The sequence below is a fragment of the Pristiophorus japonicus genome, chromosome 1 (assembly GCF_044704955.1).
Source record: "Pristiophorus japonicus isolate sPriJap1 chromosome 1, sPriJap1.hap1, whole genome shotgun sequence".
In the NCBI taxonomy this organism is placed as follows: domain Eukaryota; kingdom Metazoa; phylum Chordata; class Chondrichthyes; family Pristiophoridae; genus Pristiophorus; species Pristiophorus japonicus.
This window is the reverse complement of record NC_091977.1, coordinates 342363667-342435755: the sequence shown is the minus strand read 5'-3', so window position 1 is coordinate 342435755 and position 72089 is coordinate 342363667. Positions and strand designations below refer to the sequence as shown.

Below are 72089 nucleotides of genomic sequence, written 5' to 3'. Positions count from 1 at the left end.
TGTGATCATCTGCTGCACAGCTCCCAGTTACTGCCCTGGATGCATTTTTTGTTCCCCCCCACCCCCCCCACCCGCTGCAGCTGGTCGTCAACAACGGCAGCTGCAGGGAGGTGTTGTCACTGTAATAACTCAAGAGTCTGGTTACTGTAAACTCACTCAGGTGCAACCTGATCCATCTTTATTCCAGCCCAAGAGTGCCAGCATGACAAAGACACACAGCTTATGTACAGGTGACCAAGCATACATGCCACATGCGTACAGCCCGATGACCTCCGACCGCGGCACCCTCTGGTGTCTGGTGACCCCCCAAGCATTAATACATAACAACATCCCCCTTTTACAATCTTAACAAGTCTTTTTACAAATTAAGACGGTCTGGGGCTTACCTCTCACGAGTTGATCGTCTCAGTTCAACTTTGGCTCTGGGCGAGTGCTCTCAGTCCGTTGAGACTGAGGGCTGAGTAGCCAATCTGATGGGAGCGATCATGACCACATCAGAGACTGAAGGTTCAGAGTCAGTAATGTCAGCAGAGTCCTCTGATGAGTGAACAATGGTTGGTTGTGTAGTATCCCTGCACCTTACTACAAACTCACACGAAGCATGGATATATCAGACACGGTCACTCGGTGACCTTCACCTTTATTGCCAGGACCAAGGAGTGTTGACCCTGGGTGGGACCTCCCCATTTATACCTGGAAACGCAGGTGAGGAGTGTCTCCCTCAAGTTCACCCCTGTGGTCAGGGTGTGCATTTCTAGGGTACAGGTAAATAGATGAGTTACAGTTACATGACTATGTCATTGCAAGATGGTTAAATACATGACATCACCTTCCCCCTTAAGTCTTTTTGTTTCAGAGGTTAAGTCTGTCAGGTGGTCGACGCTCTCTCGTGGAGCGCCGCAGTTGTGGCTCTGGTGGCTGAGCCTCGGCACGCGTCTCTGTCACGTGAGGTGATTCCGGCCTGTCTGGGCTGGCCACAGGGATTGTGCATGCTGAGGGCTGTCTTTGTTGTTCGTCCGCTGGCAGTGGTGTGGGTGCCATCTCATGCTCTTCTTCAGGTTCCTCCGTGTCGATGCTGAACTTTTTCTTTACTTTGTCCAAGTGTTTGCGGCATATCTGCCCATTGTTTAGTCGGACCACCATGACTCTATTCCCTTCTTTGCCAATTACAGTGCCCTCAAGCCACTTGGGTCCCAAAGCATGGTTAAGAACAAATTCCGGGCCATCTATTTCCATACACCTCCCCCTTGTGTTTCGGTCATGGAGCTCAGTTTTGGACTGGCGCTTGCCCTCACCAATGTCTGCCAGAGTTGGGTGAATGAGGCACAGCCGCGTCTTGAGCGTGCGTTTCATGAGGAGTTCTGCTGGCGGGACTCCTGTGAGCGAGTGCGGGCGGGACCTGTAGGCCAGCAGGAAGCGCGATAGGCGGTACTGAAGGGAGGGTCCTTGGATGTGTAGCATGCCCTGTTTTATGACGTGTACCGCCCGTTCCGCCTGGCCATTGGAAGCCGGCTTGAATGGCGCTGTCCGGACGTGCTTGATACCATTGCCCGACATAAACTCCTGGAATTTATGGCTGGTGAAACACGGGCCATTGTCGCTGACCAGGATGTCCGGCAATCCATGGGTCGTGAAAACCGTACGCAGACTCTCCACGTTGATGGATGTCGTTCAATATGATGCACTCGATCCACTTCGAGTATGCATCGACAAAGATCAGAAACATTTTCCCCATGAACGGGCCCGCATAATCTACGTGAATACGTGACCATGGTCTGGTGGGCCAGGGCCACGGGCTGAGTGGGGCCTTCCTGGGGGCATTGCTCAGCTGGTCACACGTCATGCACCTGCGAACCCAGTGTTCCAGGTCTCAGTCAATCCCCGGCCACCATACAAGTGACCGGGCAATGGCCTTCATTAACACGATGCCAGGATGCTCGCTGTGGAGTTCCCTGATGAACGCTTTCCTTCATTTCCGGGGCATGACTACATGGCTGCCCCATAGCAGGCAGTCGGCTTGGATGGAGAGCTCATCCATCAGTCTCTGATACGGTCTGCCTTACTCGGGGCACGCCCTGTACGCGGGCGCCAATCCCCAGTCAGGACACATTTCTTTATCATGGATAGGAGGGGGTCCCTGTTGGTCTAGAGTTTGATCTGGCGGGCTGTGATGGGGAGCCCGCAGTGTCAAAAACCTCAACGGCCATGACCATCTCGGCGCTCTGCTCCGGCGCCCCCTCGGTGGTGGCCAATGGGAGCCTGCTGAGCGCATCAGCGCAATTTTCGGTGCCTGGCCGGTGCCGTATGGTATCGTCATACGCAGCCAGCGCGAGGGCCCAGCGCTGTATGCGAGCTGACGCATTGACGTTGACAGAATTGATGTCGGCCAACAAAGATGTTAACGGCTTGTGGTCCATCTCTAGCTCGAACTGTCTACCAAAAAGGTACTGGTGCATCTTTTTCACACCTTAAACACAAGCGAGTGCTTCCTTTTCGACCATGCCGTATGCACGCTCTGCCTGGGAGAGCGACCTGGAGGCGTAAGCCACCGGTTGGAGTCGGCCGTCATCGCTATCCTGCTGCACCACACACCCAACCCCGTAGGATGACGCATCGCATGTTAAGACCAGTTTTTTACAGGGGTCATACAAAGTCAAAGTTTGTTGGAACACAGCAGGTTCCTCGCCTTATTGAAAGCCCGTTCTTGACAGTCCCCCAAAAACCATTCACAACCTTTACGCAGGAGCATGTGTAACGGCTCCAGCAATGTGCTTCAGTTCGACAGAAAGTTCCCAAAATAATTCAAAAGTCCCAGGAATGATTGCAACTCCGACGTGTTGCCGGGCCTGGGTGCCCGGCAGATCGCCTCTGTTTTTGATTCAGTGGGCCGCATTCCGTCTGCGGCAACCCTCCTCACCAAAAACTCGACCTCGGGCCAAAAACACACACTTGGCCTTTTTCAGCCACAAGCCTACCCGATCCAATCGGTGTAGCACCTCCTCCAGGTTGTGGAGGTGTTCTTCGGTGTCTCGACCCCTTATGAGAATGTCGTCTTGGAATACAATCGTTCCAGGAAGGGATTTGAGCAAGCTTTCCATGTTTCTCTGAAAGATGGCTGCTGCCGAACGAATGCCAAATGGACACCTGTTGTGGACAAATAATCCCTTGTGTCTCGTGATGGTGGTCGGAAGCTTGGATTCTTCAGCCAGTCATGTCGGCCGAAGTGAGGTCCAGCTTCGTGAACAGCTTGCCACCTGCCAGCGTGACAAAAAGGTCCTCCGCTCTCGGAAGCGGGTATTGGTCTTGCAGCGATACTCGGTTGATGGTGGCTTTGTAATCGCCACAAATCCAAACCGAGCCATCTGCTTTGAGGACGGGAATGATGGGACTTGCCCAGTTGCTGAATTCAACGGCCGAAATTATGCCCTCTCTGAGCAGCCTGTCCAGTTCACATTCAATTTTCTCACGCATCACATACGGCACCGCTCTGGCTTTGTGGTGCACTGGTCTGACGTCCGGAGTGATGCGTATTACTACTTTAGTGCCCTTGAACGTTCCGACACCAGGTTGAAACAGTGACCCGAATTTTTACAGTTACATGACTATGTCATTGCAAGATAGTTAAATACATAACAGGTTGCTCACTGACTGCATCTTCCTCACTCGGTTCCAGTTCATCAGTGTGCCGCAGTTTAACCTGGTCAAGGTGTTTCCTGCATGTTTGCCCATTCTTGAGCACGACAATAAACACTCTGTTACCCTCCTTAGTTGTAACAGTACCGGCGATCCACTTTGGACCTTGACTATAGTTCAGTACATAAACCGGATCGTTGACAGAGATGTCACGGGACACGGCAACACGATCATGACACCATTGCTGACTTTGACGTCTGTTTTTAACACTATCATTCAAATCAGGATGAACAAGAGAAAGCCTGGTCTTGAGATTTCTCTTCATCAGTAGTTCAGCAGGAGGAACCCCAGTAAGTGTATGAGGTCTTGACCTGTAACTGAGCAATATATATGACAACAGTGTCTGCAGTGAATGCTGAGTTACACATTTCGTACTTTGCTTGATCGTTTGAATGGCACGCTCTGATTGACCATTAGAAGCAGGCTTGAATGGAGCTGATCTCACTGATGCCATTGAGTTTCATGAACTCCTGGAACTCAAGACTTGTGAAGCAAGATCCGTTGTCGCTCACAAAAATGTCAAGCAAAGCATGAGTAGCAAACATGATACGAAGGCTCTCAATGATAGCTGTAGACGTGCTGGATGACATAATAACACACTCTATCCACTTAGAATATGAATCCACGATGACAAAAAACATCTTTTTCAGGAAAGGGCCCGCAAAATCAATGTGGATCCTCGACCATGGTTTGGATGGCCACGACCAAAAACTCAGCGGAGATTCTGCTGGTACTTTACTTAGCTGCATACAAGTCTCATCATAGGCGGTCCCTCGAAACGAGGATGACTTGCTTCCACGCCAAAAAAATGGATGAGTTCACAGGTGTTTCGAATGAAGAAACCGAACTGCATCCTTGAGGGTGGAAGATGCCTGTGCGTGGATTTTTAACGTGTGGTGGCCATTGCACACCGCACGGGCTTGACAGAACTAGGTCTTGGTCCAGTGGCAAGGATTCCCCAAGACAACTGGAGACCAGCTCTGCTGCACGGACCTAGTGCACACACATATTGCAGTGTGGGCTGGCCTGTGCTCCCCCTGGGCCCGAACTCACGCCTCCCCTGGGCCCGATCACATCCCTCCACAATCTCTCACAGTTCCTTGCCCCGACCTCGCTGCTCCTGCTGTATCTGCCTATGCTCCAATCAATGACCTGGACCTTGATACTGTCCCTCTTACACCAGCTCGCGCTGTACCTTGCAGTGGTACGCCACCATGCTGCTCTTGGTCCTCCGCACTCCACTCCCTCCATGGTCCCGACCCGCCGCCGATGGCCCGTCGCAGGTCGGGGCCTTCACGCCACTCCTGGGCCTCCACACACCGCTCCCCACACGGCCCCGACCTGCCGCTGATGCAAGTATTGCACTGATGCACGCATGATTCCAGATCAGAGCCAATTGCAGGCCACCATAGATGAGATCTAGCAATGGACTTCATCATGACAATACCAGGATGAGTGCTATGAAGTTCGCGTACAAATTTTTCTCTACCTTTCTTGGGCATGATTACACGATTACCCCACAGTAAACAGTTTGACTGAATCCTTGCGACGGTTGTAAGGTTTGTTCTCCTCACGCATCTCCATAGGTATGGCAGACCAATCACCACTGTGTACACACCGTTTCACAACCGATAAAATAGGGACATGGTCCAGATCCTAACTTGTTGAGCAGTGACAGGGGTTCCTTCACTCTCAAAAGCATCCATTACTAATAGTAGATCTGCGGGTTGAGGCGTCTCCATCTCAGTTGTGGGTAAGGGCAAACGACTCAGTACCAGGTCTATGACGGATGATGTAATCATAGGCAGAAAATGTCAACGCCCACCTTTTAATGCGGGACGATGCATTGGTATTAATACCTTTGTTTTCTGCAAACAATGAAATGAGTGGCTTGTGATCCATTTCTCGTTCAAAACGAAGACCAAACACACAGGCCAAAGCTTCTTTCTCTACTATACTGTAAGCTCTTTCCACTTTAGATGAAGCATATGCAACAGGTTGTAGCTTGCCCGATTCATTTGTTTGTTAGACTACGCAGTCAACCCCATATAATGAAGCATCACAGGCCAATACATAGAAACCTGGAAACATAGCAAATAGGTGCAGGAGTAGGCCATTCGGCCCTTCGAGCCTGCACCGCCATTCAATGAGTTCATGGCTGAACATGCAACTTCAGTACCCCATTCCTGTTTTCTCGCCATACCCCTTGATCCCCCTAGTAGTAAGGACTACATCTAACTCCTTTTTGAATATATTTAGTGAATTGGCCTCAACAACTTTCTGTGGTAGAGAACTCCACAGGTTCACCACTCTCTGGGTGAAGAAGTTTCTCCTCATCTCGGTCCTAAATGGCTTACCCCTTATCCTTAGACTGTGACCCCTGGTTCTGGACTTCCCCAACATTGGGAACATTCTTCCTGCATCTAACCTGTCTATACCAGCATCCGGGAGGACGCTGAGCACCTTGAGTTTCATTGCCAAGAGCATGCAGAAATCAAGCGCAGGCAGCGGAAAGAGCGTGCGGAAAACCTGTCCCGCCCATCCTCTCCCTCATCGACTATCTGTCCCACCTGTGACAGGCACTGTGGTTTTCATATTTGTTGTGTATGCAATAACTGTCAGACTGAGTACTGTTTAACTCCAAGATTAATGACCTTGGCTCTGCTTTATTAAGGTCCAAAGTGACTAATACACAAAATGGCTGGCCTTTTATGCTTGGGCTGCACACACCCCCCTCTGAGATATTAACAGTCTTTTGCAAATTGAGACAGTCCGATGTTTTACGCTCCCAGGTTGACTGTCTCAGTTCAACTCCAGCCTTGGGTAAGTGTTCAGAGTCTGTTGTGACTGATGGCTGGGTGGCTGGCCTGGTGGAGTGGCAATGGCCATGTCAGGGATTGAAAGTCCATTTTCATTGAACATGTCAGTGATTGAAAGTCCCGATTCACTGATGACCATTGAGCGCTCTGATGACTGCGGGTAGGTTGGTTGGTCGTCGATTGTCTCTTCCTCCGACTGTTCCGGTTTGTCTGTGTGCCACAGCTTTGTCTGATCCATATGTTTCCTGCATGTTTGCCCATTTTTGAGCTTGACAATAAATACTCTGTTACCAATGATCCACTTGGGACCCTGACCATAATTCAGAACATATACAGGATCATTTACAGAAATGTCACGTGACACAGCTGCTCAATCGTGATACCCTTGCTGACTTTGTCTTCTATATTCAACAAGATTATTCAAGTCAGGGTGTACAAGAGATAGCTTGGTCTTAAGATCTCTCCATCATTAGTTCAGCAGGCGAGACCCCAGTAAACGTGTGTGGTCTTGTCCTGTAACTAAGCAGTATGCATGACAGGCGGGTCTGCAGAGTCCCTTGTGTTACTCGCTTCACACTCTGCTTTATGATTTGGACAGCACATTCTGCTTGCCCAGCGGATGCTGGTTTGAACGGTGCTGACCTTACATGTTTGATACCATTGAGTTTCATGAACTCTTGAAACTCCTGACTGATGAAACACGATCTGTTGTCACTAATAACGATGTCAGGCAGACCATGGATCGCGAACATGACACTAAGATTCTCAATGGTAGCTGTGGATGTGCTGGATGACATGTTTAAACACTCTATCCACTCGAATATGCATCCACCACAACTAAAAACATCTTCCCCAGGAAGGGACCTGTAAAGTCTATGTGGATCCTGGACCATGGTTTGGACGGCCACGACCACAGACTCAGCGGCGATTCCGCTGGTGCTTTGATGAGCTGCAAGCAAGTGATGCACTGATGCACACATGATTCCAGCTCAGAGTCAATTCCCAGCCACCATACATGAGACCTGGCGATGGCTTTCATCATTACAATGCCAGGATGTGTGCTATGTAGCTCACGTACAAATTTCTCTCTCCCTTTCTTGGGCATAACAACACGATTGCCCCACAGTATACAATCCGACTGAATATACAAGACGCTTACATGGATCATAATGAACAAGCAACTTGTTTGAACATAGCAGACTCTTGGCTTTCTCAAAGGCTCTATCTTGAGACGCACCCCAGACCCAGTTGTCGCCTTTTCTTAGTAAGACATGCAGTGGCTCTAGTAATGTGCTCAATCTGGGTAAGAAATTACCAAAGTAGTTGAGTAACCCAAGGAACAAACAGCTCCGTCACATTCTGAGGCTTGGGTGCATTTGTGATGGCCTTGGTTTTCGAATCAGTGGGCCTGATGACATCAGCAGCAATCTTCCTACCGAGGAATTCGACTTCAGGTGCCATAAATACACACTTCGAGCATTTCAGCCCGAGTCCCACTTTGTCCAGACTCTGTAGGACTTCTTCAAGATTGTTCAGATGTTCAGCAGTGTCGCGACCTGTGACCAGAATGTCATCTTGAAACATGACAGTTCTAGGAACGGACTTCAGTAAACTCTCCATATTCCTATGAAATATGGCTGCAGCCAAACGAATCCCAAAAGGACACCTGTTGTAGACGAACAGTCCTTTATGGGTGTTGATGCAGGTGAGTTTCTTCGAAGTGTAGACAAGCTCCTGGGTCATATAGTCCGATGTCAGATCCAGTTTCGTGAATGACTTTCCACCAGCTAGCATGGCGAACAGGTCATCAGCCCTCAGAAACGGATACTGATCCTGTTTCGAAAATCGGTTAATCGTAACCTTGTAGTCTCCACAAATCCTGACAGTGCCATCACTCTTCAACACAGGAACAATGGGACTAGCCCACTCATTAAACTCGACCGGTGATATGATCCCTTCACGCTGGAGTCTGTCAAGGTTAATTTCAACCTTCTCCCTCATCATGTACGGAATAGACCGAGCTTTGAGATAGACAGGCCTTGCATTGGAGTCCAGGTGAATCTGCACCTTGGCTCCCGTAAAATTGCCAATGCCCGGTTCAAACAAAGAAGGAAACTTTTTCAATACTTGAGCACACGAAGTATCATCCACCGAGGACAACATCTTGACATCATTCCAGTTCAGCTTGATTTTCTCGAGCCAATTCCTGCCGAACAGCATTGGACCATTACCTGGGACGATCCATAATGGTAGCTTGTGAACCACACCATCATATGACACCTCGATTGCTGCACTGCCGAGCATCGGTATGAATTCCTTAGTGTAAGTACGCAACCTGGCATTGACTGGATTCAGTTTCGGTTTTGCAGCCTTAGTGTCCCACAGCTTGTCGAATGTCCTTTGGCTTATTATCGACTGGCTCGCACCCGTGTCCAGCTCCATTGATACAGGCACGCCATTCAGCTTCACATTAACGACTATCGGCTGGCTTTTGCTCAGGAACGAATACAATCCATTCACTTCCTCCTCGGGTTGTGTATCCGGGCCATCACTGAACTAGCCCTCATCAACCACGTGGTGAGCCGTATCACGCTTGCTCCGTTGTGGACACATCCTGTGAAGATGCCCCCGTTTCGAACATCCATTGTGTGAGTATTGTCCAAACCGACAGTGATGAGGCCGATGATTGCCCCCACAACGCCAACAGGGTGAAATCTGGTTCGAACCAGTTGGCGGGCTCTGAGCAGCGGCAGGTTTCGCGTAAGCAGCTCTGCCCGAAAACGGCGCCATCTTGTTTACAGTACTTGCCGTGGAACTCCGACTTGGTGATGATATCTGCCTCAAATTATCATCCATCGTCATGCATGCCTGGGCAGTCGCGATGGCCTTTTTCAAATCCAGCGTCTCTGCCGCCAACAGCTTCCTGAGGATCGCATCATGGTTGATGCCTATCACAAAGACATCACGCAGCATGTCTTCCAGCATGTTCCCGAACTTACACGGCTCAGTAAGACGTCGCAGGTCGGCGACAAATCCCAACACATCCTGACCCTCGGCACAAACATGTGTATAGAAACGGTAGCGTGATATGATGATTACCCCCTTTTGGCTTCAGATGGTTATCCACCAACGTACACAATTCTTCATACCCTTTTTCTGCTGGACGAATAGGCGAGAGAAGATTCTTCATGAGGCCGTAAATTTTCGAACCATAAACGGTGAGAACTGCCCTGCGCTTAACTGTGTAGGCCTCTGCCTCCATGCCATTGGCCACAAAATACTGATCCAGGCGGTCGACAAAATCCACCCAAACCTCACCCTCCACAAATCTCTTCAGCATTCCAGCAGTGCCCATTGTGCATGCGAAGGTTCTTAAATTACCTCGTCGCCAATTGTAATGACTCAAGAGTCTGGTTACTGTAAACTCACTCAGGTGCAATCTGATCCATCTTTATTCCAGCCCAAGAGTGCCAGCTTGACAAAGACACACAGCTTATATCCAGGTGACCAAGCACACATGCCACATGCATACAGCCCGATGACCTCCGACCGCGGCGCCCTCTGGTATCTGGTGAACCCCAAGCATTAATAGAGAACAGTCACCTCAGCTGGCTGCTTGGGGAGCGATATTTAAAGGCAATGGTGGTCAAGTCAGACGAAATTTATCGATCTCATTAGTGTGGTGTTTGTTGCTTTTTTTGGATCCCGCGGTTGCTCAGCCCTGCATTCTCTTAGAGTACTTGGAGCTGCTATGGACATAACGCAGGAACTGTGGCCCAACACAGACTGCAGGCAAACTCAGCATTGGCCCTTCCCTTTAAGCTGTATAGACAGCAGCTCTGCACAGAACATTGCTCAGCACGCTGCCGATACCGCCCCTCTCACTCCCTTTAGTGCTCTTAGGGAAGTGATAGCGATTGATTTAGCACTCGCCTTCCCTCGTGGAGCACTAAACTTCCCGTCAGCTGAAAATCTTTTTCGCCCGCCGATACTTTTGCGCTCATGCAAAAGTTATCACCTCAAATTGGGCTCCATGCAATTTCTAGCCCATGGTCTCTGCAGTGAATAGATGGCTATCAATGGAGAATAGATGGCAGATGCTCATAGACTACCTTTCTAGGAGGGATGTCAACATAGATGTGGGTCTTTATGTCCTCACTGTTGTGCAGCAAGGTGCTCTCCAGCTTTTTGCTAGCAGGGAGGTGCGGGTGCCCATGAGAGGGATGATGGTGAGAGGGAACATGCAAGTGGAGGCTCCTTTCAAGCGCTCACACTTCTCCCCCATTGCCTCCCGCTCCCGCCCAGTCAGAGCCCCAGATGGCTTCTTGGATCGCGATGGCCAAGTCTGTCCCTGCACAGTCACAGGGGGAACAGACATTGGTGGGGCCATCACAGGCTCCAAAACCCAGAGGACATCTCCTAAAAGTGTCTAGTTTGCAGTTTGCCTCTACCTCTGCTGAAGCCACAGGGATAGTACCTCGTAGAAGCAGGCGTGAAAGAAAGATGAAACACAAGTAGATTCACAAGGGTAGCCACTTGGGTGTTTTAATAAATGTTTGTGAAGTTTCCTTTATTGTGATGTCACAGATAAAAAATATTTATTATCACCACTTTCTAGGCATGGACAAATTTGAGTGCAACTTTGGAAGTGGTTTAGTGAGTTGGAGTGAATGGTGAGACATAACTTTACCTACAGCAATGGTGATCAGTGTGAATGGAATAGTTTGGTCATTGTAGGGATGCTTTATGGTGTTGCTGTGGGGTGGTGCAAACCTGGTGCAGCATGTGGCAGCCATTTGGGTGTAATGTGCGAAGTTAAGTAATTCTGGCCATGATAAGGCCATCCTTGGCCTCCCAAGCAGCAATGTGCTCGGGTGCTGGTGGGATCTGGACCGCAGGTTCTTCCTGCTCCTCCTCATCTTCCAGCTGATGCTCCTCCTGCTCCTCCTCTGAAGAGGCTGTGCCCTCAGAGTCTTGCTCTTCATGCAGCGAGAATCCTCGCTGCTGTGCTATGTTGTGCAGGGCGCAGCAGACCACAACAATTCTGGAGACCCTGGCTGGTGCATACTGAAGGGCCCCTCCAGATGTGTCAAGGTATCTGAAGCTCATTTTCAGCATGCCTATTGTCTGCTCTATTACATATCTGGTGTAAATGTGGCTCTCATTATATCTCTCTTCATCCTCAGTACTCCTCAAGGGTGTCATGAGCCATGTCAGCAGATAGTTCTTATCTCCAAGCAGCCAGCCAGAAAGTCTGTTTGGAGGAGTGAAGGACTGAGGGAGGGTGAACTGGCACAGGATGAAAGAGTCATTGTAGCTGCCAGGGAATTTGGCGCACACATGCATGATGATCTTACTATGGGTGCAAGCGAGCTGCACATTGAGGGGGTGGATGCCCTAGTGGTTGACAAAGACTCCTGGGTGATGATGAGGTGCCCTGATGGCCACATGTGTGTAGTCAATGATGTCCTGCACCCGTGGGAAGCCAGCCAAACCAGCAGAGGCCAGCACCCGCTCAGTAACACTGGCTTCATCTGTGGCAAAGTTGATATCATTGGCTGACTTGTCAAACGGCATCGTTGACCTATGTGATGCATCTGTGGGCGGCTGACTGAGATACTGCAAATGTCTGCTGCAGATCCCTGGAAGGAGCCTGAGGCGAAGAAGTTGAGAGTGCTGGTGACTTTGACAGCCACTGGTAAGACATATCCACCCGCTTCTCTGGCCTGCAGGTATTGCCCCAGCCATCTGCAAATCTCTGCGACGACCTGGCACGATAGCCTGAGCCACCTTTGGCACTGCTGCTCTGTCATGTTGAGGAAGCTCATCCTCTGCCTGTATATCGTGTGTTGGGAGTATCGCCTCTGGCGCAGTGCAGCCCTGCACTGATGTCCTCTGTCCTGTGCAGCATCAGGCTTTCTCTTAAGCAAACCAGAAATAACTTTGCAAATTGCTGGTTGCTGCTCACAGCCATTCCATTCCATAGAATTCTATAGAAATTGCAACATGAGCTGGAATTTTCTGCTGTCCGTGCAGGTGGGATTGGAGGTGGGTTGGGAGGGAAATTTGAAATAACTTTGAGCGGGTCGGAAACCTGCCGTCATCGCGGCAGTGACCTGAACAACAGAGGCGACCGAGGTCATTTAAATGATTATTACATATTTGTCAGACCCTTAAACCTCTTTTTAACCCTAGCTTTCAAATTTCCCTGGATGGCCACAAGAATCACGCAGCTTGGAAACCACGTCTGGGAACCTGAGGTGGACGTTCAATGACCATTGATTCAGCTTATTAGTGCACAGCATGAAAAGTTCAATAAAAACTCCCACCTGACATGGTCATTTTCCTAAGACAGATACTGTTACTGAGTTCATCGTTGGCACAGATTTAGCTTACTAGAGGTTGCAAGTCTTTTCAGCAAAGTCGGGATCCACTGTCACCTCATTGATACAACCTAGCACACCACTGACAGTTTGCTTCTGTCATCTCTACTTGACCTGTCATCTATTACATAAGCATGGGTGCCATTTATACTGTCTCACCTTGGTCCTCAGAATAGGACCACGATGAGCGCCAATACCAACAGCACCAGGCACACCAGCAGCACCAACAACACCACCACCAACATTCTTCTCATAGGATTACACAGGATTACATCGGATTACATAGGATATACAGCACAGAAACAGGCCATTCAGTCCATGTCAGCGTTTGTGCTCTACTCAAGCTTCCTCTTGTCGTTCCTCATCCAACTTTATCAGCATAACCCTTTACTTCCTTCTCCCTCATATACTTATCTAGCCTTCCTTTAAATGCATCTATACTATTTGCTTCAACCATTCCCTGTGGTAGCGAGTTCCACATTCTCACCACTCTGAGTAAAGAATTTTCTTATGAATTCCCTATTTGATTTCTTGGTGGCTATCTTATATTAATGGGCTTTAGTTTTGCTCTTCCCCACAAGTGGAAACACTGTCTCTGGACAGAATTTTGTGGGGGGTCAGTGGGCACGATCAGCGACTAGTCGGGTGGGAAAGTCTTTCTTTTCACAGCGGGTCACAGGACCCCGCTGCCATGCGCTTTTCCCAATGTCAGGTCTGTCAGTGCTGAGTAGACCCGACACGCAGCAGCAGGGGACCCAATTCAGGTAACTCTCTCTCGCTCTCTTAGGCATTCCCTCGGAGTCAAGGATGACTTGTTTCCACACTAAAAATGAGTTCTCAGGTGACGGATGAGTCTGATGTGGGACCTACAATCTCTGTGACAGGTGGGGCAGACGGTGGTTGAGGGGATGTTGGTTGATGGGACAGGTGGGTGGAATGCTTGGGTTGTCGTGCGCTCCTTCTGCTGTTTGTGCTTGGCCTCTGCTTGTTCCCGGCAAAGGGACTCAAGGTGTTCGGTGCTTTCCCAGATGCTTCTCCTCCACTTTGGGCGGTCTTGGGCCAGGGATTCCCAGGTGTCGGTGGGGATGTTGCACTTTCTCAAGGAGGCTTTGAGGGTGTCCTTGAAGCGTTTCCTCTGCCCTCCTGGGGTTTGCTTGCTGTGTCGGAGTTCCGAGTAGAGCGCTTGTTTTGGGAGTCTCGTATTGGGCATGCGGGCAATGTGGCCCGTCCATCGGAGCTGATCGAGCATGGTCAATGCTTCGATGCTGGGGATGTTGGCCTGAGCAAGAGCACTGACATTGGTGTGCCTATCCGGCCAATGGATTTGCAGGATCTTGCGGAGGCAGCGTTGGTGGTACTTCGCCAGTGCTTTGAGGTGCCTGCTGTACATAGTCCATGCTCTCTGAAGCATATCGGAGGGCAAGTATCACTACTGCTCTGTAGACCATGAGCTTGGTGCCGGGTTTGAGGTCTTGGTCTTCAAACACTCTCTTAATTAGTGACTTGTTTAGAGCTACTTAAGAATGATTTTCAGCTTACCTGCTGTGTTTGACAGCTCGCCCATTGGGTCCAAGCCGGTCGTGGACCACGCCTGTTAAGCTGAGGCAGGAGTTCACTGGCCATTGAATCAGCTGTTGAGTTGACAGCTTCAAATGTAAAATAAAAGCTCCCACCTTACAGAAATATCTTCCTTCAGCCACCAGCTCTTCTTCAATGCATTTGCACAACAGATTCACCATACTGCAAGTCTTTACATAACTCCATCCAGTCTGACCTCATTACCTCTCTCACCATTGACAGATCGCTTCTGTCATCTCTACCTCACATACCATCTAATTCCATCAGCATGGGCGCCCTTTGTACTCTCTCTCACCTTGGTCCTCACAATCCCACCACAATCATCCCCAACACCAGCAGCACCAGGCACACCAGCAGCACCAACAACACCACCAACTTTCTCCTCATACTGCACAGGACAGAGGCCATCAGCACCGGACCACATTGCTGCCCGGAGGCCTCACCATGGCCAGATTTACTTCACTTGATGTTGTACACCCTGACTGCCACACGATGTGCCAGACTGGCACCACCCCACACAATCACCATAATGCATCCCTACAATGCTCAAGTCATTCCTTTCACACTCATCACCATTGCGTGGGGTACCATTATGTCTCACCATTTACTGCAACTCACTAAGCTACTTCCAAAGGTGCACACAAATCTGTACAAGAAAGCAAAGTGTTGAAAATAAAGTTTTCAAGGTTTGATACCACATTAAACAAAGCTTTAATATGAACATTGCATAAAACAGCAAGTGCCGACTCTTGTATGTTGTTAATTGGTATGATTGCACTAGGATGAGGGTGAATGTGAGGGGTGGCTAGTGAGATGGGAATGTGATAATATAGAAAGAGAGGGATGGGTGGAGGTCCAAGGTAAGTTGGTGTGAGTAAAGATGTGCAGAAGTAGAGTAGGGAAGGCAGAGTGATGGCAATGTGATGAGCACTACAGCAGGATGAGGTTGTGTGGCTTTGTATGAACGTTTTGTGATCTACTGACATAATTGAAACATTTGCAGCACTGCACCCAGGTCCTCCTGATCACATCCCTGCTTGTGCCCTCCTCTGCAATGTGCAACCAAGCCACGTTGATCTCCTGCGAAGGTCTCCTCCGCCCATGGGAAGGGAAGGGGAGCTCGCATATGGAGGGAGTCCAAGGGAGAGCCTGGGTGCAGTCATTGTCAGTGTTTGCAGCACTTCAATGCTGTAGAGCACTGACAGCACAAATGTCAAGATAAATTTGTCTGTGGTCCTTTAAGGAAACCGGCTAATGACGCGTCACCAAATGACATCACCAGACCTGCTTCCTCCAATTGGCTGGGAAACGTACTATGCAGGCTTAACAAGCCCCATCAAGGGAAATTCATTTTACACAGCAGGATGGAGCCAGTAGCAGGGTCGAGACCCGCCACTGACGTTGCCTGACACGGACCCACCAGAATGAGTGAAATTCCGGCCTTTGTGTCTATTCTATCAAAATCTACATTACAACGGTGACTACACATCAAAAAGTACTTACTTGGCTCTAAAGCACTTGAGGTTGTGAAAAGCGCTATACTTCAGGCTCTCAGCAGAGGAAAATCAGCTCCAGAAAATACTGGGGCCAAAAAAAATATCATTCTTTTATGTTTTGGAGTCCCATTAAATTAGCATCTAAAATTTATTCAGCAGCATAAAGCAGCTCAGACAGTGCCTGTGAGCTGCAGTGTTCACATCATGTAAAATCCACATTAAAGATCATTCTGGTCCTTCCTCTCTTGCTAAATATACTAATGCAAAATATACAGAATTTATGTATTCCGTTGAGGTGATATATATGTTTTATTCATGGAGAATTTATAATTAATGTAAAGCATAATTACATATAATTTTCTGTATTGCCGCAGAGCCCAATAATGTAAACAGCCTAATTCTGTTAAAAATATAATGATTAATTCAACTAGAGACTTGTCAACAATTCTATTTATTTATATTCTGGGTCCCAATGTAGGGTAAATTCTGACCACCCTCCTCCCATTATATATCGTACAAATCTGCTCTCCTCCATCCAGTTCTTCTGTTAAAATATGACAAATTGCTATAACTGTTGCCATCATCTTAGAGAACTGGTTTGAAGGAGTTATTGATTATCATAGAATTATTGAACTTTATAGCACAGAAAGAGGCCACTGCTAGGTCTCTAAAAGCTCTATGTTCTTCATTCCATTTCCTTGTTTTATTCCTGTACCCTTACCCACTTGCCTTTAAAAAGCTATTATGGATTCCACTCCACCCAATAATCCTGGGGTCCCAACATTTTCTGGTTGTGCCCTCCATGTTCTAACAACCCTCTGTGTAAAAAAGAGATTCTCTGCACTATTGGTTGAGAAACAGGGAGATGCAAAATTGAAGTGCTAAAGTGCCACCATTGGCAATTACAGCCATACAAATTTACAGACAATTTGCACTGCAAATGTAACCATAGTGGGGTAGAAATTGCCCTTTTTGCGAAATCTGTTCGTGCTTCCGTGGGAACAGTTTTCGTCCGTGGGTGAGGGGGGCGGGGGTGGGGGGGGGGCTACCGGATCCCGCGAAATTGCATGGAAGTTAGTGGAGGCGCTGCCAAGGTAGAGCCACACCCCAGCGGTGGCGCCCTGGGCTGCCGTGCAACCGGTGATGTCATCGCCATGCACGCCGACCCCTTTCCGCTCTGAAGTGGATATTGCCCTGCACCCTGCTAGGCTGCCACAGGCGGTGTTAACGCCAGACTCGTGGGTCGCAAACCGGACCAACCTCCGCTCGCAGGATGGAAGTTAAAGGGGAGGTGGGGAGCACCCCGTGCCGCCATTTTGGTGGATTGGCCGACTCACTGGTCGACCCAACTTCTGCCTGCCTTGCGTGGTCCGGGCCGCCATTGTGCACTTGCTGCTGGAGGTTTGAAGAGGTTTGAAACACATGGGAGACTTTCTGGGACAATTGGTCAAAACCTCACCAACACTCTATCAACATTTATTCTGTAAATTCTCAGGACTTCACCTTATAAGAGTCACCAGGAGAAATGGAGTGCTTGGTCATGGGCAACTTGCTAGGGGTCCCCCTTGGTCTGCAGGAAGAATGGGAGGAGGACATGAAGCCATGTAGAGCAGCACCAGCTGCTGTAGGAGGGACAGGAGGGCGAGGTGGACTCCTTCTCCCCTGTGGGTACAAGACATTCCTCCTCCTCTGGACCTCTTCCAGTAGGACCTCCAGTGCTGTATCCAAGAATCTGTGTGCCATCTCCCTCGGTCCCTGAGCCATCCTCATTAGCACAGCACCCACGTCGCGTCGGTTTTCAATCTTTCACCAAAATAAACCCCTTGGATTTTTTGCTTCTCCCAGGAGATTACACAGCTTCTGGATGGAGTGGGAAGTGTACGCATTTTGAAGTTGACTGGACCATAGAATCATAGAAATTTACAACACGGAAGGAGGCCATTTCGGCCCATCATGTCCACACCGGCCGACCAACAGCTATCCAGCCTAATCCCACTTTCCAGCTCTTGGTCTGTAGCTCTGTAGGTTATAGCACTTTGAGTGCACATCCAAGTATTGTTTAAATATGGTCAGGCTTTCTGCTCTCAACCACCCTTTCAGGCAGTGAGTTCCAGATCCCCACCACCCTCTGGGTAAAGAAATTTCCCCCAATATTTCCTCTATATCTCCCCGCAATTACTTTAAATCTATGCCTCCTGATTGTTGACCCCTCTGCCAAGGGAAACAGGTCCTTCCTATCCACTCTATCCAGGTCCCTCATAATTTTATACACCTCAATAAGGTCTCCCCTCAGCTTCCTCTGTTCCAAAGAAAACAGACCCAGCATCTCCAATCTTTCCTCATAGCCAACATTCTCCAGTCCAGGCAACATTCTTGTAAATCTCCTCTGCACCCTTTCCAGTGCAACCACATCTTTCCTGTAATGTGGGGACCAGAACTGCGCGCAGTACTCCAGTTGTGGCCTAACCAGTGGTTTATACAGTTCAAGCATAACGTCTTTGCTCTTGTATTCCATCCCTGAGGACGGGGAGAATTTTGTAATACAGCAGAGGAGGATAAACGGTTTAATTAGGAGGGGGGGGGAAATAAGAGTATGAGAGGAAGCTTGCTGGGAACATAAAAACTGACTGCAAAAGCTTCTATAGATATGTGAAAAGAAAAAGATTAGTGAAAACAAACGTAGGTCCCTTGCAGTCAGAGTCAGGCGAATTTATAATGGGGAACAAATAAATGGCAGACCAGATAAATAAGTACTTTGGTTCTGTCTTCACAAAGGAAGGTACAAATAACCTTCCAGAAATACTAGGGGACCAAGGGTCTAGTGAGGAGGAGGAACTGAAGGAAATCCTTATTCAGCGGGAAATGGCGTTAGGGAAATTGATGGGATTGAACGCCAATAAATTCCCGGGGCCTGATAGTCTGCATGCCAGAGTACTTAAAGAAGTAGCCCTAGAAATAGTGGATGCATTGGTGATCATTTTCCAATAGTCTATCGACGTTGGATCGGTTCCTATGGACTGGGGGGTAGCAAATGTAGCACCACTTTTTAAGAAAGGAGGGAGAGAGAAAACGAGTAATTATAGGCCGGTTAGCCTGACATCAGTAGTGGGGAAAATGTTGGAATCAATTATTAAAGATGAAATAGCAGCACATTTGAAAAGCTGTGACGAGATCGGCCCAAGTCAGCATGGATTTATGAAAGGGAAATCCTGCTTGACAAATCTTCTAGATTTTTTGAGGATGTAACTGGTAGAGTGGACAAGGGCGAACCAGTAGATGTGGTTTATTTGGACTTTCAAAGGCTTTTGACAAGGTCCCACACAAGAGATTGGTGTCCAAAATTAAAGCACATGGTATTGGGGGTAATGTACTGACGTGGATAGAGAACTGGTTGGCAGACAGGAAGCAGAGAGTCGGGATAAACAGGTCCTTTTGAGAATGGCAGTCAGTGACTAGTGGGGTATCGCAGGGCTCAGTGCTGGGACCCCAGCTCTTTACAATATACATCAATGATTTGGATGAAGGAATTGAGTGTAATATCTCCAAGTTTGCAGATGACACTAAACTGGGTGGCAGTGTGAACTGTGAGGAGGATGCTAAAAGTCTGCAGGGTGACTTGGACAGGTTAGGTGAGTGGGCAGATGCATGGCAGATGCAGTATAATGTGGATAAATGTGAGGTTATCCACTTGGTGGCAAAAAGACGAACGCAGAATATTATCTGAATGGCGGCAGATTCAGAAAAGGGGAGGTGCAGCGAGACCTGGGTGTCATGGTACATCAGTCATTGAAAATTGGCATGCAGGTTCAGCAGGCAGTGAAGAAGGAAAATGGTATGTTGGCCTTCATAGCTAGGGGATTTGAGTATAGGAGCAGGGAGGTCTTACTGCTGTTGTACAGGGCCTTGGTTAGGCCTCACCTGGAATATTGTGTTCAGTTTTGATCTCCTAATCTGAGGAAGGACGTTCTTGCTATTGAGGGAGTGCAGCGAAGGTTCACCAGACTGATTCCCGGGATGGCAGGACTGACATATGAGGAGACTCTGGATTGACTGGACCTATATTCACTGGAGTTTAGAAGGATGAGAGGCGATCTCATAGAAACACATAAAATTCTGACGGGACTGGACAGGTTAGATGCAGGAAGAATGTTCCCGATGTTGGGGAAGTCCAGAACCAGGGGACATATTCTAAGGATAAGCCATTTAGGACTGAGATGAAGAGAAACGTCTTCACTCAGAGAGTTGTTAACCTGTGGAATTACCTATCGCAGAGAGTTGTTGATGCCAGTTCTTTGGATATATTCAAGGGGGAATTAGAGATGGCCCTTGTGGATAAAGGGATCAAGGGGTATGAAGAGAAATCAGGAAAGTGGTATTGAGGTGAATGATCAGGCATGATCTTATTCAATGGTGGTGCAGGCTCGAAGGGCCGAATGGTCTACTCCTGCACCTATTTTCTATGTTTCTATGTTTGACGAATAAAAGCAAGTATTCCATATGCCTTTTAACCACCTTATCTAACTGGCCTACTACCTTCAGGGATCTGTGGACCTGCACTCCAAGGTCCCTTTGTTCCTCTACACTTCTCAGTATCCTACCATTTAATGTGTATTCCCTTGCCTTGTTCGACCTCCCCAAATGCAATACCTCACATTTATCCGGCTTGAATTTCATTTATAGAACATAAGAACATAAGAATTAGGAACAGGAGTAGGCCATCTAGCCCCTCGAGCCTGCTCCGCCATTCAACAAGATCATGGCTGATTTGGCCGTGGACTCAGCTCCACTTACCCGCCCGCTCCCGCTAACCCTTAATTCCCTTATTGGTTAAAAATCTATCTATCTGTGATTTGAATACATTCAATGAACTAGCCTCAACTGCTTCCTTGGGCAGAGAATTCCACAGATTCACAACCCTCTGGGAGAAGAAATTCCTTCTCAACTTGGTTTTAAATTGGCTCCCACGTATTTTGAGGCTGTGCCCCCTCGTTCTAGTCTCCCCGACCAGTGGAAACAACCTCTCTGCCTCTATCTTGTCTATCCCTTTCATTATTTTAAATGTTTCTATGAGATCACCCCTTATCCTTCTGAACTCCAACGAGTAAAGACCCAGTCTACTCAATCTATCATCATAAGGTAACTCCCTCATCTCCGGAATCAGCCTAGTGAATCGTCTCTGTACCCCCTCCAAAGCTAGTATATCCTTCCTTAAGTAAGGTGACCAAAACTGCACGCAGTACTCCAGATGCGGCCTCACCAATACCCTGTACAGTTGCAGCAGGACCTCCCTGCTTTTGTACTCCATCCCTCTCGCAATAAAGGCCAACATTCCATTCGCCTTCCTGATTACCTGCTGCACCTGCAAACTAACTTTTTGGGATTCATGCACAAGGACCCCCAGGTCCCTCTGCACCGCAGCATGTTGTAATTTCTCCCCATTCAAATAATACTCCCTTTTACTGTTTTTTTTCCCCGAGGTGGATAACCTTACATTTTCCAATATTGTATTCCATCTGCCAAACCTTAGCCCATTTGCTTAACCTATCTAAATCTCTTTGCAGCCTCTCTGTGTCCTCTACACAACCTGCTTTCCCACTAATCTTTGTGTCATCTGCAAATTTTGTTACACTACTCTCTGTCCCCTCTTCCAGGTCATCTATGTATATTGTAAACAGTTGTGGTCCCAGCACCGATCCCTGTGGCATACCACTAACCACCGATTTCCAACCTGAAAAGCACCCATTTATCCCGACTCTCTGCTTTCTGTTAGCCAGCCAATTCTCAATCCATGCTAATACATTTCCTCTGACTCCGCGTACCTTTATCTTCTGCAGTAACCTTTTGTGTGGCACCTTATCGAATGCCTTTTGGAAATCTAAATATACGACATCCATCGGTACACCTCTATCCACCATGCTCATTATATCCTCAAAGAATTCCAGTAAATTAGTTAAACATGATTTCTCCTTCATGAATCCATGTTGCGTCTGCTTGATTGCACTATTCCTATCTAGATGTCCCTCTATTTCTTCCTTAATGATAGCTTCAAGCATTTTCCCCACTACAGATATTAAACTAACCAGCCTATAGTTACCTGCCTTTTGTCTGCCCCCTTTTTTAAACAGAGGTGTTACATTAGCTGCTTTCCAATCCGCTGGTACCCCCCCCAGAGTCCAGAGAATTTTTGTAGATTATAACGAATGCATCTGCTATAACTTCCGCCATCTCTTTTAATTCGCTGGGATGCATTTCATCTGGACCAGGGGACTTGTCTACCTTGAGTCCCATTAGCCTGTCCAGCACTACACCCCTAGTGATAGTGATTATCTCAAGGTCCTCCCTTCCCACATTCCCGTGACCAGCAATTTTTGGCATGGTTTTTGTGTCTTCTACTGTGAAGACCGAAGCAAAATAATTGTTTAAGGTCTAAGCCATTTCCAAATTTCCCATTATTAAATCCCCCTTCTCATCTTCTAAGGGACCAACATTTACTTTAGTCACTCTTTTCCATTTTATATATCGATAAAAGCTTTTACTATTTGTTTTTATGTTTTGCGCATGTTTACTTTCGTAATCTATCTTTCCTTTCTTTATTGCTTTCTTAGTCATTCTTTGCTGTCGTTTAAAATTTTCCCAATCTTCTCGTTTCCCACTAACCTTGGCCACCTTATACGCATTGGTTTTTAATTTGATACTCTCCTTTATTTCCTTGGTTATCCACGGCTGGTTATCCCTTCTCTTACTGCCCTTCTTTTTCATTGGAATATATTTTTGTTGAGCACTATGAAAGAGCTCCTTAAAAGTCCTCCACTGTTCCTCAATTGTGCCGCCGTTTAGTCTGTGTTTCCAGTCTACTTTAGCCAACACTGCCCTCATCCCACTGTAGTCCCCTTTGTTTAAGCATAGTAAGCTCGTTTGAGACACTACTTCCTCACCCTCAATCTGTATTACAAATTCAACCATACTGTGATCACTCATTCCGAGAGGATCTTTTACGAGGAGATCGTTTATTATTCCTGTCTCAATACACAGGACCAGATCTAAGATAGCTTGCTCCCTTGTAGGTTCTGTAACATACTGTTCTAAGAAACAATCCCGTTTGCATTCTATGAATTCCTCCTCAAGACTACCCCGTGAGATTTGATTTGACCAATCGATATGTAGGTTAAAATCCCCCATGATTACTGCCGTTCCTTTTTCACATGCCTCCAGTACTCCCTTGATTATTGCCCGCCCCACCGTGAAGTTATTATTTGGGGGCCTATAAACTACGCCCACCAGGTGACTTTTTCTCCTTACTATCTCTAATCTCCACAATGATTCAACAGTTTGTTCATTAGAGCCAATATCGTCTCTCACAACTGCCCTGATATCATCCTTTATTAACAGAGCTACCCCACCTCCTTTCCCTTCTTGTCTATCTTTCCGAATTGTCAGATACCCCTGTATGTTTAATTCCCAGTCTTGGCCACCCTGCAACCACGTTTCTGTAATGGCCACCAAATCATACCCATTTGTAATGATTTGGGCCGTCAACTCATTTACTTTATTTCGAATGCTGCGTGCGTTTAGGTATAGTTTCTAAACCATGATTTTTAGTGCTACTCTGCTCTGTTGCCTACTGCCTTTTGCATTCTTTCTTGGGGTCCTGTTCATCTGAGCTCTCAGCCACTCTAACTAGCTCAGAGCCCTCTCCTGGGTTCCGAATACTTGCATTGAGGCACAGAGCTTTCATGCTTGCCTTTTTATTACACTTTGACCCTTTAGAATTTTGCTGTACAGTGGCCCTTGTTTTTTGCCTTGGGTTTCTCTGCCCTCCACTTTTACTCATCTCCTTTCTGTCTTTTGCTTCTGTCTCCATTTTGTCTCCCTCTGTCTCCCTGCATTGGTTCCCATCCCCCTGCCATATTAGTTTATCTCCTCCCCAACAGCACTAGCAAACACTCCCCCTAGGGCATTGGTTCCGGTCCTGCCCAGGTGCAGACCATCCGGTTTGTACTGATCCCATCTCCCCCAGAACTGGTTCCAATGCCCCAGGAATTTGAAACACTCACTGCTGCACTACTGCTCAAGCCACGTATTCATCTGAGCTATCCTGCGATTCCTACTCTGACTAGCACATGGCACTGGTAGCAATCCCGAGATTACTACTTTTGAGGTCCTACATTTTAATTTAGCTCCTAGCTCCTTGAATTTGTCTCGTAGGACTTCATCCCTTTTTTTTACCTATATCGTTGGTACCAATGTGCACCACGACAACTGGCTGTTCACCCTCCATTTTCAGAATGTCCTGCACCCGCTCCGAGACATCCTTGACCCTTGCACCAGGGAGGCAACATACCATCCTGGAGTCTCGGTTGCGGCCGCAGAAACGCTTATCTATTCCCCTTACAATTGAATCCCCTATCACTATCGCTCTCCCACTCTTTTTTCCTGCCCTCCTGCGCAGCAGAGCCAGCCACGGTGCCAAGAACTTGGCTGCTGCTGCCCTCCCCTGATGAGTCACGCCCTCAACAGTACTCAAAGCGGTATATCTGTTTTGCAGGGGGATGACCGCAGGGGACCCCTGCACTACCTTCCTTGCACTGCTCTTTCTGCTGGTCTTCCATTCCCTATCTGGCTGTGGACCTTTCACCTGTGGTAAGACCAACTCGCTACACGTGCTACTCACGTCATTCTCAGCATCGTGGATGCTCCAGAGTAAATCCACCCTCAGCTCCAATTCCACAACGCGGACCGTCAGGAGCTGGAGGTGGATACACTTTCCGCACACGTAGTCGTCAGGGACACCGGAAGTGTCCCTGAGTTCCCACATGGTACAGGAGGAGCATATCACGTGACCGAGCTCTCCTGCCATGACTTAACCCTTTGATACACTTAAATTGGCAACAACAATGCTAAAGTTTACTCACTGTTATAGAAGAGAAAAAAGAAAAACTACTCACCAATCACCAGCCAATTACTTACCCACTTGGCTGTGACGTCACCTTTCTGTTTCTTTCTACTTCTTTTTTGCCTTCTCCCTGTAGCTGTACAAGCACGCCTCTCCATGCACCTCCTCGACGCTGGGCCCCGGACTTCCTGCTGTGCCTTTATAGGCCTCTCACCGACGTCCCGACTGCCTCTCCACGCACCTCCTCGATGTTGGGCCCCGGACTCCCTGCTGTGCTTTTATAGGCCTCTCACCGAAGTCCCGACTGCCTCTCCACGCACCTCCTCGACGCTGGGCCCCGGACTCCCTGCTGTGCCTTTATAGGCCTCTCACCGAAGTCCCGACTGCCTCTCCACACACCTCCTCGACGCTGGGCCCCGGACTCCCTGCTGTGCCTTTATAAACCTCTCACCGACATCCCGACTGCCTCTCCTTTGCCACTGTTCTGCCCACCTGACCAGTACATTGATATCTTCCTGCAGTCCGTAGCTGTCTTCTTCATTATCAATCACACAGCCTATTTTAGTGTCATCTGCAAAATTCTTAATCATACCCCCAACATTCAAGGCTAGATTTTCCATTTTTTTGCATGCTTAAAGCTCATTTAACGCCCATTTTACCACTGAAATGATGTATAACGCCCATATATCGCCCGTTTAGCCACAAAATGGAAACTGACGGGCATTTTTCAGAAACTTATCATCGAGTGTTATTTTCCCCATGTGCGTAACGCCGGGAAATAAAAATACCGCCCGGCCACTTTTTTTGGGCGGAATCATCAGAATGGGCGAAATCAACGCCCATAATATTGCCCAGCGTTATTTTCTGCACGGAATTAACGCCGAGATTCAAGAACACCACCTGCCCACTTTTTTTGTCGTAAAGATCATATTTGCCGAAACTAGCGGCCATGAGATCACCCAGTGTCACTTTCACCACCTCACACACATATCGCCCACAATATCGCTTGCCCAAAAAACCGCCAGGAAAAAGTGGAACTAACCGGAACTAATCACAGCGTTATGGACGCCATGTTCTACATCATATGTCGCATCCTTTAAAAGGTTGCTGTGCTTCAACCTCGGGGGAATTCGGACGTACTCTAGAGGTTGTTGGAGTTGATGTGAACATCTGTACAAATATCTTGACCATACTGTGACCGACTGGAATTTAATAGGTGTCTTTGTCGGGACATTCATTGTTTGTGGCCAATCGGTGGAAAACAGAGAGCTATTACAATGGGGCCTGTCCTTTCTCACTCTCTCTTGATGACCAATTACCTGCTGCAGACTCGAGATGGCCGAAGGTACGCTCCACAGCATTACGTGCCCAATGTAAGACGTGCCAGTCTGATGAGGAGGACCAGATGTTACAACCCCCGCAAGTACAGGGACAAGCGGTGTTACCTTGCCTTGCCCGACACCACCTGCCTTCGGAGACTGCGCTTCCACAAAGAGGTTATCACTGAGGTATGCCAGCTCATAAGGGGAGATCTGCAGCCTGCCAGCACCATCAGTACTGCACTGTCTGTCGAGGTCAAAGTCACTGCAGCACTGTTGTTCTACACGTCGGGTTCTTTTCAGGCCTCAGCTGGCGACATTTGTGGTCTGTCTCAGCATGCCATACATTGCTGCATTAGACAGGTCACTGAAGCCCTGTACGCACACAGGAGGGACTTGATCAGCTTCCCTGGCACAGAATGAGAGGGCTTAGGATTCTCCAGAATTGCAAACTTACCCAAGGTGCAGCGAGCAATAAGACTGTACGCACATTGCGATGCGGGCATCTTTTCAGGATGCAGAGGTTTTCAGGAACCACAAGGGATTCCACTCCCTGAATGTCCAACTCATTGTCAACCACCAGCAAATTATAATGACAGTGAATGCTAAATTTCCGGGCAGCATCCATGATGCTCACATCCTGCGTGAGAGCACTGTATCTGACTTGTTTAACAATCAGCCACAAGGTCAATGCTGGATGCTTGGTGACAAAGAATATGGCCTCGCCACCTGGCTGATGACCGCCCCCCTGCGTGATACCCACACCGAAGCTGAAAGGTGATACAACGAGAGCCCCTCGCAATATTGTGGAGAAAACCATTGGCGTGCTTAAGCAGCGCTTTAGATGCCTGGACCACTCAGGAGGCGAGCTCCAATACCACCCTGAGCAGGTAGCTCAATTCATGGTGGTGTGCTCCATGCTGCACAGCTTGACTATCAGGAGGGGACAAGAATTGCCTGATGAGTCTGACAGTCCACCTCACCAGAGAGAGGAAGAGGAGGACGAGGAGGTGGATACTGATATCGGCCCAGACAATCAGGCTGATGCTGAAGCCATGCCCCTGCCCCCCTGTAGACCGCGTGAAAGGGCCCGTAGTGGCATGATAGCTGCAAGAGCCTTACACCAGGAGCTCATCAATGAGCGCTTTGTCTGAAAGAACGTTGGTGTTATTTACAAGACTGACACACTGCTGGGTGTGCAGGTCATACATCAATGGTGGGCATCACCTTGGTGACAGTTAAAGTTTAAGTTGATTGAAGTTAAGTGTAATTATACCCTTTGATGTTAAGGAATCACCAGCATGTAACGGTGCAGCTATCTGAGCCAATGCGCAACAAGGTTTTGTTGAATAAAAAACATTTAAACCGAACAGTTGTCTGAAATCATCAGTATTTCTGTAAAAACCAACCCTTCCCTCCCCCTCCCCCACTTCTCCTCCCCACCTCTACCTCTTTCCCTCCTGACTCCAAGCCGCCTGGCTGAGGAGCTCCTCAGGCGATGCTTCATTGGGAGGGGGGGGGCGGTGGGGGGTGGTGATGACGGCTGAACCGCTGCTTGGACGGATACAGGAGAGGACGTTCCCGAGTTGGGAATGTGCTCCGAGCCAGAAGCAAAATGTTGCTTCTGGCTCTCATGTGTCATTGGCAATGGAGGTGTGGCACCTTGGGGTGCAGTGCCATGCTCCGGGACCACTGGGAGCCCTCTGCCATCAATGTTCCTGGCTACCAGCTCCAGGGCCTTCACCATCCCTTCTATGTTATATCTTATTTGTTGGACAAAGATTCGGTGCCAGCTCTGTTCTTGGTGCTTAGTAGGCTTTCTGCTGCTGGTGAATCTCCCTCCTGCCTCTCACAACAGCCAAACAAGCACACAGCACAGCCACACACGCTTTTAGTCCCTCTCTTACTCCCTCTCTCTCTGTCTCCTCTTCTGCGCATGCCATGGTGACCCTTGACCTCCTGAATCACGGGAATCGAGCATTGCCATGCCGTTGCTAAGGACGGCGACACTTTACAGAAGGTCAGCAAGATTTAAAGCTATCGCCCATTTCCTATCGCTGGCGATAATGCCCAATTTAAAAAATGGAGACTAGGTGCTTTGAGAATGGGCGAGAAGCCGGCGATCTGAAAACCCATTTTTAACGCCCACGCCAGAAATATTGCCCATTTTTGGTCGATATGCACAAAAGTGTAAAATCTAGCCCCAAGTCATTGATACATACCACAAAAAGCAAGGGACCAAGCACTGAGCCCTACGGATCCCCACTGGATCCAGCCTCACAGTCACAAAAACACCTATCAACCATTATCCTTTGCTGATGATACAAAGATGATTGGAAAAGCAAGTTGCAAGGAGGACACAAAAAATCTGCAAAGGGATATAGACAGGCTAGGTGAGTGGGCAAAAATTTGGCAGATGGAGTATAATGTGGGAAAGTGTGAAGTTATCCACTTTGGCAGAAAAAAAAGCAAATTATTATTTTACTGGAGAAAAATTACTTCTAGAGTGAGGACAAAAGAGGTTAGCTCCCTTTTATACTTGGTTACCTGCAGTGTACAGGTGACCTTTAGGTCTCCAGCAGCAGCACTCTCTGGTGGTACAGGTATAGTGTATACAGGGTGAAGGTACATTCAATGGTCTAGTGTTGCAGTACATACATTAACATGCATACATGACAGGTACTAATCTCTGGATTACTAGCTGAGCCACGAGCAAATTTGATCAGAAAGATGAACAAGTGGCTCAAAGATTGGTGTGGGAGAAATGGGGCACTGGTACCAGTACTAGGATAAGAGGGAGCTGTTCTGTCAGGCTTCACTTGAACCAGGCTGGGATCAGTGTCCTGGCAAAGCGATTAACTAGGGCTGTAGATAGCGCTTTAAACTAAATAGTGGGGGGGGGATCTGGTGAGCGGAAATTTAAAAAGAGAAAGGAGAAGGCAAAAGAGCAGGATACCAATAAGAGTAATGATAACCAGAATGTGACAGGAAGGGACAGAGCGTATACACATAAGACAAAATTAAAAGCTCTATTATATCTGAACTCACGCAGCATTCGGAACAAGATAGAAACATAGAAACATAGAAAATAGGTGCAGGAGTAGACCATTCGGCCCTTTGAGCCTGCATCACCAGTCAATAAGATCATGGCTGATCATTCACCTCAATACCCCTTTCCTGCTTTCTCTCCATACCTCTTGATCCCTTTAGCTGTAAGGGCCATACCTAACTCCCTCTTGAATATATCCAATGAACTGGCATCAACTACTCTCTGCGGTAGAGAATTCCACAGGTTAACTCTCTGAGGTGAAGAAGTTTCTCCTCATCTCAATCCTAAATGGCTTACCCCTTATCCTTAGACTCCGTCCCCTGGTTCTGGGCTTCCCCAACATCGGGAACATTCTTCCTGCATCTAACCTATCTAGTCCTGTCAGAATTTTATATGAGATAGATGAGTTGACAGCACAAGTAGAAATAAATGGGTATGATCTGATTGCCATTATAGAGACGTGGTTGCAAGGTGACCAAGGATGGAAACGGAATATTCAGGGGTATTTGCCATTTCGGAAGGATAGGCAGAAAGGAAAAGGAGGTGGGGTAGCTCTGTTAATAAGGGATGAGGTTAGTGGTGTCATGAGAAATGATATTGGCTCAGAAGATCAAGATGTAGAATCAGTTTGGGTGGAGATAAGAAATAATAAGAGTAAGAGTAGTCTACAGATCCCCAAAACAGTAGCAACACTGTAGGACAGAGTATAAATCAAGAAATAATAGAGGCTTGTAAGAAAGATACGGCAATAATCACAGGCGATTTTAATCTTCATATTGATTGGACAAATCAAATTGGCAAAGGTAGCCTTGAGGAAGAGTTCATAGAGTGTATGCGGGATGGTTTCTTGGAACAATACTTTGTGGACCCAACCAGGGAGCAGACTATTTTAGATCTGGTAACATGTAACGAGTCTGGATTGATTAATGATCTCGTAGTGAAGGATTCTCTTGGGAAGAGTGATCATAGCATGGTAGGATTTCAAATTCAGTTTGAGGGTGAGAAAGCTAGGTCTCAAACTAGTGTCCTGAACTTAAATAAAGGTGATTACAAAGGTATGAAGGCAGAGTTGGTTAAAGTGGACTGGGTTAATATATTAAAGGGTAAGACTGTAGAAAAGCAGTGACAAACATTTAAGGAAATATTTCATAACTCTCAGCAAAGATATATTCTAGTAAGAAAGAAAGACTCTAAGAGAAGGATGAACCATCCATGGCTAACTAAGGAAATAAAGGAAGGTATCAAATTGAAAACAAAAGCATACAATGTTGCGAAGAATAGTGAAAGGCCAGAGGATTGGGAAATTTTTAGAAACCAGAAAAGGATGACTAAAAAAATGATAGAGAGAGAAGATAGCTTATGAGGGTAAACTAACAAGACATATAAAATCAGACAGTAACAACTGCTACAGGTATATAAAAAGGAAGGTAGTAGCTAAAGTAAATGTTGGTCTCTTAGAGGATGAGACTGGGAATTAATAGTGGGAAACAGGGAAATGGCGGATACTTTGAACAAATATTTTGTATCAGTCTTCACGGTAGAAGACACTATAATCATCCCAATAATTGATAATCAGGGGGCTATTGGGGGTGGGGGGAAACTTAAAACAATCACTATCACTAGAGAAAAAGTACTAGGCAAACTAATGGGACTAAAGGTGGACAAGTCCCCTGGACCTGATGGCATGCATCCTTGGGTTTTAAAAGAGGTGGCTGCAGAGATAGTGATGCATTGGTTGTAATCTACCAAAAATCCCCGGATTCTGGAGAGATCCCAACGGACTGGAAAACCGCATGTAACGCCCTTATTTTAAAAAGAGGGCAGACAAAAAGCAGGAAACTATAGACCAGTTAGCCTAACATCTGTCATTGGGAAAATGCTGGAGTTCAACATTAAGGAAGTAGTAGCAGGACATTTAAAAAATCATAATGCAGTCAAGCAGAGTCAGCATGGTTTTATGAAAGGGAAATCATGTTTGACAAATTTGCTAGAGTTCTTTGAGGATGTAACGAGCAGGGTGGATAAAGGGGAACCAGTAGATGTCGTGTATTTGGATTTCCAGAAAGCATTTGATAAGGTGCCACATAAAAGGTTACTGCACAAGATAAGAGCTCACAGCATTGGGGATAATGTATTGGCGTGGATAGAGAATTGATTAACAGAAAGCAGAGAGTCGGGATAAATGGGTCATTTTCAGGTTGGCAAGCTGTAACTAGTGAGTGCCACAGGGATCAGTGCTGGGGCCTCAACTATTTATAATTTATATTAATGACTTGGATGAAGGGACCAAGTGTAATGTAGCCAAATTTACTGATGATACAAAGATAGGTGGGAAAGCAAGTTGTGAGGAAGATGCAAAGAATCTATAAAGGGATATAGATAGGCTCAGTGAGTGGGCAAAAATTTGGCAGATGGAGTATAATGTGGGGAAATGTGAGGTTATCCACTTTGGTAGGAAAAATAAAAAAGCAAATTATTATTTAAATGGGGAGAGATTATAAAATGCTGTGGTACAGAAGGATCTGGTGAAACACAAAATGTTAGCATGCAGGTACAGCAAGTAATTGTAAGGCAAATGGAATGTTGGCCTTTATTGCAAGGGGGATGGAGTATAAAAGTAGGGAAGTCCTGCTACAACTGTACAGGGCGTTGGTAAGACCACACCTGGAGTACTGCATACAGTTTTGGTCTCCTTATTTAAGGAAGGATATATTTGCATTGGAGGCAGTTCTTGAAGGTTCATGAGGCTGATTCCTGAGATGAAAGGGTTGTCATATGAAAAAAGGTTGAGCAGGTTGGGCCTATACTCATTGGAGTTTAGAAAACTGAGAAGTGATCTTATTGAAATGTATAAGATTCTGAGGGGGCTTGACAGGGTAGATGCAGAGAAGTCTTTAATGGGCAGGTGTCACTATAGTACATTTAGTGCACAGAATGATATGCTTAGCTTTGTGGTTGAACTTTTACGGTAAATATAGGTCTACTGTATGAAATTTACAAAAAATATGGCCCCTTGCAGCCAAAACATTTATATTTTATGACCTTGTGAGATCATTAAAGTTTATCGTGCATTAGAAAGAGATTCTGGGACGTTAAGGAGTTGCCACTCACTGTCTGTGCCACTTTCTACCACATGATTCAGCCTGCTGTATGGTAGATCTCTTGTCTGCCTAATCCTAATATTGCATTCCTCATTGCCTAATTTCCATATGAAGTATATTTATGTAATTCTCTGAGAAGTTTATTGTTCTCTTCTTACTTGTTCCTGTTGGTCTATACTTTTATATTCCTGCATACTGCTTTCATTTTAAGAACAATCCAGTTTTAAATGCTGCAGCTGTGCCCCCAAAAGTACTCTAATGCCTCCCCCAACACATATTTTACAGGTTTCCCAGGCAATGCTGGTGGGGTTTGCACCTTTGTCCCATCCAGAAATATTCAAGACAATTTATAGATTTCTTCTAAGCACTCTGGATGAACCGCGCATGTGCGGATTTTTGAATGGGCCATACAGCCCGTTAAAGGGACCGTGCGGCCCAAAAGCAATTACAGGGAACATTGGTGGTGAAAGAACCAACATAAGCGAAAAACCTACTTGACTAGTCTTCACTAATCTACCTATTGCAGATGCATCTGTATTGATAGGAGTGACCACAACACAATCCTTGTGCCATCTTCACAGTGAGGATACCTTACATCGTGTTGTGTGGCACTACCACCGTGTTAAGTGGGATAGATTCAGAACAGATCTAGCCTCTCAAAACTGGGCATCCATGAGGTACTGTGAGCCATCAGCAGCAGCAGAATTGTATTCCACCACAATCTGTAGTCTCGTGGCCTGGCATTTTCCTTACTCTTCCATTACCATCAAGCCAGGGGATGAACCTTGGTTCAATGAGGAGTGTAGAAGAGCATGCGAGGAGCAGCGCCAGACGTACCTAAAAATGAGGCACAAAATTGGTGAAGCTACAACTCAGGACTACATGCACGCTAATGGATCAGATCAAAGCTCTGCAGTCCTGCCACAACCAGTCGTAAATACCAGTGGACAATTAAACAACTATCGGGAGGAGGAGGCTTCATGAACATACCCATCCTCAATAATGGCAGTGCCCAGCACATGAGTGCAAAAGACAAGGCTGATGCATTTGTAACCATGTTCAGCCAGAAGTCCCAAGTCGATTACCTATCACAGCCTCTTCCTGAGGACCTTACCATCATGGAAGCCAGTCTTCAGCCAATTCTATTCACGCCACATGATATCAAGAAACTGCTGAGCCCACTGGATACAGAAAAGGCTATGGGCCCTGACAGCATCCCGGCTGTAGTGCTGAAGACGTGTGCTCGAGAACTGGTTGCACCTCTGCAAAGATTAGTGAGGACTAGCCAAGCTGTTCCAGTATAGCTACAACACTAGCATCTACCCGACAAAGTGAAAAATTGCCCAGGTATGTCTTGTCCACAAAAAGTAGAACAAATCCAATCCCGCCAATTACCATCCTATCAGTCTACTCTTAATCATCAGCAAAGTGATGGAAGGTGTCATTGATAGTGCTGTCAAGCAGCATTTACTCACCAATAACCTGATCACTGATGCTCAGTTTGGATTCTGCCGGGACCACTCAGCTCCAGACCTTATTACAGCCTTGGTCCAAACATGGACAAAACAGCTGAATTCCAGAGGTGAGGCGAGAGAGGCTGCCCTTGACATCAAGGCAGCATTTGACAGAGTGTCAAGGAGTCCTAGGAAAATTGAAGTCAATGGGAATCAGGGGGAATCTTTCCACTGGCTGGAGTCATGCCTAGAACAAAAGATATTTGTAGTGCTGGAGGCCAATCATCTCAACCCCAGGACATTTCTGCAGGAGTTCCTCAGGGCAGTGTCCTCGGTCCAACCATCTTAAGCTGTGGATATTGTCCATATGAACTTTCAGAAGGAATTAGATAAGGTTCTGCACAAGAGATTATTAGCATGGAAATGGAGGTAGCCTTAGGACTTCGGTGAAAATTGGTTTGGAGGTAGGAGATGGAAGTAGGGATATAAATATAATGTACTCTAGTGGAATGTGACAAGGGATGTTCCCAGGGCCTCAGCTTTTTACCATATATATTGACGCTTTGGATGAAGGAATAGAGAGTTGTATATCCAAGTTAGACCACAGATCAGCCACAATCTCATTAATGGCAAAACAGGCTTGAGGGGCTAAATGGTCTACTCCTGTTCCTATGCGTCCTGCAATAAATGCATGCCCATTGAAGCCTCTATCTCTGTTCAAAGTAGGGTGATACAGATAGTCTTGTTAAGGAATTGATTATTCACAAGGTAGCCAAAGCCTGAGGTATTGCCGATGTTTGAGTAAATATCAGACTCTGGCTGTTGCAAATTCGGACAATGATCTCCCTGCCATAAAAATAAATGTTTGCAGAACTTTTGAACTATATGAAGGCACTGTAATGACTCACTGAAGATGTGCGGCAGATGGCAGGGATGACAGCAGAGTCTAATGCCATTCTTTATGGAACTATCAAATAGTGCGTTGCGAACGATTAGCCGATAGAATTTTGGACATGACTTAAATGACGAATAAAACCCCTCTCCTCTACAAATTCTAACCCCTCAGATAGATCCTTCAGTTCCCTATCAATACACCTGAATTTTGAGGCCTGAAAGTTTTTTTTCCCTACCTTTTGCCCACAGAGCAGTTCCTCCTTTGATGTTCAATCTTCACTCTTGAAAAAGAAAATTTATAGAGAGTATTTCTTCACAAAAATTAATCTTACAAAACTGTCTACAATAGGCAAATATTAGGACTGAGACTTCCGATCAACAAACTTGACACAGATTTCAATTCCATTTAATATCCGTGGAAACGCACTTTTTTTTAAAAAAAAAGAGTGGCAGATCTAATTTTTAAACCCTCACTTGGATTTAATCCTCAATCCTAAGGAATTAAATTAGGTAACCCATGAAAATGGGTACAGAGATCGCGGTGCATGATTAACTCGTGTCCGCTCAGTGCGCTACAAGCAGCACGTTAAATTTGTGGTGCCTGCTGATTTACATGATTGCTACCTGCACTGTTCATTAGCTGCCGCATCAGCAGGGGGCCCGATATCACTTGTGGCTAGTACTACTTAAAGGCAGCCTGCACCTCTTAATGGGGAGACACATTGTGGCTGCAAGAAGTGGTAGGAGTCAGTGGAAAAATAAATCTATGCTGTCACGCATTGAGGATTAGCTGAACATGCAAGAGTGTGCACTAATAATGCAGTGGAGGCCTCAGTGCCTGAGGTGGAGAGAAGTAGGGACATCAGGTATTCGCAGGATGCAAAGTGCCCTCAAGACATATGCTTAGGAGGCAGAGAAAAGGAAGTAACAGCGGAGGTCAATACTAGGAGTTTAGCTCCAAGAACATGGATGAAGTACATGAAGAAGTTTATCGAATCTGACACGTGTTATCCAGTTAAATGAGCTCAATCTTCAAATGGCATATCCTACTAATTGCACCACTAGCCTCATGCCCTGCTTAATTCACTGCATCCCCATCACCCACCCACCAATAACCTCTATCAATCAGTATTCAACCCTTCAATTTGTATGCTTTACCTCACCCTCGGACACTTAGCACTGTTTTAAGCCTCACACCCACAACTCACACACTCTGGCAGCTTTCAACCATGACAGCCACATCACCCAATTTCAGGACACTCACTGACACAGTTCCATCCTCTTGCAGGAGAAGATGGTGCATACAGGAGGCAGCAGCAAGAAACTGGAGGAGGACAAGCGTACCAGCACTTTTTAAATCCCATGGAGGAGACAGTGGTGGTCACCATGGGAAGGGACATCGCTGAGGCTATGACCACTGGCGGCACTGGAGGGATCATGATGAGGGTCTTTGCATTTATAATTCTCCTTCTCTCTTCCCATTTCTCCCTCATCCCACAATATCTTCTGACTTACAAGTTGCAGATGGTATAAGCATGCACTTATTACATTCTCCTCTCCCCTCACATTCCAAACCTTGTCCTTTTTTCCCCCCGATACCCAAGAAATGAAATCTTCCCAGCCAGAGAAGGAAGAGAAAGAAGACAATAATAATGAAGTGACACCAGTATTCGATCTTACACTTACAGCTACCAGCTTAGAGACGGACACTGCACATAATTTAGAGGCTAGGCTTGGACAACATGGACCATTTTCCATACTTCGGGAGCCTAGTATCAACAAGGGCAGACATCGAGTGTGCCAGCGCAGCCTTCGGTCGCCTGAGGAAGAGAGTGTTTGAAGACCAGGCCCTCAAATCTGGCACCAAGCTTATGGTCTACAGGGCAGTAGTGATACCCGCCCTCCTGTATGGCTCAGAGACATGGACCATATACAGTAGACACCTCAAAGCGCTGGAGAAATATACCAGCGCTGCCTCCGCAAGATCCAGCAAATCCACAGGGAGGATAGACACACCAACATCAGTGTTCTCGATCAGGCCAACATCCCCAGCATCGAAGCAGTGACCACACTCAACCAGTTCCGTTGGGTGGGCCACATTGCATGCTCGACACAAGACTCCCAAAGCAAGCGTTCTACTCGGAACTCCTACACAGCAGGCGATCCCCAGGTGGGCAGAGGAAACGTTTTAAGGACACCCTCAAAGCCTCTTTGATAAAGTGCAACATCCCACAGAGACCTGGGAGTCCCTGGCCAAAGACCGCCCTAAGTGGAGGAAGAGCATCCGGGAAGGCGCTGAGCACCTCGAGTCTCATCACTGAGAGCATGCACAACGCAGGCAGCGGAAGGAGCGTGCGGCAAACCAGACTCCCCACCCTCTCTTTTCTTCAATTATATACTGTCCCACCTGTGTCAGAGATTGTAATTACCGTATTGGACAGTTCAGTCACCTAAGAACTCACTTTTAGAGTGGAAGCAAGTCTTCCTTGATTTCGAGGGACTGCCTATGATGATGATGAGAGGCTAGGATAGAGGAGAGATCTACACATGGTGAGGCAGAAGTGTGCACATGGTGAGATACAAGTGTGCACATGGTGAGACACAAGTGTGCACATGGTGAGATACAAGTGTGCACATGGTGAGGCAGAAGTGTGCAAGGGCCAGGCCAGGGGAAAAGTCAGAGAAGTCAGATGAGGACTTTGATGGCCCAGGCTACAGAAGATGACTGACAGGGTTACACAACCAAATATTTGGTGCAGTGAAAAACCTGTCAGAAAGCCTGTGCTCAATGTCATAGAGCATGGAGGAGTCCAGCACCAACTTGGCAGAGGCGTTTGTGCAGAGATTGGAGACCATCCTTTCTAACATGGAACAGATGGTCACCTCCATCAGCCTACCTGTGGAACCCACCATGATGCAACATCTGTTAGCTGATGTCACAGCTTCCATTGCAGCACAAACAGCTTCCATTGCAGTTCCGACTGCTGCCTTGGAAGCTCAGACTGCTGCTATCATTGCTACTGTTGAAAGGGGCTTCCAGGGTGTCATTGCAGTCCATCAATTTGTTCTTCAACGGATGACCAGGATTGCTGAGGAGAGTGGGAGTGGCTCCATGGAACAGGAACCTGGTGTCCTCTCTCAGGATGACAGCATTCTTGCTCACACCTCTGTCATTCCGCCAGTGATCATTGACATCCCAAGGCAAAAATAATCACCAATTTACTCATAAAATACATTTGTACTCTAGTTAACCTGTTGTTCTCTTTCAACATCCCCAGGCCCCATGTATAAATTGTGATCTACCCCATCAGTGCCCACTTGCAGAGTTTTGGCTGTCAAGTTAGTAAACTTCATCATGGGCCGGAATTTCCCCAGTGCTGAACGTGCGGATTTGGGGGGAGGGTCAGCGGTAAAAATCGTGGAAATTGCCAGCACATTGGGAACCCACCGTCATCTCACCGACTTCCGCATTTAACTCGGACGCATTTACCAGCGCACTACGGACCCACTCGGGAGAGGGGGACGACCTCATTGAAGTGCTCAAATGCTTGTTGAGAGGCACTAAAGAGGCTTTTTAACATCAGGTTTTTGGCTTTAACTTTTGATGCACAGGATTCACGCAACTTGGGATTCTCGCCTGTGAAGGGGCAGCGGAAGCTCAGTGGCCATTGTGCAAGTCCATTAAGTGACAGCTGGAGAAAACACAAATACTCTCACATTACATCCGCTTACTTGGCAAATGGAAAGGCTCTTGTTGACTCCATTTTGTGCAGAGATATTGGCTCAATTTTCCCTGTTCATTTGCACCGTTTTTTTGGCACACGTCATTTTTTTTGCCGTATTTATTTTTTTCAAAGTTTCCCCCTGTGATCTGCGCCGGCATAACTGACTGAGTTACGATTTTTCTAGGTCAGTTTTTCTTTACATCATGGGAGCATTCCCTCATGTCTGCGCCGGTATTTTCAATTGTTCGCAGTTTGGCCAACATTTTTTTCTCTTAGGTCAGCGTATCTGGCCACTCCCGAAAAACCTTCTGGTGAGTTAATAAAACCAGCGCATATTCACAAATCTGCGTTGAAAGACGCCATTGTTTTTAAATCAAAGATTTTGGAGGCCGTCAAGAATACTGTCAAAATCAATAATAAAGTTCCATTTTTTTTACCTGTCAACGTAGAAGTGTAAATTTGTTCGATTTCAGAAGTTCTCTCATTTTTTAAACTCACTAACATGCCATCACCAAACATCTTGAAGCAGTGCTGGAGGACCAGAGGTTTGGCCGGCTGAATTAGCCCCCGCGCCTGGACACAGGGGCTCGGCTACAAAACAAGCCGTGGGGGAGGGGGGCGCGGGGAGAAGAGAGAGAGAGAGAGAGCGCGAGGTGCCGATCAGAAGGCTTGGAGCCTGGGGAGGGAGAGAAGTCACAAGACTCCAAGTAGTAAAGTGGGGGGGAGGAGAGAGAGAAGTCACAAGGCTCCAATTAGTAAAGGGTGGGGGGAGAGAGGAGAGAGAGAGTGAAGTCACAAGACTCCAAGTAGTAAAGAGTGTTGGACTGGGAGGAGAGGAGAGGGAGAGAAGTCACAAGACTCCAATTAGTAAAGTGGGGGGAGGAGAGAGAGAAAAGTCACAAGACTCCAATTAGTAAAGGGGGGGGGAGGGGGGAAGAGAAGTCACAAGACCTTTGGGTGTGGTCCATCCATACAGACCTGGAGAGAGACAACTGCGAACCTATGCTGCCTGCTTTCCTACGGTTTTGAGCTTCTTTCAAAGGTTAAATTTAAGTATGGGGGCAATACTGACAATGCCATACCTTGTATGAGCCTTCTGCATCATGGTACTACGTAGGAGACAATTGATTTGACTTTGTCGCATCACGAACTTCAGAGCCCGTAGGGTGTTGGACAGGCGGTCTTACCCACCTCGGGTATATCGAGGCAGGCATTCGTACCTCCACCTAAGTGATGCAGAGTGTGTTAGAAGGCTGCATTTCCACAAAGAAGTTATACGTGAGATCTGTGAGTTGGTCAAAGCAGACCTACAACCTAGAAGCTTGAGGAGGACTGCTTTGTCAGTTGAAGTGAAGGTTACAGCTGCACTTTCATTATATGCCTCCAGATCGTTTCAAGCTACAACTGGGGATGTGTGTGCCATCTCTCAATATGCAACACATGTCTCCATTCAACAGGTCACGGCTGCACTGTACGCGCATAGGAATTACTTCATAAAGTTCCCCATGGCTGCCCAAGCAATCCATGACATGGCTCTGGGCTTCTCCAGGATTGCTGGCTTCCCAAAGGTACAGGGCTGCATTGATTGTACTCACATTGCTTTGTGAGCACCTTTGAAGGATTCCGAGATGTACAGGAACAGAAAAGGCTTCCACTCCATTAATGTGCAGCTCGTGTGTGATGACATGCATCATATCACGTCAGTCAATTCAAGATACCCAGGCAGCACCCATGAGGTGTTCGTCCTACGCAACAGCGTTATATCTGCTATGTTTCAGCAGCAGTAGCCAGAAGGGCAGAGCTGGGAGACAAAGGGTATGGCCTCACCAACTGGCTCATGACACACCGATACCAAACCCGGACGGAAGCTGACCATCAATAAAACATGTCGCACATTGCGATGCACAGCATCATTGAGAGGACCATAGGCATATTGAAACAGCGTTTCCAATGCCTGGACCATTCTGGAGGCTACTTGCTGTACTCCCATGAGATTGCCAGTCAGTTCATTGTTGTGTGCTGCATGCTGCATAACTTAGCCATTATGAGGCAGCACCTGGTAGTGGAAGACCCACTTGCGGTGAGAGTGGCTGATGATAATGATGTGGAAGATGCAGGTGACGGGCAGGAGGAGGAGGAGGAGGAGGACGAGGACGCTGATACGTCCTTACTACACAGTATAAATGCACACGAGGCCCATGCTTGAGAGAAGGTCAGTCTGTGACCTGTCCTTTATTCCTTAGCACTCAAGTGATGAAGGTGGGTGGAGCTTCCCCTTTTATACCTGATGGTCCAGGTTAGGAGTGTCTCCCACCTAGTGGTCACTGTTCTCACGGTGTACAACTTAGGTCAGTTTATACATGGGTTACAATGCTGGTTGAATACATGACATCACATCCCCCCCCAAAGTCTTATTGGGATCACAGGTTGAGTCTCTCTGGTGGTTTACGCTCCCTTGTAGAGCGCCTGAATTGGGGCTCCGGTTGTTGGGCGCTGGCCTGAGTGTCTGCTGTTTGCAGTGCTCAGGCCTGTCCGGACTGCCCATAGTGACTGGGCTCTCCTCCCTTTGGTTCCGGTGTTCGGACACCTGTGGTGGAGTGAACTCTATATCGTGTTCTTCCTCTGCTTCTTCTATGGGGTTGCTGAACCTACTTTTTGTTTGATCCACATGTTTGCGGCAGATTTGTCCATTGGTAAGTTTAACTACCAGAATCCTATTTCCCTCTTTGGCAACCACAGTGCCTGCGAGCCATTTGGACCCTGCAGCATAGTTGAGGACAAAAACAGGATCATTTACATCAATACATCGCGCCCTCGCATTCCTGTCATGGTAGTGATATTGTGACTGGCGCCTGCTCTCGACAATTTCTTTCATGGTGGGGTGTATAAGGGATAATCGGGTTTTGAGCGTCCTTTTCATTAGTAGCTCTGCGGGTGGAACCCCTGTGAGTGAGTGTGGTCGGGTTCTATAGGCCAACAGGAGGCGTGATAAGCGGGTTTGTAGGGAACCCCCTTGGAATCTGAGCATCCCCTGTTTGATTATCTGCACTGCTCGTTCTGCCTGGCCGTTTGAGGCCGGCTTGAACGGTGCCATTCTAACATGGTTTATTCCATTGCCTACCATAAAGTCCTGGAATTCAGTGCTTGTGAAGCACGGGCCATTGTCGCTGACCAAGATGTCCGGTAGACCGTGGGCGGCGAACATTGCCCGTAGACTTTCTACCGTGGCAGAGGATGTGCTTGAATTTAAAATGTCACACTCGATCCATTTGGGGTAGGCGTCTACGACAACCAAAAACATTTTCCCTATGAAAGGACCTGCGTAGTCCACATGGATGCGTGACCAAGGCTTGGCGGGCCATGGCCAGGGGCTAAGGGGGGCTTCCTTGGGCGCATGGCCCAGCTGGGCACACGTGTTGCACCTGCGAACACAAAGTTCCAGATCTGCGTCTATCACTGGCCACCAAACGTGTGACCTGGCAATTGCCTTCATCGTGACAATGCCCGGGTGCCCATTGTGGAGTTCTCTGATGAACACCTCTCTGCCCATCTGGGGCATGACTACGCGGTTTCCCCACAGTAGGCAATCGGCCTGAATCGAGAGTTCATGCATGCGCCTGTGAAATGGTTTAAATTTCTCAGGGCATGCCCTGTACATGACTGCCCAGTCCCCATTCAAGACACATTTCTTGACTAGAGACAATAGCGGGTCTCTATTTGTCCAGATTTTAATCTGACGGGCTGTCACCGGTGAGCCTTCGCTTCCGAAAGCTTCAACAGTCATGACCATCTCAGCACCATGCTCGGTAGCTCCCTCAGTGGTGGCTAGTGGGAGCCTGCTGAGTGCATCGGCGCAGTTTTCGGTGCCCAGTCTGTGCCGAATTGTGTAGTCATAGGCAGTTAACGTGAGTGCCCACCTCTGTATGCGGGCCGATGCGTTTGCATTTATGGCCTTGTTGTCGGCCAAAAGGGACGTTAGGGGTTTGTGATCTGTCTCCAGCTCAAATTTCCTGCCAAACAGGTACTGGTGCATTTTCTTTACCGTATATACACAATCGAGCGCCTCCTTTTCTACCATCCCGTAGCCCCTTTCTGCCTGGGACAGACTCCTGGAGGCATAAGCTACCAGCTGTAACTGACCCTTGGTATTGACATGCTGCAACACACACCCGACACCATAAGACGACGCATCGCACGTTAACACAAGTTTCTTACATGGATCATATAGCGTTAACAGATTGTTGGAACATAACAAATTGCGTGCTCTATTAAAAGCCCTTTCCTGGCTGTCCCCCCCAGACCCATTCGCGACCTTTGCGTAGGAGCACGTGTAGTGGTTCCAGCAGCATGCTCAATTTGGGAAGAAAGTTACCAAAATAGTTCAGGAGCCCCAGGAACGAACGCAGCTCCGTCGTGTTACGGGGTCTGGGTGCTCTCTGGATCGCTTCCGTCTTGGATGCAGTAGGGCTGATCCCGTCTGCTGCTACCCTCATCCCCAGGAATTCTACCTCTGGAACTAGGAAGACGCACTTCGCCTTTTTCAGTCGCAGACCTACCCGGTCCAGTCTGCGTAGCACCTCCTCCAGGTTGTGGAGGTGTTCTTCAGTATTGTAACCCGTAATGAGGATGTCGTCCTGAAAAACCACCATCCCTGGAATCGAACCGAGGAGGCTTTCCATATTTCGTTGGAAGATCGCGGCGGCCGAGCGAATCCCGAACGGACATCTGTTGTACTCAAACAACCCCTTGTGTGTCGTGATGGTGGTCAGCTTCTTCGACTCACTCACCAGCTCCTGGGTCATGTAAGCTGAGGTCAGGTCCAATTTTGAAAAAAGTTTGCCACCGGATAGCGTCGCAAAGAGGTCCTCCGCTCTCGGTAGCGGGTACTGGTCTTGGAGTGACACCCGATTGATGGTGGCCTTGTAATCGCCACATATCCTGACCGACCCATCCGCCTTGAGCACCGGCACAATCGGGCTTGCCCAGTCACTGAATTCGACTGGCGAGATGATGCCTTCCCTCAACAGGCGGTCCAATTCGCCTTCTATCTTTTCCCGCATCACGTACGGCACCGCTCTGGCCTTGTGGTGTACTGGTCTGGCGTCCGGGTTTATGTGAATCACTACCTTGGCCCCCATGAAAGTGCCAATGCCGGGTTGAAATAATGAGTCAAATTTGTCCAGGACCTGTGAGCATGATACTCGCTCCACAGAGGAAATTGCATTGACATCGCCCCATTTCCAGTTCATGACAGCAAGCCAACTCCTCCCCAGTAGTGCGGGACCGTCCCCTGGGACAATCCAGAGTGGCAACCTGTTCTCCGAATCTTTGTGGGTCACGACTACCGTGGCGCTGCCTAGCACCGGAATGATCTGCTTTGTGTATGTCCGTAGCTGTGCGTCAATCGGCGATAATTTTGACCTCCTGGCCTTGGATGCCCACAACTTTTCAAACTGTTTGATACCCATCAGGGACTTGCTGGCGCCCGTGTCTAACTCCATTGATACTGGGATGCTATTGAGGAGCACTTTCATCATTATCGGTGGCGTCCTGGTGTATGAACTGTATATGTGCTCCACATGAACTCGCTGAACTTCAGCTTCCAGCGATTTCCCCCAGTGTCCATTTCTGCAATTTCTGCAGGTATTTTGCTCATCTCTGCAAACTCCGGCTAAATGTATGCCTCCACGCCTCCAGCATGAGTTGCGGTTTGAAACAAAAGGTCCCTTGCCAGTCGATCGTCCCTGACTGCCCCTGTTATTGTCCTTGAGTGCACCATTAACAGGTGTTGATGGACCCATTACTGGCCGCATTGTCCCTTGCAATGGCGTGAATCGCTGTTCAGCTTGCCATTGTCTCTGTCGAACTCCCCCTCTGGGTTCGACTACATGTTGGGGCATGCCTGACTGCCCTTGTCTGCCTGGAGAACTGTGTGCTGCTTTAACAATGTTGAATCTCTGTCCCAACCATTCCTTAACACACTACCTCTCATCTGTTCTGCTAGTGGCCATGCTCGCGTGGTTTAAATCCCAGTTTCTTGTCGCCATTGATACGTCCTTACTACACAGTATAAATGCACACGAGGCCCATGCTTGAGAGGTCAGTCTGTGAGCTGTCCTTTATTCCTTAGCACTCAAGTGATGAAGGTGGGTGGAGCTTCCCCTTTTATACCTGAAGGTCCAGGTTAGGAGTGTCTCCCACCTAGTGGTCAGTGTTCTCACGGTGTACAACTTAGGTCAGTTTATACATGGGTTACAATGCTGGTTGAATACATGACAGACGCCATGCAAGTGCCTGAGGCCGGAGGACGGTGGGCCATCGTGCCTCTTTAACAATTGCTCGAGCCTTGCGCCAGCAGCTCATCCGTGAATGCTTTATTGATGTCCGAGGGCTCAGCGATAACTCTTCCACATGGACATGATTACTGTTTGGAGCTGTTCCGTAATGTTGTGTTGCGTTAATGGAACATGATTCAGTTTTAATGCAAAATATATTTTATTCAAAAGTTTAACAATGTACTTAACATAACTTTAATGAAATTATTCTTGAATCAAACTTTACTTCAAGATCACTCTTTAAGATCACTTAAAAACTTTAAGATCACTTATAAACTTGTAAATTTACATAACTCACAAAAAAATTTTAAATTGAGAACGGTTACAACAGTAACAATAATAACAACAGCAAAGAAAGTCTGCACCTATCTCTCATCCCCCTTATTCTAAGACCGCCCTCTGCGCTTGTTTTGGACTCTCCACCACCCCTGCCTGCAGGTGGTGGCGCAGTGTTTCTGGGCTTGGTACCAAACTTATTCTTTCTAACATCTCAGGTATTGCGCACCTCTTGAGCGTGGGGGGCATCAGGCGGCAAATTGGAAAGCCCAGGCGGCAAGTTGGAGGGCCTGGCTTTGGGCTCTTCAGAGATTGGAGTGGGAGTGACAGTTGATTCTGTCAATAGGCGCGGGGTCTGGGCGTGTTCACTTATTGCAGCAGCTAACTCCAACATACTGTCCCTCATGTGCCCTGACAGTGTCTCAACGACCTGCAACATTCCCTCCCTCATGTTGAGCAATACTGTCTGAACTACCTGCAACATTCCCGCCCTCATGGTCAGTGACGTGGTTTGCACTACCTCTGAGATTCCCTCCCTCATGGCCACTATTCCCTCACTGACGGTCCCGGATATTGTTTCCATTTCTCGTGTCATTGCTGTTACTTCTCCCAACAGTCCCATTACCTCTTCACTCTCATAGAAACATAGAAAATAGATGCAGGAGTAGGCCATTGGGCCCTTCGTTCCTGCACTGCCATTCAATAAGATCATGGCTGATTATTCCTTCAGTACCCCTTCCTGCTTTCTCTCCATACCCCTTGATCCCCTTAACCGTAAGGGCCATATCTAACTCCCTCCTGAATATATCCAGTGAACATCAACAACTCTGCGGCAGGGAATTACACAGGTTAACAACTCTCTGAGTGAAGAAGTTTCTCCACATCTCAGTCCTAAATGGCCTACCCCTTATCCTAAGACTATGTCCTCTGGTTCTGGACTTCCCCAACATCGGGAACATTCTTCCCGCATCTATCCTGTCCAGTCCCATCAGAATCTTATATGTTTCTATGAGATCCCCTCTCATCCTTCTAAACTCCAGTGAATAAAGGCCCAGTTGATCCAGTCTCTCCTCATATGACAGCCCAGCCATCCCTGGAATCAGTCTGGTGAACCTTCGCTGCATTCCCTCAATAGCAAGAATGTCCTTCCTCAGACTAGGAGACTAAAACTGAACACAATATTCCAGGTGAGGCCTCACTAAGGCGCTGTGCAGCTGCATTAAGACCTCCCTACTTCTATATTCAAATCCCCTAGCTATGAAGGCCAACATACAATTTTCCTTCTTCACCGCCTGCTGTACCTGCGTGCCCACTTTAGTGTCTGATGAACCATGACACCCAGGTCTCATTGCACCTCCCCTTTTTCTAGTCTGCCGCCATTCAGATAATATTCTGCCTTTGTGTTTTTGCCACCAAGTGGATAACCTCACATTTATCCACATTATACTGCATCTGCCACGCGTCTGCCCACTCACCTAACCTGTCCAAGTCACCCTGCAGACTTTTAGCATCCTCCTCACAGCTCACACTGCCATCCAGCTGAGTGTCATCTGCAAACTTGGAGATATTATATTGTAAATAACTGGGGTCCCAGCACTGAGCCCTGCGATACCCCACTAGTCACTGCCTGCCATTCTGAAAAGGACCCGTTTATCCAGACTCTCTGCTTCCTGTCTGTCAACCAGTTCCCTATCCACGTCAGTATATTACCCCCAATACCATGTGCTTTGATTTTGCACACCAATCTCTTGTGCGGGACCTTGTCAAAAGCCTTTTGAAAGTCCAAATACACCACATCTACTGATTCTCCCTTGTCCACTCTGCTAGTTACATCCTCAAAAAATTCCAGAAGATTCGTCAAGCATGCTTTCCCTTTCATAAATCCATGCTGACTTGGTACTGTCACTGCTTTACAAATGCGCTGCTATTTCATCCTTAATGATTGATTCCAACATTTTCCCCACTACTGATGTCAGGCTAACCGGTCTATAATCATCCATTTTCTCTCTCCCACCTTTTTTAAAAAGTGGTGTTACATTAGCTACCCTCCAGTCCATAGGAACTGATCCAGAGTCGATAGACTGTTGGAAAATAATCACCAATGCATCCACTATTTCCTTGAGTACTCTGGGATGCAGACTATCAGGCCCCGAGGATTTATCGGCCTTCAATCCCATCAATTTCCCTAACACAATTTCCTACCTAAAAAGGATATCCTTCAATTCCTCCTTCTCACTAGACCCACTGTCCCCTAGTACCTTCGGAAGGTTATTTGTATCTTCCGTCGTGAAGACAGAACCGAAGTATTGCTTCAATTGGTCTGCCATTTCTTTGTTCCCCATTCTAAATTCACCTGAATCCGACTGCAAGGGACCTACATTTGTCTTTATTAATCTTTTTCTCTTCACATATTTATAGAAGCTTTTGCAGTCAATTTTTATATTCCCTGCAAGCTTCCTCTCATACTCTATCTTCCCCCTCCTAATTAAACCCTTAGTCCTCCTCTGTTGAATTCTAAATTTCTCCCAATCCTCAGGTTTGTTGCTTTTTCTAGCCAATTTATATTCCTCTTCCTTGGCTTTAACATTATCCTTAATTTCCTTTGTTAGTCATTGTTGAGCCACCTTCCCAGTTTTACTTTTACTCCAGACAGGGATGAACAATTGCTGAAGTTCATCCATTTGATCTTTAAATGTTTGCCACTGCTTATCCATCGTCAACCCTTTGAGTATCCTTTGCCAGTCTATTCTAGCCAATTCACGCCTCATACCGTCGAAGTTACCTTTCCTTAAGTTCAGGACCCTAGTTTCCGAATTAACTTTGTCACTCTCCATCTTAATAAGGAATTCTACCATATTATGGTCACTCTTCCCCAAGGGGCCTCGCACAACAAGATTGCTAATTAATCCCTTCTCATTACACATCACCCAGTCAAGGATGGCCAGCTCCCTGGTTGGTTCCTCGACATATTGGTCTAGAAAACCATCCCTAATACACTCCAGGAAATCCTCGTCCACCGCATTGCTACCAGTTAGGTTAGCCCAATCAATATGTAGATTAAAGTCGCCCATGATTACTGCTGTAGCTTTATTGCACACATCCCTTATTTCATGTTTGATGCTGTCCCCGACCTCACTACTAGTATTTGGTGGTCTACACACAACTCCCACGAGCGTTTTCTGCCCTTTGGAATTCCACGGCTCCACCCATACCGATTCCACATCAGCCAGGCTAATGTCCTTCCTTACAATTGCATTGATTTCTTCTTTAACCAGCAACGCCACCCCGCCTCCTTTTCCTTTCTGTCTATCCTTCCTAAATGCTGAATACCCTTGGATGTTGAGTTCCCAGCCTTGGTCACCCTGGAGCCATGTCTCCGTGATGCCAATCACATCATATCCGTTAACTGCTATCTGCGCAGTTAATTCATCCACCTTATTCCGAATACTCCTCGCATTGAGGCACAGAGCCACAGGCTTGTTTTTTTCAACACACTTTGCCCCTTTAGAATTTTGCTGTCATGTGGCCCTTTTTGTTTTTTGCCTCGGGTTTCTCTGCCCTCCACTTTTACTATTCTCCTTTCTATATTTTGCTTCTGACTCCATTTTATTTCCCTCTGTCTCCCTGCATAGGTTCCCATCCCCCTGCCATATTAGTTTAACTCCTCCCCAACAGCACTAGCAAATACTCCCCCAAGGACATTGGTTCCGGTCCTGCCCAGGTGCAGACCTTCCGATTTGTACTGGTCCCACCTCCCCCAGAACCGGTTCCAATGTCCCAGGAATTTGAATCCCTCCCTTCTGCACCACTCCTCAAGCCACGAATTCATCTGAGCTATCCTGCGATTCCTACTCTGACTAACACATGGCACTGGTAGCAATCCTGAGATTACTACTTTTGAGGTCCTAGTTTTTAATTTAACTCCTCGCTCCCTAAATTCGTCTCGTAGGACCTCATCCCGTTTTTTTACCTATGTCATTGGTATCATTCTTGGAATCATTCTCGTATATCTTTTCTGCACTCACCCTAAGGCCTTTGCATCCTCCCTAAAGTGTGGTGCCCAAAATTTGACACAGTTTTCCAGTTGGGGCTGAACCAGTGTTTTATACAGGTTCATCATAATTTTCACTTTTGTACTCTGTACCTCAAATTTATGAAGCCCAGGATCATGTAAGCCTTTTAAACTGCTTTCTCAACCTGGCCTACCACCTTCAATGATTTATGCACACATACCCCAGATCTCTCTGTTCGTGCACCCCCTTTAGAATTGTACCATTTAGTTTATATGTCCTCTACTCAGTCTTTCTACCAAAATGCATCACTTCACACTTTGCTGCATTAAATTTCATCTGCCGTGTGTCCGCACATTTCACTAACCTGTCTATGTCTTCCTAAAGTCTATCACTCTCCTTCTTCACTGTTCACTATACTTCCAAGTTTTGTGTCATCGGCAAATTTTGAAATTGTGTCCTGTACACCCATGTCCAAGTCATTAATATATATCAAGCAGATGCCGTGTGCTCCAAATGCTGGAAAAATCTGAACTCTAAAAATATTACCATGTCTATGCATCATTATATTATTTAATTTAAAAATATGGATCTGGTTTTGCATTTGATATTCCTATAATTCAAGTGAAATTGAATGCATCACATGCTATTGTTATGCCAGATTATGCAGTTGGGTGCATAATCAAAAGGTGAAACATATAACTTCTGAATTTAAGGGGGAAGGGGCCAGGAAGCACTGTGAAACCACTGGAAGGAAATGTGAGTCTTTGGCCCCACTGATCGGGAGTGATCGGGTAAGGTCAATGCTCTCCGCACTCAATGACATCATCTGAACCACATCTGTTAGATCCTGCACCTCAGGAGAGCGCAGTCGAGCTCTCCTTCCCATCTTCCCCACGCTATGGCTCGCACCCCAACACTGGGACCCGCAGCCTGGGACGGTGGGGCCCTGGGTATGCCTCGCTGCACCACACCACTGGGACCGGCAACATCGGAAAGTGGGGCCCTGGGTGTGCCTCGCTGCACCCCACCACTGGAACCTCCAACCTCAGAAGCTGTGAAACCATGGAATGTCCCACCAACACTCAAACCACTAGTCATGGAAGAGGCTGTCACCTCCATGAGCGGCACCTCCTCCAAAGTCAGTACAACAGTAGGAGCTTCATCCAGCTCCATCCCCTCCCCCCCCCCCCCCCATGTTCTTGGTTTGGAGGGTTGGATTGGAAGGTATTCTCCTCATCAGGCTCGTCCTCATCTGAATCTTCTTCTGCATCGTCATGGTTGGCCTGAAGTTCTGCAAAAGATAACAGAACAGTCAAATGGTTAGCAACAGAGGAGGGGGCAGGGTGGGTGGCATGAGTAGGCTCACACATCGTAGGCCAGGCAGCAGGCTGATTTAAAGGACCATGATGAATTTGCAGGACTTACCCTCTCCCTCAAGTGTGGGCCCAGCTTGTGCAGTACTAATTGCTTTTTTCCAGGCAGGACCCATCAAAGCAGTGATCCTCTCTTCCAAGGGTGTCAGTGCAGGAAGATTTGCCGGGCCTCCTCCTGTTCGCGTTCTTTCCCTTTTATTATGTATGTGACACCTTCCTCTGCAAAGATGAAAATGCAACTTTTTAGAGAGGGTGTCTTTCTGCTGGGTGGGACATATACAGCTGGTCACATTTACAATTCCATTGAATAAATGAAAATATTACTTACACTAACTACTTGACCAAGGTCCTGTCACTTCTTTTTATACTGCAGATCTCATGGTGGTCACCATTGCACGGTAATCTTCTGCAATTTGGTTCCAGCGTTTCTTCATTTCTTTGGGTGGAACTTTTATGTGACCTTTACTAGTGTCCAGCTCCTGCCATCTGTTCTCAATCACCGTAACGAGTGCCTCTACTTCTTCCTGTAAGAAATTCTTGGTCCTTGAACCGTGTTGCATCTTGTACTGCTCCAGCTGCGATTTTTCCAATGCTCTCACACAGCACTCAACATTCTCACACACACAACTGGCTTTTAAAAAATGGCCGATTGCCAAATGCGAGCCCGTACTGAGCATGCGCATCCATTGGAACGATGTAAAAAACTTAGCTTTTTTTCCCCGTGCATGCGCAGAGGTGCGGCTTCGTTTTTTGGCACAGACAGCAGGCTCCACCCCCGCCACCCCCCACCCCCCACTCCCCCTGAGGAGACTGGACATGCTGCGCGGTGCCAACTTTTAATTATACATCGGGGAAACTTTGGCAAAATATTTCTGGTGCATTTCTGGTCTAGAAAAACAGGTGTAACTCTGGCAATATGCCATAAAACGGGCTTGGGGAAAATTGAGCCCTTAGCTTTCAGGAGTTTGCAGCTGATTTCTGCAACCTCAGAAGCCACTCTCACCATATTGCTAGTCACTATCAGAACATTGAGGGATTGTGCCTTCGACCTCTACTTGTCATCTATTAAATCAGCATGGGTCCGGTTAATCTGTCTCACCTTGATCCTCAGAATCGGATGAAGATGAGCTCCAACACCAAAAGCACCAGCCACAACACCAGCAGCAGCAGAAACCACAACAGAAGTCTTCTCAACAGCCTTATGCTCCACAGGAGAGAGGGCATCAATACAGGGCTGCGCCGCGCTGGAGGCGATACCCCCAACACAGGGTATACAGAGGATGAGCTTCCTGCACATGACTTTAGGAGGCTCAGGCTATCGCGCCAGGTCATCGCAGACATTTGTAGCTTGCTGGAACAAGACCTGCTGCCCAGGGGACCTGGTGGGCATGCCTTACCAGTTGCTGTCAAAGTCACCACCACCCTCATCTTCTTCACCTCAGGTTTCTTCCAGGAGACATTTGCAAGATCTCGCAGTCGGCCACCTCAGTTGCATCACACAGGTGACCGATGGTATGTTTGACAAGTCAGCTACTTATGTAAGTTTTGCCACAGATGGAGCCGATGTTATTAAGCGGGTGCTCGGCTTTGCGGCTCTGGTTGGCTTCCCACAGGTGTAGGGTGTCATCGACTGTACACATGTGGTCATCAAGTCACCCCATCATCTCCCCAGGAGTGTTTGTGAGCAAGGGTTTCCACTCCCTCAATGTGCAGCATGTCTGCAACCATAAAAAGATCATGCATGTGTGTGCCAGATTCCCTGGCAGCTGTCATGACTCTTTCATGCTATGACAGTCCATCCTCCCTCAGCTCTTCACACCTCCAAACAGACTTACTGACTGGCTACTTGGAGACGAGGGCTATCCACTGACGATGTGGCTGATGATATTCTTGAGATGGCCAAGTGATGAGGCCGAGGAGCATTGTAATGACAACCACATGTCCACCAGATGTGTCATAGAGCAAGTAATCCGCATGCTGAAGATGTGCTTCAGATTCCTTGATAGATCTATAGAAGCCCTTCAGTACGCACCAGCCAAGATGTCCAGAATCATAATCGTATGCTGCGAGCTGCACAACGTAGCACAGCAGCGAGGATTGGAGCTGCAGAAGGAGCAAGGCACAGAGCACACAGAGAAGGAACAGGTGGAAGATGAGGAAGAGGAGGATGAACTTGAGGTGGAGATGACACCAGCAGTGGCGCACATTGCTGCCCGGGATGGCCGCATAATGGCCAGATTTACTTAACTTGCTCCAGTGCACCCATATGGCTTGCAGATGCGGAACTAACTTCCCCCCCAACAACATTATAAAGCAGCCCTACAATGACCAAGCCATTCCTCTCACCCAACCCCCCCAGAACTTGAGGTTATGTAATGTCTCACCCTTCACTCCAAGTGACAAAGCCACTTCCAAGGTTTGAGGCAATAATATACAAGGCGGGAAAGTTGAGCAAAGTAAAAAATGTATATGCGTCATAAATATAACTGAAACATAACATTAACATTTTTTCATATACCTATATGTATATCCTTGTGCATTTCAGATTGTGTCTTTTTTCTTTTCCACGTGCTTTTATGAGGTGCAACATCTGTGGCTTCAGCAGAGGTAGAGACAGGCTGCTCATTACTCTGCTGCAACTGCTTTCACACTTTTGGTGGGCATCCTTTGGGTTTTGGAGCCTGTGATGGTCCCACTAAAGACTGCTCCTGTTGCAACTGTGCAGGGGCAGACTCGGCCATCGAAATCTGAGGCAGCATGTGGGGCTCTAGCTGATGGGGAGGCAATGGGGGAAGAAGAGCTTTGAGAAGAGCCCCCACGTCCATGTCTCCTATCATCATCATTCCTCTCATGGGCCACCCTCACGTCCCTGCAAGCAAAGAGCTGGTGAGCACCTTGCTGCACGACAGTGGGGTGATGAACGCCAAAGTCATTGTTTACATCCCTCTTTGAGAGGTCTATGAGCATCTGCCATCTATTGTTCACAGCAAGCATGTTCTCATTGGACTGGTGCATTTGCTGCTCATTTCCATGGAACAGAGCATCGCCATCGCCTGCGAAATGGTGGTGCTCATGTTGGAAATGGACTCCTCCATTCTCTGTACATTTTCACACATCATGACTGCAAAAGCTGTTAGAGCCTCATGCAATTGTTGCTGCCCCTCCAAGATCATCCTCTTTCTCAATGGCTCCCGAAGTTCAGTATCTGCATGCAGCTCAGCAGAGTTTGGAGTGCCTTGTGCTCTCCGGCGAGGTGTCTCCATTGCTGTCCCTGTCAACACCATCTGCTCTTGCTCAGTTGTGATGCGTGAGAACCAGGTGACAACACTACTGTATCACGCACAGGATCCACTGAGGTGTGCGTATCTGCACTGGTGCTGGGTGCGCATGAGTCTGCTAACAGTGTAGCCTCAGAGACTGGAGCTTCCTCTGAGGAGCTGTCTTTCTCCTCCAGCTGGACAGTGGGGGGGGGGGGGGCGCACTTGATGGACCTGTGGGAGAGTAAAGAGATGAATTAGAAGTGTTATGATAAGAATGGGTAATGTTACCATTATGCACATGGGGACATTTCACTGGCTGCTGACATCATCACCATATGAGTTACTGTTGTATGCCATGTGGCTGTATGAGATTTAATCCTGTCAGCAGGTTGCTGGGTGGTTGCTCTCTCTTTGTCTCTCATTGCCAGCAGCTCTGCAGCTCCAGATATTTCGAGGGAGTGCTTCTCTAATGGTGTAAAATTTCTGAAGACTGGAGGGCCAACTCTGGTTCTCTGCCTCTCCCTGTTGTTGGGCACTCTCTTCTCCTGCATGGAGGGAAGGAAGAGAGCTTTGAGTGAGAGTGGTGGAATAAGTGTAAGGAATTGACAGGTTACATCTTTTGAGGGTGACTGAGGGGATGGTGTGACAATGCCAAATAGCCTCCCTTCTGTGGTGTTACTTGCTATGATTGCATTAGGATGAGGGTGAGTGTCAGTGCTGGTTAGTCAGATGGGGTAAGTAGGTACAGAGACAGTGAGGGAAGGGTGCACCTGCAAGGTAGGTTGGTGTGAGGAGTGATGTGCAGAAGTAGGCTTGGAAAGGCAGAATGATGGGATTGGGGTGACAGGCAGATCAGGTTGTAGGTGAGTGTGGCATTGCACTCGCGTTTCCTGACTTCATGAAATCATTGAATCATTTGCGGCACTGGATCCACATCCTCCCCATGACATCCCTGTTACTAACCTCCTCTGCGATTTCTAGCCATATCCTTTTTTATCTCTTTAGTTGGTCGTTATCATTCATCTCCGGGGAAGAGGGCCTCCCTGCATGCTTTTACTCACTGCACCAGTATTTCCAAGGAGGCGCTGCCCTCTGCCTTGTCTCCATGACCCACAGATTTGTCAGTCGTATTCTGCAATTTAGAGCTCTTCAAACCACCTTCTAACATTCCTACAGTAACCTTCAAATGAGATGTGTGCAAGGCTGCTTTAAATATCTGCGCTGAAAATGAGTCATGGGTGCCGTCATCAGACCCGTTCCCTATAATTCAGCTGTGAAACACATATGACTCTTCGAATTGGGGCCATTGAGTTAAGCACACAGTGCAGAACGCGCTGTTCAAATCTTTGGGTTCCCAACCCGCTACGTGGCCCGACCCCACTCCAAGGTAAAGATTCCGGCCATGGCGTTTTCTTCTAATTGAAACAGAGCTTAATATTGAGCAATTTTCTCAGATAGGTAATGCTGTGCATCTGTAACGCATACACTCCCATGTTCCGCCACCAGGGAGCGCATGCCCTGTGATACGTCCTTACTACACAGTATAAATGCACACGAGGCCCATGCTTAAGATAAGGTCAGTCTGTGACCTGTCCTTTATTCCTTAGCACTCAAATGATGAAGGTGGGTGGAGCTTTCCCTTTTATACCTGAAGGTCCAGGTTAGGAGTGTCTCCCACCTTGTGGTCAGTGTTCTCACGGTGTACAACTTAGGTCAGTTTATACATGGGTTACAATGCTGGTTGAATACATGACATCACCTCCCCCCCCCCCCCAAAGACTTATTGGGATCACAGGTTGAGTCTCTCTGGTGGTTTACGCTCCCTTGTAGAGCGCCTGAGTTGGGGCTCCGGTTGTTGGGCGCTGGCCTGAGTGTCTGCTGTTTGCAGTGCCTCAGGCCTGTCCGGACTGCCCATAGTGACTGGGCTCTCCTCCCTTTGGTTCCAGTGCTTGGTCACCTGTGGTGGAGCGAACTCTATATCGTGTTCTTCCTCTGCTTCTTCTATGGGGTTGCTGAATCTCCTTTTTGTTTGATCCACATGTTTGCGGCAGATTTGTCCATTGGTAAGTTTAACTACCAGAATCTTATTTCCCTCTTTGGCAACCACAGTGCCTGTGAGCTATTTGGGCCCTGCAGCGGAGTTGAGGACAAAAACAGGATCATTTACATCAATACATCGCGCTCTCGCATTCCTGTCATGGTAGTGATATTGTGACTGGCGCCTGCTCTCGACAATTTCTTTCATGGTGGGGTGTATAAGGGATAATCGGGTTTTGAGCGTCCTTTTCATTAGTAGCTCTGCGGGTGGAACCCCTGTGAGCGAGTTGGGTCGGGTTCTATAGGCCAACAGGATAAGCGGGTTTGTAGGGAACCCCCTTGGAATCTGAGCATCCCCTGTTTGATTATCTGCACTGCTCGTTCTGCCTGGCCGTTTGAGGCCGGCTTGAACGGTGCCGTTCTAACATGGTTTATTCCATTGCCTGCCATAAAGTCCTGGAATTCAGTGCTTGTGAAGCACGGGCCATTGTCGCTGACCAAGATGTCCGGTAGACCGTGGGCGGTGAACATTGCCCGTAGACTTTCTACCGTGGCAGAGGATGTGCTTGAATTTAAAATGTCACACTCGATCAATTTGGAGTAGGCGTCTACTACAACCAAAAACATTTTCCCCATGAAAGGATCTGCGTAGTCCACATGGATGCGTGACCAAGGCTTGGCGGGCCATGGCCAGGGGCTAAGGGGGGCTTCCCTGGGCGCATGGCCCAGCTGGGCACACGTGTTGCACCTGCGAACACAAAGTTCCAGATCTGCGTCTATCCCTGGCCACTAAACGTGTGACCTGGCAATTGCCTTCATCGTGACAATGCCCGGGTGCCCATTGTGGAGTTCTCTGATGAACACCTCTCTGCCCATCTGGGGCATGACTACGCGGTTTCCCCACAGTAGGCAATCGGCCTGAATCGAGAGTTCATCCTTGCGCCTGTGAAATGGTTTAAATTTCTCAGGGCATGCCCTGTACGTGGCTGCCCAGTCCCCATTCAAGACACATTTTTTGACTAGAGACAATAGCGGGTCTCTATTTGTCCAGACTTTAATCTGACGGGCTGTCACGGGTGAGCCTTCGCTTCCGAAAGCTTCAACAGCCATGACCATCTCAGCACCATGCTCGGTAGCCCCCTCAGTGGTGGCTAGTGGGAGCCTGCTGAGTGCATCGGCGCAGTTTTTGGTGCCCAGTCTGTGCCGAATTGTGTAGTCATAGGCAGCTAACGTGAGTGCCCACCTCTGTATGCGGGTCGATGCGTTTGCATTTATGGCCTTGTTGTCGGCCAAAAGGGACGTTAGGGGTTTGTGATCTGTCTCCAGCTCAAATTTCCTGTCAAATAAGTACTGGTGCATTTTCTTTACCGCAGATACACATGCGAGCGCCTCCTTTTCTACCATCCCATAGCCCCTTTCTGCCTGGGACAGACTCCTGGAGGCATAAGCTACCGGCTGTAACTGACCCTTGGCATTGACATGCTGCAACACACACCCGACACCATAGGATGACGCATCACACGTTAACACAAGTTTCTTACATGGGTCATATAGCGTTAACAGATTGTTGGAACATAACAAATTGCGTGCTCTATTAAAAGCCCTTTCCTGGCTGTCCCCCCCAGACCCATTCGCGACCTTTGCATAGGAGCACGTGTAGCGGCTCTAGCAGCGTGCTCAATTTGGGAAGAAAGTTACCAAAATAGTTCAGGAGCCCCAGGAACGAACGCAGCTCCGTCGTGTTCCCGGGGTCTGGGTGCTCTCTGGATCGCTTCCGTCTTGGATGCAGTAGGGCTGATCCCGTCTGCTGCTACCCTCATCCCCAGGAATTCTACCTCTGGAGCTAGGAAGATGCACTTCGCCTTTTTCAGTCGCAGACCTACCCGGTCCAGTCTGCGTAGCACCTCCTTCAGTATTGTAACCCGTAATGAGGATGTTGTCCTGAAAAACCACCGTCCCTGGAATCGACTTGAGGAGGCTTTCCATATTTCGTTGGAAGATCGCAGCGGCCGAGCGAATCCCGAACGGACATCTGTTGTACTCAAACAACCCCTTGTGTGTCGTGATGGTGGTCAGCTTCTTCGACTCACTCGCCAGCTCCTGGGTCATGTAAGCTGAGGTCAGGTCCAATTTTGAAAAAAGTTTGCCACCGGATAGCGTCGCAGAGGTCCTCCGCTCTCGGTAGCGGGTACTGGTTTTGGAATGACACCCGATTGATGGTGGCCTTGTAATCGCCACATATCCTGACCGACCCATCCGCCTTGAGCACCGGCACAATCGGGCTCGCCCAGTCACAGAATTCGACTGGCGAGATGATGCCTTTCCTCAACAGGCGGTCCAATTCGCCTTCTATCTTTTTCCGCATCACGTACGGCACCCGCTCTGGCCTTGTGGTGTACTGGTCTGGCGTCCGGGTTTATGTGAATCACTACCTTGGCCCCCATGAAAGTGCCAATGCCGGGTTGAAATAATGAGTCAAATTTGTCCAGGAACTGTGAGCATGATACTCGCTCCACAGAGGAAATTGCATTGACATCGCCCCATTTCCAGTTCATGACAGCAAGCCAACTCCTCCCCAGTAGTGCGGGACCGTCCCCTGGGACAATCCAGAGTGGCAACCTGTTCTCCGAATCTTTGTGGGTCACGACTACCGTGGCGCTGCCTAGCACCGGAATGATCTGCTTTGTGTAAGTCCGTAGCTGTGCGTCAATCGGCGATAATTTTGGCCTCCTGGCCTTGGATGCCCACAACTTTTCGAACTGTTTGATACCCATCAGGGACTGGCTGGCACCCGTGTCTAACGCCATTGATACTGGGATGCCATTGAGGAGCACTTTCATCATTATCGGTGGCGTCCTGGTGTATGAACTGTATACGTGCTCCACATGAACTCGCTGAACTTCAGCTTCCAGCGATTTCCCCCAGTGTCCATTTCTGCAATTTCTGCAGGTATTTTGCTCATCTCTGCAAACTCCGGCTGAATGTATGCCTCCACGCCTCCAGCATGAGTTGCGGTTTGAAACAAAAGGTCCCTTGCCAGTCGATCGTCCCTGACTGCCCCTGTTATTGTCCTTGAGTGCACCATTAACAGGTGTTGATGGCCCCATTACTGGCCACATTGTCCCTTGCAATGGCGTGAATCGCTGTTCAGCTTGCCATTGTCTCTGTCGAACTCCCCCTCTGGGTTCGACTACATGTTGGGGCATGCCTGACTGCCCATGTCTGCCTGAAGAACTGTGTGCTGCTTTAACAATGTAGAATCTCTGTCCCAACCATTCCTTAACACACTACCTCTCGTCTGTTCTGCTAGTGACCATGCTCGCGTGGTTTAAATCCCAGTTTCTTGTCGCCATTGATATGTCCTTACTACACAGTATAAATGCACACGCGGCCCATGCTTGAGAGAAGGTCAGTCTGTGAGCTGTCCTTTATTCCTTAGCACTCAAGTGATGAAGGTGGGTGGAGCTTCCCCTCTGGTACCTGAAGGTCCAGGTTAGGAGTGTCTCCCACCTAGTGGTCAGTGTTCTCACGGTGTACAACTTAGGTCAGTTTATACATGGGTTACAATGCTGGTTGAATACATGACACCCTGAAGTTCCAAGGGATCCCAGCATCCCTTGGGGGCAGTGTATATAAGCCTGCCACTAAGGCCTGTTCCTCACACTGGAGTGTCTTAATAAAGACTGAGGTCATTGTTACTTTAACCTCCCTGTGTGCAGTCTCATCTGTGTTAGGAACACAATAACTGGCGACGAATATACGAATCCAACGCAAAGATGCAACAAACTGTGGGCATCCTGGTGCAGTTCTCGGAGGGTGAGAACTGGGAAGCCTATGTCGAACGGCTAGACCAGTACTTTGTAGCCAACGAGCTGGACGGAGAAGGAAGCGCTGCAAAAAGGAGAGCGGTCCTCCTCACGGTCTGCAGCGCACCGACCTACAGCCTCATGAAGAATCTTCAGGCTCCGGTGAAACCCAGATAAGTTGTATGAGGAGCTGTGTACACTGGTTCGGGAGCATCTTAGCCCGAGGGAGAGCGTGCTGATGGCGAGGTATCGGTTCTACACATGCCAGCGATCTGAAGGTCAGGAAGTGGCGAGCTACGTCGCGGAGCTAAGGCGACTTGCAGGACAATGTGAGTTTGATGGCTACCTGGAGCAAATGCTCAGAGACTTTTTTGTACTGGACATTGGCCATGAGACCATCCTACGAAAACTTTTGACTGTAGAGACACCGACCCTCAGCAAGGCCATTGCGATAGCATAGGCGTTTATGTCCACCAGTGATAACACCAAACAAATCTCTCAGCATACAAGTGCTAGCAATGTTCATAAATTAACTGGAACTGTGTTTGCGAGCAGAAATGTACAGGGCAGAAACCACGAGTCTGCAACTGCCAGCAGGCCTCAGGTGACCCAGATGACTCAGAGTCCGCAACAAAGGATGAATGCAAGGCAATTCGCACCTTGTTGGCATTGTGGAGGCTTCCATTCAGCTTATTCATGCCGCTTCAAAGGGTATGTTTGCAAGAGCTGTGGAACAATGGGGCACCTCCAACATCTGCAAAACCTGCTAACCACCCCGTGGCAGAGGAAGATCGGTCCAGGGTGGATCAAAGCAATTTCGAATCTCAGAGAGAGGAGGCAGATGCTGAAGTACATGGGATGCACACATTTTTGACAAAATGTCCACCTATAATGCTAAAAGTAAAATTGAATGGCTTACCCATAGCCATGGAACTGGACACTGGCGCTAGCCAATCCATCATGAGTAAAAAGATGTTTGAGAGACTGTGGTGCAACAAGGCACTCAGACCAGCCTTGAGCCCCATCCACACGAAACTGAGAATGTACACCAAAGCGTTTATCACTGTCCTGGGCAGCGCCATGGTCAAGGTCACCTACGACGACACAGTGCACGAACTGCCACTCTGCATTGTCCGGGCGATGGCCCCACACTGCTTGGAAGGAGCTGGCTGGGCAAAATCCGCTGGAACTGGGATGACATCCGAGCGCTATCACATATCGATGAGGCCTCATGTACCCAGGTTCTTAACAAATTTCCTTCCCTTTTTGAGCCAGGCATTGGAAACTTTTCCAGGGCGAAGGTGCGGATCCACTTGGTCCCAGAGGCATGACCCATCCCACCTCAAGGCGCGAGCGGTACCTCGCATGATGAGGGATAGAGTGGAAATCGAGCTGGACAGGCTGCAACGCGAGGGCAGCATCTCCCCAGTGGAATTCAGTGGGTGGGCCAGCCCGATTGTTCCAGTACTCAAACGTGACGGCACGGTCAGGATTTGCGGCGATTATAAAGTAACTATTAATTGTTTCTCGCTACAGGGCCAATACCCGTTACCTGAGGCAGATGACCTATTTGCAACGCTAGCAGGAGGCAAGATGCTCACCAAACTCGACCTGACTTTGGCCTACATGACGCAGGAGCTGGAGGAGTCTTCGAAGGGCCTCACCTGCATCAACACGTACACGGGACTGTTCATCGACAATAGATGCCCCTTAGAAATTCGGTCGGCTGCAGCGATCTTCCAGAGAAACCTGGAGAGCCTACTCAAGTTGGTACCACGCACGGTGGTTTTTCAGGACGACATATTGGTCGCGGGTCGGGACACTGTCGAGCACCTACAAAAGCTGGAGGAGGTCCTCCAGCGACTGGATCGCGTAGGGCTGCGGTTGAAGAGGTCGAAATGCGTCTTCATGGCAACAGAAGTGGAGTTTTTGGGGAGAAAGATCGCGGCAGATGGCATTCGGCCCACCGACGCCAAGACAGAGGCTATCAGGAACGCGCCCAGGCCACAGAACGTCACGGAGCTGCGGTCGTTCCTGGGACTCCTCAACTATTTTGCTAATTTCCTACCGGGGTTAAGCACCCTCTTAGAGCCCCTACATGTGTTATTGCGAAAAGGTGAGAACTGGGTATGGGAAAAAAACCAAGTAAAATGCTTTTGAGAAAGCCAGAAACATTTTATGCTCCAACAAACTGCTTGTATTGTATAACCCGTGTAAAAGACCTGTGCTCGCATGTGATGCATCGTCGTACGGAGTCGGGTGTGTATTGCAACAAGCTAACGTTGCGGGGAAGTTGCAACCTGTCGCCTATGCCACCAGGAGCTTGTCTAAGGCCAAGAGGGCCTACAGTATGATTGAGAAAGAGGCATTAGCGTGTGTGTTCGGGGTAAAGAAAATGCATCAGTACCTGTTTGGCCTCAAATTTGAGCTGGAAACCGGTCACAAGCCCCTCATATCCCTGTTCGCTGAAAACAAGGGGATAAATACTAATGCCTCAGCCCGCATACAAAGGTGGGCACTCGCGCTATCAGCGTATAACTATACCATCCGCCACAGGCCAGGCATCGAGAACTGTGCGGATGCTCTCAGTCGGCTACCATTGCCCACCACGGGGGTGGAAATGGTGCAGCCTGCAAACTTGTTGATGGTGGCGCAGCCCGCAGACTTGTTGATGGTCATGGAAGCGTTTGAAAATGATAAATCACCTGTCACGGCCCGCCAGATTAGGAGTTGGACCAGCCAAGATCCTCTGCTGTCTCTAGTAAAAAACTGTGTACTGCATGGGAGCTGGGCCAGCATCCCCGTTGAAATGCAAGAGTTAATCAAGCCGTTCTAGGGGCGAAAGGACAAGCTGTGTATTCAGGCAGACTGCCTGCTGTGGGGTAACCGCGTAGTGCTACCAAAAAAGGGCAGGAAGACGTTCATCTCGGATCTCCACAGCACACACCCGGGTATAGTAATGATGAAAGCAATACCCAGATCCCACATGTGGTGGCCCGGTATCGACTCTGACTTAGAGTCCTGTGTACGGCAATGCAGCGTGTGTGCTCAGTTGAGCAACGCGCCCAGAGAGGCAGCACTAAGTTTGTGGTCCTGGCCCTCCAGACCATGGTCGAGGATCCATGTTGACTATGCGGGCCCGTTTCTCAGTAAAATGTTCCTGGTGGTGGTGGATGCTTTTTCAAAATGGATTGAATGTGAAATAATATCGAGAAGCACCGCCACCGCCACCATTGAAAGCCTGAGGGCCATGTTTGCCACCCACGGCCTGCCTGACATACTGGTCAGTGACAACTGGCCATGTTTCACCAGTGCCAAATTTAAAGAATTCATGACCCGCAATGGGATCAAACATGTCACCTCGGCCCCGTTTAAACCAGCCTCCAATGGGCAGGCAGAGCAGGCAGAACAAACAGTCAAACAGAGCCTCAAATGAGTCACAGAAGGCTCACTCCAAACCCGCCTGTGCTGAGTACTGCTCAGCTACTGCACGAGACCCCACTCGCTCACGGGGTGCCCCCGCCTGAGCTTCTCATGAAAAGGACACTTAAAACCAGACTCTCGCTGGTTCACCCCAACGTGCATGATCAGGTAGACAGCAGGCGGCAGCAACAAAATGTAAACGATGGTCGCACCACTGTGTCACAGGAAATTGATCTGAATGACTCTGTGTATGTGCTAAACTATGGACATGGTCCCAAGTGGATTGCGGGCACGGTGATAGCTAAAGAAGAGAGTAGGATGTTTGTAGTCAAACTAGACAATGGACAAATTTGCAGAAAGCGCCTGGACCAAATGAGGCTGCGGTTCACAGACTGCCTTGAACAAACCACAGCAGACACCACCTTTTGAGCCCACAACACACACCGAAAGGATCAACGACACCACCCCGGACCAGGAAATCGAACCCATCACGCCCAACAGCCCAGCAAGGCCAGGCTCACTCAGCAGCCCTGCAGGGCCAACAACACGCCAGCCCAGCGAAGGCACAGCCAACACACCAGAACAGACATTTGTACCAAGGCAGTCCACCAGGGAAAGAAAGGCTTCCGACCGCCTCACCTTGTAAATAGTTTTCACTTTGACTTTGGTGGGGAGTGATGTTGTGTATCTGTAAAGCATGCACTCCCATGTTCCGCCACCAGGGAGTGCATCCCCTGAAGTCCCAAGGGATCCCATCATCCCTTGGGAGCACTGTATATAAGCCGGCCCCTAAGGCCTGTTCCTCACTCTGGAGTGTCTTAATAAAGACTGAGGTCACTGTTACTTTAACCTCCCGATGTGCAGTCTCATCTGTGTTGGGAACACAATAGATAACACAAAAATTACACCATCTAATACACCTGTTCCATTTTGTTAGTCTCAAATAACTTATCGGCACAAGGACAACATTAGGAGCACTTGAGGATAGTGCTCCAATACCCACTAAAGGTTTAAACTATAGGCCATCAATGATAATGTCCATGACTAAGAAATCTAACTAATATGTTTGTTTCATATGGAGAGCAAGTTATCTCCCCATTGAGATACATGCCACTTAGCTAAGCCAAGAGAAATTAAGTGAGACAGATTGGCAGAAGTACGGGTTAGTGATTGTGTTCAAAATTTTGAGGGGTTTTGGTAAGTTATATTGGAGAAACCTATTTCTATTGATCAGTGTATTGGAAACTAAAGGACATAATTAAAATCATCAAAAGACTCAAGCGAGAGGCTAGGAGACATTTATTTACACAGAGAGTGGTTAGCACATGGATTGCCCTACCAAAAACAGCGGTGAAACAGGGAAATGGGACTAAATGGATATCTGTTTCAGAGAGCTGGCACAGGTGTAAGTAAGCTGAGACCTAGGCGCATTAACAACCAGTGGAAACCTGTTCAACCTTCATCGCCTCCAGGCTTGATCCGAGACCGTCCCATCCTCTGTTGTCGAACAACAGTATGCGGACGACGTTGCATCTGTGCAAAGAGGCTGAATTCCAAGCCATCGTCAACAGCTTCACCGAGGCGTATGAAAGATTGGGCTAAATATCTGTAAGACAAAGGTCCTCCACCAACCTGACCTCATCACACAGCACTGCCCTCCAGTCATCAAGATCAACGGTGCAGCCTTGGACAACGTGGACCACTTTTCATACCTCGGGAACCTATTATCTGCAAGGGCAGACATCGACAATGAGGTCCAACACCGCCTCCAGTGCGCCAGCGCAGCCTTCGGTCGCCTGAAGAAGAGAGTGTTCAAAGATCAGGCCCTCAAATCTGGCACCAAGCTTGTGGTCTACAGGGCTGCAGTGATACTCACCCTCCTATATGGCTCAGAGACGTGGACCATATACAGCCGACACCTCAAATCACTGGAGAAATACCATCAACGATGTCTCTGCAAGATCCTGCAAATCCCCTGGGAGGATAGACGCACCGACGTCAGTGTTCTCGATCAGGCCAACATCCCCAGCATCAAAGCACTGATCACACGCGACCAGCTCCGTGGGGTGGGCCACATTGTTTGCATGCCCGACACAAGACTTCCAAAGCAAGCACTCTACTCGGAACTCCTACGCGGCAGGCGATCCTCACGTGGACAGAGGAAACGTTTCAAGGACACCCTCAAAGCCTCCTTGATAAAATGCAACAAAAGTAAAAGTGGATGGCAGAGAAACCCAAGGCAAAAAGCAAAAAGGGCCACATTACAGCAAAATCCTAAAGGGGCAAAGGGTGTTAAAAAGACTAGCCTAAAGGCTCTGTGCCCCAATGCGAGGAGTATTCGGAATAAGGTGGACGAATTAACTGCGCAGATAGCAGTTAACGGATATGATGTAATTGGCATCACGGAGAAATGGCTCCATGGTGACCAAGGCTGGGAACTCAACATCCAGAGGTATTCAACATTCAGGAAGGATAGACAGAAAGGAAAAGGAGATGGGGTGGCGTTGCTGGTTAAAGAGGAAATTAATGCAATAATAAGGAAGGACATTAGCTTGGATGATGTGGAATCTGTATGGGTGGAGCTACGGAATATCAAAGGGCAGAAAACGCTAGTGGGAGTTGTGTACAGACCACCAAACAGTAGTAATGAGGATGGGGACAGCATCAAACAAGAAATTAGGGATGCGTGCAATAAAAGTACAGCAGTCATCATGGGCGACTTTAATCTACATATTGACTGGGCTAACCAAACTGGTAGCAATGCGGTGGAGGAGGATTTCCTGGAGTGTATTAGGGATGGTTTTCTAGACCAATATGTCGAGGAACCAACTAGAGGGCTGGCCATCCTAGACTGGGTGATGTGTAATGAGAAAGGACTAATTAACAACTTTGTTGTGCGAGGCCCCTTGGGGAAGAGTGACCATAATATGGTAGAATTCTTTATTAAGATTGGAGATTGACACAGTTAATTCAGAGACTAAGGTCCTGAACTTGGGGAAAGGTAACTTCGATGGTATGAGATGTCACTTGGCTAGAATAGACTGGCGAGTGATACTTAAAGGGTTGACGGTGGATAGGCAATGGCAAAAACTTAAAGATCACATGGATGAACTTCAACAACTGTACATCCCTATCTGGAGTAAAAATAAAACGGGGAAGGTGGCTCGACCGTGGCTAACAAGGGAAATTAAGGATAGTGTTAAATCCAAGGAAGAGGCATATAAATTGGCCAGAAAAAGCAAAAAACCTGAGGACTGGGAGAATTTTGTAATACAGCAGAGGAGGACAAGGAGTTTAATTAGGAGGGGGGAAATAGAGTATGAGAGGAATCTTGCTGGGAACATAAAAACTGACTGCAAATGCTTCTATAGATATGTGAAGAGAAAAAGATTAGTGAAAACAAACGTAGGTCCCTTGCAGTCAGATTCAGGTGAATTTATAATGGGGAACAAAGAAATGGCAAACCAGTTAAACAAATACTTTGGTTCTGTTTTCACGAAGGAAGACCCAAATAACCTTCCGGAAATACTAGGGGACCAAGGGTGTAGTGAGAAGGAGGAACTGAAGGATATCCTTATAAAGTGGGAAATTGTGTTAGGGAAATTGATGGGATTGAAGGCCGATAAATCCCCAGGGCCTGATAGTCTGCATCCAAGAGTACTTAAGGAAGTGGCCATAGAAATAGTGGATGCATTGGTGATCATTTTCCAACAGTCTGTCGACAGTGGATCAGTTCCTATGGACTGGAGGGCAGCTAATGTAACACCACTGTTTAAAAAAGGAGGGAGAGAGAAAACGGGGAATTATAAGGCCCAAGTTTCCACATGATTTGCGCCTGATTTTTAGGAGCAACTGGTGGAGAACGGACTATCTTAGAAATTGCAATTCTCCACATTTTTTTTTCTGCAGTTCTAGTCAGGTAGAACAGTTCTACTTTGGAACAGAATTTTTTCTTCAAAAGGGGGCGTGTCCGGCCACTGACGCCTGATTTCAAAGTTTCCATAGTGAAAACGTACTCCAAACTAACTTAGAATGGAGCAAGTGAAGATTTTTGTCGAACTGAATAAACCTGTTCTACACATTAAAAAATCAGGCGTAGGTTACAAATTAGGCGTCCAGAACGAGGTGGGGAGGGAGGGGGGGGGGGGGGAAGGGAAGTCATTAAATTCTACAATAAATCCTTATTTATACTTCTACAAATATTATACAAATAAATCCAACCCGAATAAACATTTATAAGCAAAGAAAAGATTCAATAAACCATCTTCCTACCTGTGTGAAAGTGCTTCAGGCACGGAGAATGCTGCAGTCAGCCTGAGGCGCCCGTTCTTCCCACGGGGGGGGGGGGGGGGGAAGGAGGAGGCGCCTGTTCTTTCCCGCGGCGGGGGAGGAGTCGCCCGTTCTTGCCGCGGGGGTGGGGTGGGGGAGGAGGCACCCGTTCTTTCCGCGGGGGGTGAGGGAGGAGGCGCCCATTCTTTCCCGCGGGGGGGGGAGGAGGCACCTGTTCTTCCCGCGGGTGGGGGGGGAGGAGGCGCCCGTTCTTCCTGCTGGGGGGGGGAGGAGGCGCCCGTTCTTTCCCGCGGGGGTGGAAGGAGACAGTGAGAAGGCTGCAAGTGCTGATGGCAACGTGCTTTTATTAAAAAGTGTTCAAAAATTAAACAGCTACAAAAAACTTAAAAATGGCCGAGTGCCAATGATTCCTTCACACTGCACGTGCGCGAACTCCAACGCGCACGCGCAGCGTTGCCGGCAGGAAAAAAACTAATTTAAATAGTACCCGCCCCCTCCCACTTACAAAATCGGCGCGAGTGTAGGCTCCACCCCCCTGGGCGCCGCGCCAGGCAGACAAGGAGCTGCAGAACGCTCCAGAATCGCGAGTTTTTTTTAGGCGCCGTTTTAGGCGCGAAAAACGGGCGCCCAGCTCGGAGGGGCGCCCGTTTTTTATCGTGTGGAAACTTGGGCCTCATAGACCGGTTAGTTTGATATCAGTCGTGGGGAAAATGTTGGAATCAATTATTAAAGTTGAAATAGCAGCGCATTTGGAAAGCAGTGACAGCATGGATTTATGAAAGGGAAACCATGCTTGATAAATCTTATGGAATTTTTTGAGGATGTGCCTAGTAGAGTGGACAAGGGAGAACCAGTGGATGTGGTGTATTTGGACTTTCAAAAGGCTTTTGACAAGGTCCCACACAAGATTGGTGTGCAAAATCAAAGCACATGGTATTGGGGGTAAGGTACTGACGTGGATAGAGAACTAGTTGGCAGACAGGAAGCAGAGAGTCGGGATAAACGGGTCCTTTTCAGAATGGCAGGCAGTGACTAGTGGAGTATCGCAGGGCTCAGTGCTGGGACCCCAGCTCTTTACAATATACATTAATGATTTAGATGAAGGAATTGAGTGTAATATCTCCAAGTTTGCAGATGACACTAAGCTGGCTGGCGGTGTGAGCTGTGAGGAGGACGCTAAAAGGCTGCAGGGTGACTTGGACAGGTTAGGTGAGTGGGCAAATGCATGGCAGATGCAGTATAATGTGGATAAATGTGAGGTTATCCACTTTGGGGGCAAAAACACGAAGGCAGAATATTATCTGAATGGCGGCAGATTAGGAAAAGGGGAGGTGCAACGAGACCTGGGTGTCATGGTTCATCAGTTATTGAAAGTTGGCATGCAGGTACAGCAGGCGGTGAAGAAGGCAAATGGTATGTTGGCCTTCATAGCAAGGGGATTTGAGTATTGGAGCAGGGAGGTCTTACTGCAGTTGTACAGAGCCTTGGTGAGGCCTCACCTGGAATATTGTGTTCAATTTTGGTCTCCTAATCTGAGGAAGGACATTCTTGCTATTGAGGGAGTGCAGTGAAGGTTCACCGGGATGGCAGGACTGACATATGAGGAGAGACTGGATCAACTGGGCCTTTATACACTGGCGTTTAGAAGGATGAGAGGGGATTTCATAGAAACTTATAGGATTCTGATGGGACTGGACAGGTTAGATGCAGGAGGAATGTTCCCGATGATGGGGAAGTCCATAACCAGGGGACACAGTCTTAGAATAAGGGGTAGGCCATTTAGGACTGAGATGAGGAGAAACTTCTTCACTCAGACAGTTGTTAACCTGTGGAATTCCCTACCGCCAGTTCATTGGATATATTCAATAGGGAGTTAGATATGGCCCTTGCGGTTAAAGGGATCAAGGGGTATGGAGAGAAAGTAGGAAAGGGGTACTGAGGGAATGATCAGTCATGATCTTATTGAATGGCAGTGCAGGCTCGAAAGGCCGAATGGCCTAGTCCTGCACCTATTTTCTATGTTTCTATGCCCAGCGACACCTAGGAGTCCCTGGCCAAAGACTGCCCTCAGTGGAGGAAGAGCATCCAGGTGGGCGCTGAGCACCTCAAGTCTCGTCGTCGAGAGCATGCAGAAAACAAGCACAGGCAGCGGAAGGAGTGTGCAGCAAACCAGACTTACCACCCACCCTTTCCTTCAACCACTCTCTGTCCCACCTGTGACAGTGATTGTAATTCCCATATTGGACTGTACAGTCACCTGAGAACTCACTTTCAGAGTGGAAGCAAGTCTTCCTCGATTTCGAGGGACTGCCTATGATGATAACATTCTAACATACTAAGTGTGTATCGGAGTAAAAGCATGTAGCTTAACAGCATACAACACTGTAAGATTTATTTTACTTCTCAAACAAGTAAAATAAATCTTATTAGCTTTTAGGACAACTAGTACCTATTAGGACAATAGCTTTCAGGGTTATCTGCAGCTCAGTGAGAATAATACAGCTCCTTGGAATAACAGCCAATCAATGGCAGGCTGGCCAATCATCACCAGCGCCTTAAAAAATGCAGCACTCTTTGCTCAGATATTGGATCACCAAGCTTGCCATAGAATCAGCTTGATTCCAATCTCCCATCCTCAGGTCTGTCATCTTTGAACCAACTCAACCTCAGTGTCAGCTGTGGCTCAGTGGGCAACACTCTTGTGTCTGAATCAGAAAGTTGTGGGATCAAGTCCCACTCCAGGGACTTGAACACAAAAAATCTAGGCTGGCAGTACTGTGGGAGTGCTGCACTATTGGTGGTGCTGTCTTTTGGATGAGATGTTAAACTGAGGCCCCGTCCGATCTCTCAGGTGGATGCAAAAGATCCCATGGCACTACACTCCAAAAGTAGTTCATTGGCTGTAAAGTGCTTTGAGATGTCCGGTGGTCACGAAAGGCGATACATAAATCCAAGTCTTTCTTTCAACAAATATAAATAAAATTTTTAAAAGTTAAAATAATACCATTTTTATAATTGAGACCACTACTTGAAATACAAATATTGCAACCCCTTTGGATGCAGCAATTACCCCATTTGTCTCATAAGAACATAAGAATTAGGAACAGGAGTAGGCCATCTAGCCCCTTGAGCCTGCTCCACCACTCAACAAGATCATGGCTGATCTGGCCGTGGACTCAGCTCCACTTACCCGCCCGCTCCCTGGTGCTATTTGTTTCCCTTCACTTGTGAAATAATCTCTGGATTCAAAGGCTTGGCCCTGGGTATGTAATGGAGCCAGGTTAACAGTGTCAGCTGTGGCTCAATGGATTGCACGCTCACCTCAAAGTTGAGCACATAAATCTAGGCTGACACTCTAGTGCAGTGCTGCACTGCTGGAGGTACCGTCATTCAGATGAGATGTAAACCGAGGCCCCGTCTGCTCTCTCAAGTGGATGTAAAGGATCCCATGGCACTATTTCAAAGAACAGGGGAGTTATTCACCCGTGTCCTGGCCAATATTTATCCCTCAATCAACATTTTAAAAAAAACTGATTATCTGGTCATCGTCACATTGCTGTTTGTGGGAGCTTGCTTGTGCGCAAATTGGCTGCCGCGTTTCCCACATTATAACAGTGACTGCATGCCAAAAGTAATTCATTCGCTGTAAAGCGCTTTGACACATCCGGTGGTCGTGAAAGGCCCAAAATGGAGGAAAAGCATCCGGGAGAACGCTGAGCACCTTGAGTCTCGTTGCCGAGAGCATGCAGAAAGCAAGCACTGGCAGCGGAAGGAGTGTGCGGCAAATCAGGCTCTACCCACCCTTTCCTTCAACCACTGTCTGCCCCACCTGTGACAGAGATTGTAATTCCTGTATTGGATTGTTCAGTCACCTGAGAACTCACTTTTAGAGTAAAGCAAGTCTTCCTCGATTTCGAGGGACTGCTTATAATGATGATAAATTTAAGGCTTTCTTTTTTCTTTAGCACCAGTAACCAGAGACTTGAAGAGCAGACACATGCAAGCCAAAACATTCGTATCACCACCTAAGTGCAAAGACATGAAACTGTTACTTTTTTTTTAACTGAGAAAACGGGAGTAGTTTCAGTCTAGAGGGGAAATTTCCTTCATGCATCGCAGAGAAGTTGTCAACAAACTTTAACTCTAGGTCCACTGTGGACAGGTGCGCTCACGGATGTCGCTGACCCAGTCCAGGCAAACGGCAGCGGCACGTGCCTGTCAAGTATTTCCCCACGCATGCGCACCGCCTTAAACTCGGGATGCCTGCTCACCCTCTCGCCCCGCCCTGAGAGCACTTCTGCGCGCGAGCGCGGCGACAAACTTCCTGTGGATTGTAAATCGGCAGGGGGCGCGCACACAGCGCTGGGAGCGAGCAAAGACAGAGCGCGCCGGGCCGCGCACACAGCGCTGGGAGCGAGCAAAAACAGAGCGCGCCGGGCCGCGCACGGGTCCCGCGAGAGGCAGCGCAGCGGCTGAGCAGCACTGAGGTAAGAAAGGGAGAGCGGGCGGAGTGCAGGCGGTACACGGAGAGAGTCGGCCGGAGTGTCACTCTGTGAGTTGTCAGTGCTGCCAGTGTGATGGAGTTGTGTGTTATTGTATAAGTGGCCAGTGTGATGGAGTTGTGTGTTACTGTATGACTGGCCAGTGCTGCCAGTGTGATGGAGTTGTGTGTTACTGTACGAGTGGCCTGTGCTGCCAGTGTGATGGGGCTGTGTAAATGTGTGGGGCCAGTACTGCCAGTGCGAAATAAAGACAGACTTGGATTTATATAGCGCCTTTCATGACCACTGGACGTCTCAAAGCACTTTACAGCCAATGAAGTACTTTTGGAGTATAGTCACTGTTATAATGTAGGAAACACGTCAGCCAATT

General features: G+C 47.9%; 1 protein-coding gene across 10 annotated transcripts in view; it reads left to right on the top strand.

The window, feature by feature from the left end:
• The first annotated feature begins 71581 nt into the window (after nucleotides 1-71581).
• Nucleotides 71582-72089, top strand: part of LOC139273211 (cAMP-regulated phosphoprotein 21-like) — a 705332-nt gene continuing 704824 nt past the window's right edge. For 7 of the 10 annotated variants that reach the window (XM_070889855.1, XM_070889888.1, XM_070889882.1 and 4 more), the window contains exon 1: nucleotides 71583-71704. The gene's annotated coding sequence lies outside the window, so the exon portion shown is untranslated. Of the gene's footprint in view, nucleotides 71705-72089 lie in introns of all 10 variants that reach the window. The other 3 variants (XM_070889915.1, XM_070889907.1, XM_070889897.1) reach the window with 2 other exon arrangements.